Below are 72,089 nucleotides of genomic sequence, written 5' to 3' on the forward strand. Positions count from 1 at the left end.
ATACATATTTTAAGGTATGCTCTGTTGCGAGTTTGGAAAAAGCATAGACGTAAGTTAAATTACAAGATACCAATTTGGGCAATACCTAAACATGCAATAGAAAATATAAATGTGGGATTTAAACATGATGAGACTACATATAAGGAAATCTTAAGTTTAGAAAGGAATGTATGGCAATTAAAGCCATATAATATTTTAAAAGAAGAAAAGATTGTACAAACTTGGTTCCAGTATGGGCAATTACAGGCAAGATGGAAAGAGGACCAGAAAGTCGGTTTATCGATGATTGATGAAAATTTGGTAAAACAAATTAGAGATCAAGGTCAAGCACATATAAAAAGGATATATAATGCATTGATAGAAATTGATTCAGAAATGGAACTTGTTAAAGATTGTATGATAAAGTGGGCCCAGAATTTTCAAGAAGTTATAACAATGGACACTTGGGAAAAGATCTGGGTTAGAAATGTAAAATTTACACAGGCCCAAAATTTAAGAGAGAATTTTTATAAAATGTTTTATAGGTGGCACTTAGATCCTAAAAAAATAGCAAGTATGTATCCGAACTGCCAGCCCAAATGTTGGAGGTGTGGCTGTGAGGATGCAACGTATTTTCATATATGGTGGACTTGTAAAAAGGTTAAAGCTTTTTGGATTAAAATTTGGTGGAATATGCAAAAGATATTTAAGAAAAGGATAAAGTTTTCTCCGCAATTGTTTTTATTGGGTATTATTACAGATACTACTGTTATAGATACAAAGTTGATGTTGAACTTAATTACGGCAGCGAGAATTTTAGTAGCACAATATTGGAAGAAGGAAGAACTGCCGACTATAGAAGAGTGGACTTTGAAAGTTTCTAACTTGGCGGAAATGGCAAAGATTTCAGCATATTTGAAAGATCAATCGCAACAGAGATACATTGTGGAATGGAGAAGATGGATTGAATATATTCAGAATAAATATGGGACTAAAAAGTATCATTTAGCATTTGAATAAGTAGCGGATTTTTATGACGTATAATTAGTTAGTAGTTATTTTATTAATGTTTTGACTATGGAGAGTTAAAGTGTGATAGAATTTGATGTTTTATTATTGTTGTTAGCATATTTTAGATTATGCTTGTTTGTATTATTATACCCTGTATTCAGCTCTGGGAAGTCGGGGAGGGGGGAGGGTAGGGTAGGGGGGGTTGGGGAGAGGGGAGGGGTAGGAGGGTTTTTTTTCTTTTTTTCCTGTATTCAAAAATGTATTGTAAAACTTTTCTATAAAAAAAATCTGCCTTCCTTGGGTGAGGCGTCGGAGTTGGCCCGGGAGTTCATGGCTTCCATGACGGCCATGGACCTGACTCAAATAATTCAGGACCCAACCCATAGTAGACGGCACACATTCAATCTGGTTTTTATCTCTGGGCAGTGGAGTAATGATCTGGGTAGGGGGGACTTAACCATCCAACCCCAGTCATGGTCCGATCATTTCCTTCTCTGACTAGACTTCCAGTTTGCTACCCCCCGCCACTGGGAGGTGGAGCCAACCAGGTGGTTCTGCCCCAGGCACCTGATGGACCCTGTAAGGTTCCAGACAGAGCTTGGGATAATTGCTGCCTCCCTTGCCCACGACTTGGCCAAGGCCCTAGTAGAAGCCTGGGAGAGGGCAGCTACTGGGGCCCTGGATCGAGTTGTACCTTTGTGGCCTCTGACCCGGCACAGATCCTGGTTGGCCCCCTGGTTTACCGAGGAGCTCCGGGAGATGAAGCACCAGAAAAGATGCCTAGAGAGCTGTTGGAGATCCAGTGGGTCCGAATCTGATTGAACACAGCTAAGAACTTATCTGAAGTCTTACCTAGTGGCGATGAAAGTGGCAAAGCGTGTTTATTTTTCCACTCTCATTGTGGCAGATAACCGCCCAGCCGCCTTGTTCAGAGTGACCCGCTCCCTGTTTAACCAGGGACCGAGGGATGACCACTTGCAAGGTAGGGCTGAGGAATTTGTATAGTATCTGCAGGACAAAATCACTCAGATCCGGACAGGCTTGGACTCCGACTGGGCGGAATCCAGCGAAGTGGAAGGGGCATGTCTTGAGGATACCATTTGGGGTGAGTTTGACCCTGTGACTCTGGATGATGTGGACAGGATCATGGGTAAACTGAGTGCTACCACTTGTTTACTTGACCCATGTCCCTCCTGGTTGGTTTCGGCCACCTGGGAGGTGACAGGGGGCTGGCTCCAGGCAGTTGTCAATGCTTCTTTGATAGAGGGTGTCTTCCCCTCTGCCTTGAAAGAGGCAGTGGTAAGGCCCCTCCTCAAGAAGCCTGCCCTGGACCTGGCCTCATTGAATAATTATCATCCTGTCTCCAACCTTCGCTTTGTAGTGAAGGTTGTTGAGAGTGTGGTGGCGCATCAGTTCCCGCAATTCCTGGAGGAAGCGGACTATCTGGACCCATGCCAGTCCAGTTCCAGGCCCGGCTACAGCATGGAAACAACACTGGTCACACTGGTGGATGACCTCTGGTGGGCCCGGTACAGGGGTTGCTCCTCTGTCCTGGTCCTACTTGACCTCTCAGCGGCTTTTGATACCATCGACCATGGTATCCTGCTGCGACGGCTCGAGGGGATGGGAGTGGGAGGCACTGTTTTACAGTGGTTCTCCTCCTACCTCTCGGGCTGTTCGCAGTTTGTATTGGCAGGGGGACAGAGATCTACCCTGAGGCCCCTCACTTGTGGGGTGCCCCAGGGGTCGGTACTCTCCTCCCTCCTGTTTAACATCTATATGAAGCCGCTGGGTGAGATCATCCATGGCTTTGGGGTAAAGTATCACCAATATGTGGATGATACCCAGTTGTTCATCTCCACCCCAAGCCAACCCGGTGATGCCCTTGACATGATGTCCCGGTGCCTGGAGGCGGTGCGGGCCTGGATGGGCAGGAACAGGCTCAGGCTTAACCCTTCCAAGACCGAGTGGCTGTGGATACTGGCATCTCGTGTTGTCCAACAAGTTCCATCTCTTTTAATGGGGGGGAGGTATTGCCCCCCTCAGAAAGGGCTGGCAACTTGGGTGTCCTCCTTGATTCACGGCTCAACTTGGAAGATCATTTAACGGCCGTGACCAGGGGGGCCTTCGCACAGGTTTGCCTAGTGTACCAGTTGCGCCCCTTTTTGGACCAAGATGCCCTATGCATGATTACTCATGCCTTTGTCACCTCTCGCCTGGACTACTGCAATGCTCTTTATATGGGGCTGCCCTTGAAGAGCACCTGAAGGCTTCAGCTGGTGCAAAATGCGGCCGCGCGGGTGCTTATGGGAGTATCTCAGCACTCCCATGTTACATCACTCCTGCGCGAGCTGCATTGGCTTCCAGTTGCTCTCTGAGTGCATTTCAAGGTGCTGGTAATAACCTTTAAAGCCCTACATGGCTTAGGCCCAGGGTACTTGCAAGACCACCTGCTGCCATTGTCTACCTCCCATCGCCCGGTTCACTCCCACAGAATCGGCCTCCTCAGGGTGCTGTCTGCCAGGCAATGCCAGCTGGTGAGCTCCAGGGGGAGAGCCTTCTCTGTGGGCACGCCAACCCTCTAGAACGAACTACCTCCGGAGCTGCGGACGGCCCCTGACCTTCAGTCCTTTTGCTGTGACCTGAAGACTTGGTTGTTTCAACAAGTGCATCTGGACTGACTATGTATTTTAATTAGATTTTACTGGATTTTAAATTGTCATGTTATCATTTTATTTACTAGTTTAATTCTTTTTAAACTTTTCATTCCATGTTTTTTTCTTTTTAAATTTTTATTGTTGTGAGCCACCCTGAGTCCTTGGGGAGAAGGGCAGCATATAAATTTAAGTAAGTAAGTAAGTAAGTAAGTAAGTAAGTAAGTAAGTAAGTAAGTAAATAATAAGTTAAATTCTCATTATAGTCCCATTTAATTGATTTTGTTCAGGTGTTATTTCTCAGTTTCAACTAAGGATACTTTAGACTAAGTGCTTCCAGGGGTCTTCAAACTCGGCCCTTTTATGACTCATGGACTTCAATTCCCAGAATTCCTCAGCCAGTGTGCCTGGCTGAGGAATTCTGGGAGTTGAAGTCCATGAGTCATAAAAGGGCCGAGTTTGAAGACCTCTGGCTTAGACTATCAATCAAATGTATCCCATCCTAATTTTATCTGCAAGTAGAAAATAAAGGTATCGGATGCATCCTCAATAAATGAGGATAACTTAAAGTTCATATAGTTAGGCAACCCTACACTTTCACAAAACTGTGCAGCTGACAGGCCAGTCTTCTTGAAATGGTGCCCTTCAAGTGTATTGAATTTTAACTTTCATAATCTTTAACCAGCATGACCAGTGTTGTTGAAGTTAATGCATCTGAAGGCACCAGTTTGGGAAATCTTTTTCCAGTCATTTATTTTCTTGGAATCATAATGCTTGCCCTTAAGCCATCAAATCTGATACTCTTAAGAGTCCTCTTAAAGCACAGGTTTTCATTTTGTTTTTCATTTTGTACCTTAGTTCTGTCTCTATTTCTGATTACTCCTGCAAGTTAGATGTTGGAGGAAGTGAACCATTTTAGTCTAGAGTAGCAAAAATTCAGAAGCAATCACCTAGCATATTTTCCATCTAATACATTTTATTAAAAGGTATAAGATTTTTTTAAGAGCTGCAGCTCAAGCGGTCTGATGAAGTAAGCCGCAGCTCACAAAACCTTAGGTTTTTTTAATAAATTTTGTTAGCTTATATTATGTATTAGTTCAATTTACATCACCGCCCATCTCAAATTGGAGATTTAGTTGGAAAAGGTGCTATCACACTCACTGTGATTGTTGTCCTTGTACTGATTAGTTAGTGGACTGATTGCTTGAAGCTCCCAAGAGTCAGCTAATTACCTAATACACGCTGTTCAGTAATCTGAGAGAGCCCTAAACTATGTGACTATATCATAGTCTTAGAGTTCCACAGAACATCTGGAGACTTTGCAGCTAGTTTCTACCACCACTACAAAAGCACCTCAGGTTACTTTCAGAATTAAAGTTTTATTTTCACTACAGCTACAGCATGAGCATTCAATCTGCAATTATCCTAACTGATTTTGTAATCCATGTCAAGCAGAATAGACATAATTGCCAACAAGATTCAAAGCAGAATCTCGGTTTCTATCATGCAGTTTTGCTCTCCTCCTCCTCCTCCTCCTCCTTCTCCTCCTCCTCCTCCTCCTCCTCCTCCTCTTCCTCTTCCTCCTCCTCCTCTGTATACAATATACATCTTCCAGTTTCTCCTTTGTACCCCCTACTTGATATCACTTCTGAACTCTACTCTCTCTCTACTCTCCATTACTCTTAATGCCATATTGAGATTCATAGCTATTTTCCCCACTGTGTGCTACATAGCAATCATTTTAAAGTGTTATTTGTGGAGATTGCTGTTCATGTCCCCTCTTCATTCTGAAAATATAAACTCACTTGGAAGAAGGAAGTATGAAACTCTCTTCTGTGCCCTCCCCATGGGCAGCATTCAACAAAAATATGTGGGGCAGATGGTGGTGAGCCCACCTCTGCTGCTAGCCTTAGAAACAAATTGTGGCCAAGGAAGATGACTACTGATGACCCAATCTTGAAATATCTACCTCCCATGGTGGGTTTTTGCTACTACTTTTAATCTGCCAAGAATGTTTTCCAGCTTCTGAGTCCATTCTCTCTAAGGTCTCATAAATAGATCTACAACAGATGGGCATTAGAAACTGATCCTTTTGATTTTCTCTAACTGTGGGAGATGCCATTTTACCTGTTGCCTCCTTTAGGCAGATAATTGAAGCTGATTTATTCTGTTTTGACTCCAGGGACTAACTTAATGAGTATTTCACCATATTTCTGCTTTGTATTGTGTTGTTTAAGGTGATATGTGATGTGCTTTATTACCGACTGTGATTCTGAACAGTCTCATTGGAGGAGTATGTCATATACACAATGGCAAATTTAGAAGATGAACACAACTATAGCAGTGGGCAATGTTCTGGTGCGCACCTCTTAAATTTCAGTTTGGCTTGTGCTAATGAACTTCACACACAGGGGGAGCATTAATTCACTGGGAGCCTTTTAATTTCCTATATAAGTGTTTCTCAACCTTGGCAACTTGAAGATGCGTGGACTTCAACTCCCAGAATTCCCCAAACAGCATGCCACCTCAGCTTCCACATATGGCTTTCATAATAGATTTGGCCACAAGAACTGCAGCTGCAGATCCATTGTAAATATAAAAAGTTAAAGAGTTGCCTACAGAGTTTACTTCCAATTAATATTCACAACAGTGGAAGAGAATAAGGTGGGTAGATGGATTTTTTAAAAAAAAAATTGTGCAGCAATGGGGAGGTAAGTTGAAGGAGCTAATATAATATATATCTGGAATTATCTTTCTATATAAGTATTAAGAGCTCAGGAGAGTTACATTATTCTCTTTTAAAATGAACATCTTACAACTAAATGGGCCAAGTAAATGGGTCTGTTTTTCCATTTGTTCTCAAGGAAAGTACCTAAGCAGAAGCAAGGAAGGGGCTGACTCAATGGCTAGAATTTTATCAAGAAATTGGTGTATATAAAGCAGACTTACCTATGCATAATATGAACATTTGCTGCAGGAAAAGATATAAAAAAGGTTGTTTGGGAGTCTGGTCCTAAGACTGCCACCTAGTGCTTTCTTTCATAATTATTCAGTTTATGAAAGAAGCATTGTAAAATAATGTCTAATTGTCATTCTACAGTTTTTGTCTGAGAGAGAAACCTACTTTTACCAAAATTCTTCCACCTTATGTTTACTGCTTTCAATATGTGTAAATAGGTGAAAGTCATGAGCTAAGGTACCTAAGTGGAATTTCCTAAATATTCTAAATTCAACTATAAAGTTATTGGGCATCTTAAACATCTAAAATGAGCATTCACATTCCTTTCCAGCTAAATAATTTCACTCAGTTAAAAAAAAGCTTCATTTTCTCTTCATTTATATAAAAAAGATGTTATCTTTTATTTTCTAACTCCATTCATGAATCATTCATAATTTAATGTACTTTTATCTTTAAAAATTGTGATCATTCTTGGCTGAGAGCACTGAACCAGTCGCTAAAGCGTTTAAAGACAACTTAATGGAAATTTTAAAAATATTTCAAAATATGAATAGGGTTAGTAAGTGAATTTGGCAGACCAGAAATCTTATCACTTACTTCAATTCCATTTAGGTTATCAGGAGAACTACCCGAAATATGAATATTGTATGATTTCGCAGTGTGTTTCAATAACTTGAGTTCCTTCTGCTAAGTAGCTCTATGATACCAGGGACCATAACTACATGTTTGCCCAGTGTTGTGAGCTGGTGTGGCAGCAACTACAAATACACTGGATTTTGCTTAAGAGCTGTTATATCAATGTGCAGATCATAGCAACTCTGATTAAAGTAGGATTAGTAGCAGTAGAAAGGTTGGGTTAGCATATGTTCTATTTTGACCTGACTTTTAGCTATGTGATTTTAAACATGAGAAACTGCATTAATTCATCATACTTTTGGCCTTTTGTGCTAAAAGGGACCGTGACTTTGTAAATGAATACAGTGTGAAGTAAGAATTAAGCAGACTCTCATCATTGATCCTTCTGTAAATGAATGGGAATAATTTGTTCCTGGAGGGATTCAGGCTGGAATAACACTAACAAAAGTGATGCCTTTTCCAGCATTTTCCCCCTCTCCTAAAAGTCTGAGCATGCCAGAAATTCAGATTTTATTCCATATGGGTTTTCCTGATATGCAGGTGGGCATACAGGATCAGCAGAGTTAATAGAAGATTCCTTATTAATGCACTTGGTTAAAAAAAGTGTCTTCTAGCCATATCAGATATTAAAAGTATCAGACTGTAGTAAATAAGAAGATATTAAGCAAACTATCTCATAAAGCAATTGTGATGGCAAAATAAAGAAAGTATGCTCAATGGGTCAAAGGAAAATTGTTTCCAGGGCTCAGCTTTGCACACAAACACTTGTGTTACCAATAAAGGAGAACATGAGGGGTGCTCTCTGATGAACTTGGTTGTCTTCTTGCAGACATTTCATTACCCTAACTAGGTAACTGATGATGTCACCTAGTTTGGATCATGAAACGTCTACAAGAAAACAATCAAGCTCAGAGAGCACCAAGGACCCCTCAAACATTTATTTCAAAAGTGCTGTCTCAAGCACCGACCTGCCTTCCCCCTCACCCCTTTTAATTCAAAGTTTGGTTTTTGTTCGAGTGCAGTTTGGTGGGGAAGAAGGAACAGGGCCTTAATGGTTTGGCTGGAGGCAAGTCAAAAAGCCAAACCTCTGCATAAAAGGGAACTTATGAACAAGGTGTAAAACGAGGAACAAGGCAAGAGAACAAAAAGAGATTTGAAAACCCTCAAGATGATTACCATTAAAATTTAGCTGCCTCCAGTCAGTATTTCTACACAACAGGTCAGTTAGAAGCCTAATGGTGTCATTAGCACTACAAGCTGACCTCAATTATTTTTTTTAATTTCAGTTAGATTTTTTTTTCTGACCTAGTATGCTGTGTAAGTATAGATAATTTAGTTTGCTTAGAGTTCAGTGTATTGCATAAACTCACAAAATGGGTTAATTCAGTAACCTGGTTAAAGTTTCTATGAAAACAAAAAAAAATTGATCTACTGTTTAGGGTTAATTCATGTCAATGCCTTGTTTTTGTCCTTACGTAGGAATTTTGGTGCTTGCTTTTGAATCTGTGCCCTAGAATATTGTCATCTATACCCACAACAGTAGCATGCAATCTGCCATTGTCCTGTTTTTCTCAATTGGCACCAATTAACTTGAAGTGACTGAATCCAGTGTCCATTGAGAACAGTAAATCATTTTACAGGACATTCCATTTGTCTATCATTTTGTACCCAGAAATAGCCCTTCCCAAAGGCTTTCTTTCTGCTAACAGAGAGAATGGAGATTTTCAAAAACAAAACTTCAACAAGAAATAAAAAAACACCAGCAGTGTTTTATGATAATAAGTGGCTCAATCAGACTCAACTGGATGTTTAGTTTCTCAGTTGTTTGAGATGAAAGATACTAGAATAGTGAATTTCAGCACCCAACTCTGATCAGATCATATGTTGTCAGCTAGCTGATTTTTGAACAGCAGCACAACAGAAATCGGATTTTTAAACAGCAGATTTTTGTTTTTTCAATTTGTTCTGTACTTTATGTTTCTTGAGCTGATTTTCCAGAGTCTCTATAAGAAGCCTTTTCCCATCAATTGTTTCTTGATTCCTTTTTTTAATATCTGGAGATGTTACAGAACCAATCCTGGGCCTTTGATATGAAAAACATATGCCCTGCTTCTGAACTGTATCTCATTTCCAGATGGAAATGAATCCAATTAAAGGAAGGAAGGGAGGGAGGGAGGATAGTTAAAGCTCCATATCTACTTGATATAAAGCTGTTTTGAAAGTGCTTCCTAAATTTTTGGGGCTGTTTCTAAAAATTGTAACACAGTTTAGTGGAGTGTATCCCAAAGGTGCTTTTCCAAAAGGCAGCTGGACTTTCTTCTGGGATGAGAAGTGAAACATTTTTAAGGAAAAAAAGCAAAGTTCAGTTGCTTTTTCGAAAAGCACCTTTAGGGCAACCATACCCTAGATGATTGAGAACCCCCAGAGACATTTAGAGGAACATCCATTGATTTAACAATGGCAAGATGATTTGTATTTATAGCTTCCGAGAACTTGGGCCAAAGTACTCTTTTTTCCACACTATGGGACTGTCATATTTCCCTTACAACGGGACTGAAATGCACTATATCCCATTGACAGCCCATTATAATGCTGATTTGGAAACCTGTTGATATATGGTGATGAATAGAATTATTACAGAAACAACATACCCAGGCCAAGATGCTGATATTTTTTAAAAAAATAGCCCCTTCCATGCTTTTAAGCTTTTTCTTTTTTAAGCCTTTTCTCTTGGGTGACCCAAAGTATTTATTGTTATTGTCCTATTTATTATTTATTACAATTATTTGCATCCTGCCTTTTAAAATCAAATATAATGATTTACAAGCATAACATTTTGTTTTACAAACAAATGATTTAGAGGATCCTTCTGGCAAGGAAATTGCTAAACCTTCTGTGAGAGCTCTCACTTCTTGCCTAACTTCCCATTTTTCCAATACTAAACAAGTGGGTGTAATGTTAATTATATATAGTAGAACTAGCTGAGGACAGAACAATCTGAAACACTTATCTTTTGTAATTAGGGAACTCCCTTTCATTTACTGCATGATATAAAAATTGTCCTCTAACATAAGCAGGACATGAGAATGCTGTTTTGGCAGAATTTTGAAGAGGACACTTGAACTGATAGATGGGAACTAGAGATTTTTCTTTTGTAATTATGTTTCTTTTCTTTTTATTCTTTTACAGAGGTACCCAAATTTATCTTTTAAGCAAGAAAATCCTTCCTTCCTTCCTTCCTCCCTCCCTTTCCTCCCTCCCTCCCTCCCTCCCTTTCCTTCTTTCCTCCCTCCCTCCCTTCTTTCCTTTTCTAAAAGTCAATTCTGTTTATTATCTTGAAAAGGGCACTACATGCATTCACAATTGACTAGGGGAATTATTCTTCTTGCTTCAGTCTCTCAGATTAAGCTGTTGGCCTTTGCTAAGATGTTAAGCAATGTCCTTCATGGTATTGCAATTCACTTAAAAATAGATTATTGCTAAAACTGCTTCTACAGATTGAAATTTTCACGACAATGCTTCCTGCTGGCTTCACATTTTGTTCGATCCTGTTGCTTGAATATTTTGCAATACATATTTGCAATGTGGCACCACTTCTTTCAAAAGATTAGAAGCCTCACCAGTCCTGTGAGACTTGTGTCAGCATCTGATTTCATGCACAGGGTAATCTTTAAATATTAATACAGCACAAGGTCATGCTCCTTTTAACCCCCAAAATGGAGTTAGTAAATCATGATCTGGCAATGTAAAAAAAAAAAGTCAGGCCACATAACTCTTTGTTTAAGGCAAAGTCTAAATTCAAATTATATTAAATTGGCTACAGCATGTTTATAAGTTTGTGTGATAAGCTCAGCTTTGAAAGCAGTAATGAGAAGAATTATTGTGTATAATAGTAATAAAACATTAGAAGTTTCCAGACCAAAACCTGAAATGCATGAAAATATACAGATTTTTGCCATGATCCAACAAAACAAACATGTGCATATCTTCAGTGTGTATATAAGTTTTGTAAATATAATTTTTTATTAAAACTTTTAAGCTGGAAAATAAAAGCTAATATAAATTAATATAAACTAAGGAATAAAAAAGAAAAAAATGCAAGAAAAGAAAGAATAGAATAGTGGAAAGGAAAGAAAATATATATAAAGAAGTGGCTTGTGATATGCTTCAAAAATATAAATACAAATATATTTAACCTCTTTTTGAAAGTTATATTGCAGTACTCTTCTTTCTATAGTCTATCCTGATTAATCAACAAAATCAGAAGTTAGAATCCATACTCTTGAAAAAGATGTGTATTTTAAAAATGTACATTATTTTGAATTATCATTTTTAGTCCCCATGCATTCAAATTATCCATTAAATTAAAAAAATCTTTGATAATTTATTCTGTGTTTTTAAACATTTTTTCCTCAAAATTTCTATCTTTTTGTAGAGAAACCACTCCATTCCAATCCTCACCCATTTTTATATGTAAAATCCAATTGTTTATCCACAAGTCCTTTGTAAAATGCTGTTTTATCTTCATCTGGGTCAAAAATTCCCAGTATCAAATTCTAATCCTTGTACTTTAATTATCTTCCATAATCATAAGAACATACATTTTAGATATATTTAGGAATTTATATATAAAACAATTCTATTTTTTAATCCTGCTAAAATAAATTCATCTCCCAGATATTTGTGATCTAAATATTTTACATCTTTTTTCCCTGACATATATTTCTGGTAGTAAATCATATCTTATTTTAACTTCTTCAAATAATGAGTTATTTTTATCTTTGGAGGGGCAGTTGCCCCATTTATATTTCATATTAAGCATTTATGATCCATAATTAGGCCAAGACTTTGCAAAGTCAATACCTGTCAGGCCCAACATGAGTCCTCTTCAGTGTCTTGTATTTTTTGTGGTATTTGTTTCATCTCATCCATCATTTTCACTTCCCTTTGTATCATTTCCAGTTGTTTAATTTTTACTCCCCAAAATCTCTTGCTTTCTGTACACAGTTCAGTTAAAATCTCTGTTGTTCAAAAATAAAAATCACCTATTCTAACTTGTCCCATCTAAATGGAATTTTCTTCTGTTTAAGTTTGTCTGTCAGAATTTTCCCCCTCTTGTATAGTATTATAATTGGAATTTCTATAAGTACAATTTCATCTATATTATCAATCTTCAATCTAGTATTAAAATGCTGATGTAGTCTCTTATCTTCTTTCTGATGCACAAGGACATCCCATGAACATTTTTAATTTTTCAAAATGTAAATTAATCTTATAGACCTTGTCAATTTGTATATCAGTGTCTTCTGCCCCTAATCCAGGAAATCAGACAGATACTTAACCATCTTTTTTTTTCTGATATCCTCTCTATGTTCTTCTGAAACTGCTATAAATTTCAAGGAACATTCTTCTTCTCTCAGTTCCAATAATGCCAAATTATCCAAATATTTTCCATCTCTCTATTTATAGCTTCTTACTTTCCAAAATGTCCACTTTATCAGTAATTTCTTTTAAGTTGGTAACCAGTTGCTTTATAGATTCTTCAATTTTAAAAAAAAAAAAATTCAGATTCTTTTTTAATCCCTGAAAATCCTTCTTGCTTTTCCTTTTTATCTGTTCTAGTTATCATTTTGTCAAATTCTTCAAATATTTTCTGCAATAAATCTGGTGAAAAGTCTTATCTGTTTCTGAACCCCTGTATCCTTCTCCCAATTTATGTAGCTTCCTTGTGATGGTGAGAAAGTGAAAATATGTCGGCTATGCCGAAAATAAAAGACAGAGTTCTCTTTGCTTTCCTGTTTTGCTTCTCTCTACCTTTAAAACTGTCTTTAAAATCTACAATCATCATTCCCACAAATGTCCAGTCTGTTAATGTATTTAATTTTATTACTTTTGAAGGCGTTTTCATGAGGAAAAAATTCCTTACTTTTTAAAAGGCAATGTCATCTATTTAAACCTTTTGTAGATGACAGTCTTGTTAAGCTTTTTGCTTTTAAATTGAAATTCTTTAAAATGGTGAGGGTAGTGGGGATGATGTTCCACTTCTTACTTTCAAAAAGAAGGCATTCACTGAGAGTCTTTTATCTTCACAGTTGTTTGGAACTTATGCTGTAAAGTAAGTAAATCATAGGTTTTTAAAACAGTGAAGCTTTTGTCAATCAAATGCCCCTGAAGGCTGCACAGGTGTTAATAGCACATTAGCATCCAAGCTGCTCAACACACAATTGACCACAAGAAACTAAATCACTGTGGGCCCCTTGTCAGCTCCTCATGAGGAGTAGGTCTCCCAGAACACAAGTGGCTGTTCCTGGTTTCTATTTCCCATGGAGAAATTTCTGTCATTCAGATCCATGTCCTGGCTAGCAGTTCCATTGCTGTAGAGCAGGTCTTCAAACTTGGCCCTTTTATGACTTGTGGACTTCAACTCCCAGAGTTCCTCAGCCAGCGTGCCTGGCTGAGGAATTCTGGGAGTTGAAGTCCACAAGTCATAAAAGGGCCAGGTTTGAAGACCCCTGCTGTAGAGTCACACACAGAATCATCTAACCAGTCATAACACCTCACCTGGAAGCCACCCGGTAAAAAACATATTGGCTTCACATATCCCTATATGCATTGCCATATATTTCTAACCATATTGAATGGATGGATACATTAATTAATACAATCAAATGGGTTCTGCCACAATAAAATCATAGTGTGTTATGCCTATGCATATCACCCAAGCTCAGGGTAAGCCATGGGTAGAGTTCCTATAATATGGAAACCAATTTAAAGTTAATAAAGCCCTAATCTTTAGGTAGATATAATATAAATCAGCTAAATTTCAGAAAGGTTAAATACCATGCCAGGGTAATTGTACATACATGCAACCATATTAATACCCTTTGTCTCTCCTGTGCCATCACAGCTTCACACTCAAGAGGCAAAATGATTCCAAGATCTTAACCTATTGAACCTATGTATTAATTTATATTTTGATATAAACATTGACATGCTGAAAGCAGCATTATGCTACAAATTCTACCCTCCTGTGCATGCTTATGATGTCCTATACCTTTATCCTGTTCATCTTCAATCTTTCCATAGGTGCCATTGGATATGGCAACTTAGTTCTCAGTGGTCTTACAATCAATCAATTACTTTATCTTCTTAAAAAAGAAAACAGTATTCATACTAGTTGGGAAATTTTGAAAAGTGAGATAGTAAAAGGCCAGTCTAGCACAATACCAACAAAGAAGAAAAATAACAGCTCTCAAAAGAAACCAGCATGGCTGCATAAAGAACTCTCTCCTAAATTGAAAGGTAAAAAGGACAAGTATAAGAAGTGGAAAGAGGGGCACATAACTAAGGCAGAATATCAGCAAATAGCCCGTGCCTGCAAAGACGAAGTGAGGGAAGCTAAGGCTCAAAATGAGCTAAGGCTTGTGACTAAAGTCAAAAATAACAAAAAAAGCTTCCTTCAACATATAAAAAACAAGAAAAAAGTTAAGGAAATGATTGGTCCATTAGTGGGGGAAAGTGGCAAGAAGGTGACAAGCAACAGGGAGAAAGCAGAACTATTTAACTTGTATTTTGCATCTGTTTTTACACAAAGGGGAAAAACAGTCCAACTTACCAAAACCAAGGCTGTAAAAAACAGAATAGAAACGCAAGTTAAGATAGGCAAGAAAATGGTAAGTGAGCACCTGTCCAGCCTAGACGGGTTCAAATCACCAGGACCAGGTAGATTACACCCCAAAGTTCTCAAGGAACTGGCAGACGTGATCTCAGAACCACTGAACTATATTTTTCAAAGATCCTGGAGCACTGGGGAACCACCAGAGGACTGGAAGAGAGCTGATACAGTTCCCATATTCAAAAAAGAGGAAAAAAAATAGATCCAGGAAACTACAGACCTATCAGTCTGACCTCAATACCTGGGAAGATTCTGAAAAAGATAATCAAACAACAAATCAGCGAACACCTTGATGCAAACAAAGTCATCACTAAAAGTCAACATGGGTTTGTCAAAAACAGATCATGCCAGACAAATCTTATTGCATTCTTTGACCAAGTGACAAAATTAGTAGACCAGAGGAATGCTGTAGATATAATTGACTTGGACTTCAGTAAGGCATTTGATAAAGTAGATCATAACCTACTACTTGATAAGATAGAAAAATGTGGGTTAGATAGCATCATCACCAGATGGATTCGTAGCTGGCTGACAGGCCATACTCAGCATGTGATCCTCAATGGAACTGCATCTACATGGAAGGAAGTGTGTAGTGGGGTGCCCCAGGGCTTTGTTCTGGGCCCAGTGCCCTTCAACATCTTCATCAACGATTTGGATGAGGGGATAGATGGGGAACTCATCAAATTTGCAGACGACACCAAGAAGATAGGCTTAAAATACAGGAGGATCTGGACAGACTCGAACACTTGGCGCTATCTAACAAAATGAAATCCAATGGTGAAAAAAGTAAGGTTCTACATTTAGGCAGGAAAAATCAAATGCACAGGTATAGTGTAGGTGGTACCTTGCTCAATAGTAGTAACTGTGAGATGGATCTCAGAGTCCTAGTAGACAATCACTTCAATATGAGCCAGCAGTGTGCTGCAGCTGCCAAAAAAGCCAACACAGTGCTAGGCTGCATTAACAGAGGGATAGAATCAAAATCACATAAAGTACTAATACCACTTTACAATGCCTTGGTAAGGCCACACCTGGAATACTGCATCCAGTTTTGGTCACCACAATGTAAAAAAGATGTTGAGATTCTAGAAAGGGTACAGAGAAGAGCAACAAAGATGATTGGGGGACTGGAGGCTAAAACATATAGGGAACGGTTGCTGGAATTGGGTATGTGTAGTTTAATGAAGAGAAGGGTCAGGGGTGACATGATAGCAGTGTTCCAATATCTCAGGGGCTGCCACAAAGAAGAGGGAGTCAAGCTATTCTCCAAAGCACCTGAAAGCAGGACAAGAAGCAATGGATGGAAACTAGTCAAGGAGAGAAGCAACCTAGAACTAAGGAAACCTTCCTGACAGTTAGAACAATTAACCAGTGGAACAACCTGCCTCCAGAAGTGGTGAATGCTCCAACACTGGAAGTTTTTAAGAAGAGACTGGACAGCCATTTGCCTGAAATGGTATAGGGTTTCCTGCCTGAGCAGGGGGTTGGACTAGATGACCTCCAAGGTCCCTTCCAACCTCCTCCTCCTCTTCTTCTTCTTCTTCTTCTTCTTCTTCTTCTTCTTCTTCTTCTTCTTCTTCTTCTTCTTCTTCTTCTTCTTCTTCTTCTTATTATTATTATTATTATTATTATTATTATTATTATTATTATTATTATTATTATTATTATTATTATTTACAACTGTATTTTACTGAGCAGTATTGTACTTGTATTGTACTTGCGTTAAGTCTTCACTCTGTGTGTCATTTCTCATTTTGAGTGACATTCACACCAAATGGTATTTCACTAGTAGAGAAGTGACAAATGACAATAAATACAATTTACAGATAATTTAATGATTTAACTTTAAAAAAGAACAAAGAAAAAGTATATCCAATCATAACAGCATCACTTTGTACAGCATCACTTGATATCGGAGTAAATGTTTCCACAAACAGAAGCCTGATACCCAGGGTGTCAGGAGGCCACCATGGACAATGGTGGCCAGTTTGAACAAAGCCAGAAATGATGGCCAAAGCTCTTTCAATATTTAAAAACCCCAGTTCAGTAATAGGATTCTGCTTGAGTAGAGCAGAACCGATGAAAAATAATTAGCATGATTTTAAATATCCTCTTAAAATACATTGTAAATTTCTCCCCTCCCCAGGAGACCAATATAGGCTCTCTGCAAGCAAAACAATGGCTCCTACAGCTTACCAAGCAGCAGACAGAATTATTTAGCAAGTCCTGCACTAAGTTCTGTAGGCTAAAAATGAGAAAAACTCAGGGAAGGAAAAAAGAGCTGTCTTAAGTTTCAGTCAATATTTACCTCCTGGGTTAATAAATTGTGATCCTGACCTTCAGCAAAAGTCAATATCTCCTTATTATATGTACGCACCTTCTACACCATTCTTATTTGCCCAGGTTCATCATATAATGAGTCAACTGTTTTTGCCGGCATCTTCACTTTAATTGCAAATGTCTGGACAGAGGAATCATTCATCTCTCAGCGAAGCAGCTGAAGTGTCAGGAAACTAGTCACACTACGGCACATTCTACTTTTCCCTTCCTAATTGAAGTGAACCTGACCTCATCTATGGGGTGCATTTAGGTGAGGCAATAAGTAGAGAAATAACAGTGAGAAGAGCATCTCTTATGAAAAAGATAAGTTTTCAGGAAGAGTTTCGGATTCTGATTGTAGCATTTCAACAAAGCAAGAAAGGCCAATAAAATATAAAACTTAGAGGGACGTCCTACCATGAAATTGTCTAGAACAAAATGCATTGAAATACCTGAGTATTATTCAAGGGGTTATTCTCATGCATGTGTTCCCTGGATATATCAGATAATTCTTTGATTAATATCTTTCTGGCTTGTAGAAGTGATACGGCAGTTCCAATTTCTACATTTGGTTTTCCATTCTTTCCCACCTCCCAACACTTCTTTTTTTCTTCATTACGCACTATTGTTTATTTATTTATTATTTATTAGTTGAATTTATATACCGCCCTATTCCCGAAGGACTCAGGGCGGTTCACAGGGCAAGTCAAAAACAATACAAAAGAGAGAATAAAATTAAATTAAATTAATACAGCCCACAATTAAGATAACATTAAAAATTTAAATTTAAATTTAATTTAATTTAATTTAATTTAATTAATATAATTTAAAAACTCTCAGTCCAGGCCAGACAATTCAAACAACCAAGTTTTTAAATCTCGGCAAAACAAGCGAAGGTCGGGGGCAGTCCGAAGCTCCATCGGCAGTTCATTCCAAAGGGCAGGCGCACTCACAGAGAACGCCCTCCCCCTGGGGATCACCCGCCAGCAATCTCTAATCGGCAGAACCCTAAGGAGGCCCTCCCTATGGGCGTGCACAGGACGATGGGAAGATGATGCTGGCAGCAGGTGCTCCCTAAGGTAATCCGGACCCATGCCATTTAGGACTTTATAGGTCATCACCAGCACCTTGAATCTCACCCGGAGGGCATTCACTATTCAACACTATGAATGAGAAGGCGAAACACATCCAAATTATTTATAAATTATGTACATCAAATTTGTGTATGTATGTCACAGTGGCAGTGAAACTTTATTTTTTCCCCTTATCTACTCTGTATCTAATAAAGGAATGAATGCACTATTTCTCTAGTAAATGACTGCAAGTAGTGTAAAAAAACAAACAAACGGTATTTGCTCTATCAAACCTCACTGGTTTTTAGGAACAATGCTTCCTCGAAATGTACCAGTTTGCAAAGGGAAGATCAAATCACAAGTTTTAAATATCTACCAAGATTAATATCAGTTTCAATTGAACTTGACTGATTGATGAGGTGCTACCAAGTCAGTGCTGAATCTTAGTGACTACAGCATCTTTCTCCAGGACAATCTATAGCAAGCCTAGTTCTTCAGAAGTTCCAGTAGAGCCCACATTGCCTGTATAACTTGTCCATCCAACTCGCTGTTGGCTGTCCTCTTCTTCTCTTTCCTTCCACCTTTCCCAGCATTAAAGACTTCTCTAGAGAGCTAGGTTTTTGCAAAGTGTCCAAAGTATAACAACTTGAACCCATTTTTTTGCCTTTGTAGATACAAACACCAGTTATTCTGGCACTCTGGGGTCAGAATATATTTGCCATGGACTTATCTGCTTGTACTGAGGTTCATCTTAACTGGGAAAAATGGTTCTTTCAAACAGGTTTTCTAGCAATATGTCTGAAACAATAAAAAACTGAAGCTGCATTTGAATATAATACTGTAGCTGTTTTATACATATCTACCTTATGTAATATCCTTATAAAAGTGTCCCCTTGTTTTGGACTTTTTAAAAAATTAAAATAGGGTAAATCATAATTCAGGATATTACACTGAACTCTAAGCTGGCTTTAGTAAGTTTCTTTGACAGCCTTGGAAGACATAGAATTTATGGTTTGGTTTTGTTTTTTGTGACAGGTAGACAAGTAGTGGCAAGAAGATAGAAGGGATGTGGATATTTTTATGTGGTGGTAAACATGTTGGAAGATTGCTCTAATGAAAAGATGACCAAGAGAAGGTCAATATGATGACAACACAGTCTATTTTTATCCCAGTGATTAAGCCTTATTAATTATACACAACAAAGGCTCAATAATTGTTTACTATCCAGTTCCAGGTGCCTAGATAATTGAATTATAGTATATAAGATTATGGGTATTTTGCTTTTATTTGCCCTTCGCTATTTTGTAAATAAGATTAAATAAAGGAAGGCACTTAAAATGTCTTATTTGGGTTCTTTTAGCAATATCTGCATCCTTAGCATCCAAGCAGTGATTACTAATGCCAGGCCTGCTAAAGGTATCTCTTCCACCCATTGTTGACCTAGTCTTAAATTATTATTTATTCTTCCATTTAATCATTTGTAGGATTGACAAGCCACTCTTCATTGATAGCTCACAGTTTATGAGATGCTAAGTCCAAGTTCAGGATTTGAGCTGAGCTGCTTTCCAAGGTACCCTCTTATTTTCTCATCAGAGTGTGCAAATTCTGTTTGATAAAAGAGACACTCCGATGTGAGGAGAATGCATAAGTGAAGCTTGTGAAGTAACTCTTCTTTCATTAGCAATCTCTCTAACTGTTGCTATGGAATTTGACCATAAAGGGAGAGATAGAACCGAGCTGGGGAGAAGAACTAAAATAAAAATGGAAGATTGTGTAGTTTTCTATTTTTTTAAAAAAAAAAACACCTCAGAATTGTCAGTTACCTCAGCAGCACTGAAAGTAAGGCTAGATTTGTTAAATTTATTTTTAGGTGTGTTTCAGAGAAGGAATTGGATGGGTCATGCAAAAACTTAGATCGGTACATTGTGGCTAAAAGCTAGCAGAATCTAGATTATTTTTTTCTTACTCCCAGACAGAGTAGTTTCATTTCATTCTTTGTTTTAGTTTATATTTTTTATATTGGCACATATATTTATGCTGCTCTTATTGTTTTATTGTTTGCTATTGTCAGCTAGCCAGTTATTTGCTTAAGATAGGCATCCAAATACATTTCTGATATAAATAAATAAATGGAGGGAGGGAGGGAGAAAGAGAGAGAGAGAGAAAGAAAGAGAAAAAATGAGAGACTGCACTGCGCTGCACTGAATGTCCCATTCACCTAAAATTGTTGTTTCTAAGCCAGGAACACTATAAAGAAGAGAACTTTAAAATTCATTTATTTATTACCGGGTGTATATTTGCCTTTTCATTTGTGTCTATTTAATTAAGATTACATTTCATCTTTCATTCAGGAACTCATTGCAGTGTGTGTGTGTGTCTATGTTTCTAAGTGTCTCAGTGTACACACACACACACACACACACACACAGAGAGAGAGAGAGAGAGAGAGAGAGAGAGAGAGAGAGAGAGAGAGAGAGAGAGAGAGAGAGAGAGACAGATATGCATACGGATACACGGAAACATATATATATATCCCTGCATTTTTCACCCCTAGAACAAAAATCCTAAAATGTAGGCTGGACTAGGATAGAATGACTGTCCCAAAGATGCTGTAATAGTGGGGGGAAAAAAGAAAGAAAGCAGCAATGCATTCCAGGAACATACTTCACTATCTAGGCAACTCATGCTATCATATTGGCTGGTATTTCCTATATGGGGGAGAAATATTTCTGGAATAGCATACACTACATCCAGGAATATTATTTGAAAGAGAGAGAGAGAGAGAGAGAGAGAGAGAGAGAGAGAGAGAGAGAGAGAGAGAGAGAGAGAGAGAGAGAGAGAGAGAGAGAGAGAGAGAGAGAGAGAGAGAGAGAGAGAGAGATGCTCAAATGTCTTAGCAATTCAGCAAAGAAAACAGAGTAGAGAGGGTTGTGCAGTGTTTCCAGCTGCAATAGGGGAACATAGGAGGGTGTAAAGAAAACTGGCTAAAAAAGATTTCCCATAGAGAGCGGCATCTTGCTCCCTCAGTGTAGTTTTTATAGTTCTAAAAATGTCATGCCCCTTCATGGATTACTGCCTTGTCGTGGCGAAGGGGCTTGCGTAATTCAATGAAGCTATGAGCTATGCCGTGCAGGGCCACCCAAGACGGACAGGTCATAGCAGAGAGTTCTGACAAAACGTGATCCACTGGAGGAGGAAATGGCAACCCACTCCAGTATCTTTGCCATGAAAACCCTATGGACAGTACCAAAAGGCAAAACGATATGACGCTGGAAGATGAGCCCCTCAGGTCGGAAGGCGTCCAATATGCTACTGGGGAAGAGCAGAGGGCTAGTACTAGTAGCGCCAGAAAGAATGAAGCGACTGGGCCAAAGCCGAAAGGACGCTCAGCTGTGGATATGTCTGGTGGTGAAAGGAAAGTCCGATGCTGTAAAGATTTTTTCTCCATAGGAACCTGGAATGTAAGATCCATGAATCAAGGAAAGCTGGACGTGGTCAAACAAGAGATGACAAGACTAAACATTGACATCTTAGGTATCAGCGAACTAAAATGGACAGGAATGGGTGAATTTAATTCAGATGACCATCAGGTATACTACTGCGGGCAAGAATCCCTCAGAAGAAATGGAGTAGCCTTCATAGTCAATAAAAAAATAGGAAAAGCAATACTGGGATACAATCCTCAAAATGACAGAATGATCTCAGTTCGAATCCAAGGCAAACCATTCAATATCACAGTAGTCCAAGTCTATGCCCCAACCACCGGTGCTGAAAAGGATGAAATTGACCGGTTCTATGAAGCCCTACAGCACCTTATAGAACTAACACCCAGAAATGATGTCCTTATCATCATGGGGGATTGGAATGCTAAAGTAGGAAGCCAAAAGATAACTGGAATAACAGGCAAGTTTGGCCTTGGAGTACAAAATGAAGCAGGGCACAGGCTGATAGAATTTTGTCAAGAGAATACGATGGTCATAGCAAACACTCTTTTCCAGCAACCCAAGAGACGGCTTTACACATGGACATCATCAGACGGTCAACACAGAAATCAGATTGACTATATGCTCTGCAGCCAAAGATGGAGAAGCTCTATACAGTCAGTAAAAACAAGACCAGGAGCTGACTGTGGCTCAGACCATGAGCTTCTTGTTGCAAAGTTTAGGCTTAAATTAAAGAAAGTAGGGAAAAGCGCTAGGCCAGTCAGGTATGAATTAAATCATATCCCTGTTGAATATACAGTAGAGGTGACAAATAGATTTAAGGAATTAGATCTGATAGACAGAGTGCCTGAAGAACTATGGACAGAGGTTCGCAACATTGTACAACAGGTAGCAACCAAAACCATCCCAAAGAAAAAGAAATGCAAGAAAGCAAAATGGCTGTCTGAGGAAGCTTTGCAAATAGCTGAGGAAAGGAGGGAAGCGAAAGGCAAGGGAGAAAAAGAAAGTTATGCCCAATTAAATGCAGAATTCCAAAGAATAGCTAGAAGAGATAAGAATGCCTTCTTAAATGAACAATGCAAAGAAATAGAAGAAAACAATAGAATAGGGAGGACCAGAGATCTTTTCAAGAAAATTGGAGAGATGAAAGGAACGTTTCATGCAAAAATGGGCATGATAAAGGACCAAAATGGCAGGGACCTAACAGAGGCTGAAGAGATTAAGAAGAGGTGGCAAAATTACACAGAAGAACTATACAAGAATGAGCTTAACGTCCCTGATAATCACAATGAGGTGGTCACTGACCTCGAGCCAGACATCCTAGAATGTGAAGTGAAGTGGGCCTTAGAAAAGCTGAGCAACAACAAAGCTAGTGGAGGTGACAGTATTCCAGCTGAGCTATTCAAAATCTTAAAAGACGATGCAGTAAAAGTGCTACACTCAATTTGCCAGCAAATTTGGAAAACTCAACAGTGGCCACAGGATTGGAAAAGATCAGTTTACATTCCAATTCCAAAGAAAGGCAGTGCCAAAGAATGTTCAAACTATCGCACCATTGCACTCATTTCTCATGCTAGTAAAGTTATGCTTAAAATTCTACAAGCTAGACTCCAGCAGTATGTGGATCGAGAACTACCAGAAGTACAGGCAGGATTTCGAAGAGGCAGAGGAACTAGAGATCAAATTGCTAACATACGCTGGATCATGGAGAAAGCTAGAGAGTTCCAGAAAAACATCTACTTCTGCTTCATTGACTATGCTAAAGCCTTTGATTGTGTGGATCATAACAAACTCTGGCAAGTCCTTAAAGAGATGGGCATACCAGACCATCTTATTTGTCTCTTGAGAAATCTATATGCGGGCCAAGAAGCAACAGTGAGAACTGGACACGGAACCACTGATTGGTTCAAAATTGGGAAAGGAGTCCGGCAAGGCTGTATACTGTCGCCCTGCCTGTTTAACTTATATGCAGAGCACATCATGAGAAAGGCAGGGCTAGATGAATCAAAAGTTGGAATTAAGATTGCCGGAAGAAACATCAACAACCTAAGATACGCAGATGATACCACTCTAATGGCAGAAAGTGAAGAAGAACTAAAGAGCCTCTTGTTGCGGGTGAAGAAGGAGAGTGCAAAAGTTGGGTTGAAACTAAACATTAAGAAAACCAAGATCATGGCATCTGGCCCTCTCAATTCCTGGCAAATAGATGGGGAAGAAATGGAGGTAGTGACAGATTTTATTTTCCTGGGCTCCAAGATCACTGCAGATGGGGACTGTAGCCAAGAAATTAAAAGACGCTTGCTCCTCGGGAGGAAAGCCATGACAAATCTAGACAGCACACTAAAAAGCAGAGACATCACCCTGTCAACAAAAGTGCGTATAGTCAAGGCTATGGTCTTCCCAGTTGCAATGTATGGCAGTGAAAGCTGGACCATAAGAAAGGCTGAGAGCCAAAGAATTGAAGCCTTTGAACTATGGTGCTGGAGAAGACTCCTGCGAGTCCCTTGGACTGCAAGGCGATCAAACCGGTCAGTCCTAGAGGAGATCAACCCTGACTGCTCTTTAGAAGGCCAGATCCTGAAGCTAAAACTCAAATACTTTGGCCACCTAATGAGAAGGAAGGACTCACTGGAGAAGAGCCTAATGCTGGGAAAGATTGAGGGCAATAGAAGAAGGGGACGACAGAGAATGAGGTGGCTGGATGGAGTCATTGAAGCAGTAGGCGTGAGCTTAGATGGACTCCAGAAGATGGTAGAGGACAGGAAGGCCTGGAGGAACATTGTCCATAGGGTCGCAATGGGTCGGACACGACTTCGCAACTAACAACAACAAAAAATGTCATGAGGATAACTTCTTCATATTTTTTTTTACAAAACATATGTTTTATAATAAGTGTTCTTTAAAAAAGAAAAGAAACCATGTTTAATACATAGCGTAAGAAAACCTAGTGATAAGGAACCGAAAGACAGGACTTCCGATTCAATAGCAAGTCTGATTATATATGAGCCATGTAAATATCTGGCTCATTCTTAACCTCATATATTCAGAAGGAACCTAACCAAACCCCAATTTTTTCCTGTGAGATTCAAATCCAGCTTTTTTGCTCGCATCCATCGTGGCTTGATAACAAAGCCACATTAGGCAGAATTTTGCTTATGGGAATAAGACATCACTTAAATCCCCATTACATTTAGTAAAGCTTGTGAACAGACCAAATGGCCTTTTCTTTACGAGCAACTTTGCCTAATGCCTTTCCTCTCCCTTAATTGTTTTCTTGTGGTGATTAACCTTCACCCAGAATCTTTCTGTTGATTTTCCAAACTGCTCCCATAGGGTAACAATGCATACCTTCCTTGTTGAGAGAATTTCCAAATACCGGTAGTTCTTTTCTGAATCTAACCACACAGAGTGGCTAGCTCACTATTGTAATTGTTGGGATAGATAGGCACACTTACTTCTCCCCTGCCCATATTTCTAATTTTTATTTCTTAAAAAAAAAGAATTGTATTAACTTGTTGTCAAGGTCTATTTTGCAATTTCCTAGTAGGAAATAAGGCCATAGAACTGATAAAATGATTCAGATATACCTGTGGAAGGAAGGGTTGGGAGAAAGAAGTCCAGGTAAGCACTAGCTCTTATTTGGTTAAGTGGTGTTAAAAACTCAGCCATCGCAAGCTTGTGTCAAGGGAAACCTCTTAAAAAACAGCCTTGCCTTTAGCATCCTGACAAAGAAAAATGTTTATAATGTATACATTACATTGATTTCTGCTCTTTGATCAATAGCAAGATTGACTGCCCTAATTTGAGTCAAATTTCACCTCTTTGGGTCACCACACCTCACTATTGATTCCAACAGAAAACAATATCTATGTAATACTTAACTCCATGTTAAGCCAGCTGCCTTAAATTCTTATGAGCGTTCTCACATACCTCCCCCTTCATCAGAGAAACAAAAATGAATTTCTTCCTTTTCTCTTTTGCTCTTCATCTGCAGCAAGAGCCAGGTTTCTTTCCTCTACATCAGCCAGCTGGTGGGCCAAAGCTTTAACTTGGAACTTATTGGAAAAGAAAAGCAAGAAGTGAAAAAAATTCTAATTAGTCATCCTAAAGAGAGGCTTTGATTTTCTCCAAGTTTCATTAAGAAGCCAAACTAACTCAGCCTCATTTATAATTCAATATCCTTGTCTCCATAAAATGTAACAGATGTTCTACACCTGTTAAATGGAAGAGACAGCCTGCAACTAAAGACATTTAACCTGCAAACAATAATAAATGTTTTCAAGTTTTTGGTAAGAGGTTAGCAGCATTCTATGAATCATTGGGAGGGTTGGGGGGGAGCAGTTGGGGGGGGGGTAAAGACGTTCAAATACAATCTCCCAAATTGGGTGGTGGCAAATCTATCTCCATCTGACTGTAATATCTATTTAGGTCATAAATTATATAAATCGCAATTAAAATATGCAGAACCTTTTCTCCAAAACCTAAGCAACATCTCATTCTTGAATGACAAACTTGAGTGGAGCCAGATGGGATAAATTTGCCTAATTCTCTTTTCATAGGTCATCTGTAAAATTTAATGGAAAACAACTGCAGTTGGCAGCTTTGCTATATGAATGCGCTGAGAACGAATTATGAGGCTCAGGTTGGACCGACACGTGCAACAAAGAAGACATGATTCTATGCATTAAATTAAGAAGGGAATTCTAGCCAGTGTAGCTTTTTGAGTTACAGGGATCAAAGCAAGGAAAGAAGTGTCTCTGCCTGCCAACAAACTCATATTTTTATCCTAGACTAAAACTACTTTACCCAATAATTCACATATTGCTACTCTTTGACATTTTTCATTGCTTTGAAGTTGCCTACCTCTGGTTTCTGTCTACTACAATATAGTGGGAAGTGATGTAAATATGCCACTCCAATGTATAAATTTGGTATAATAACCTGCTTTATCAAACAACATAAACAAATAAGAGCATGCATGCAGCAATGCCGTCCACAAATAACATGTTGAACATTTCTATATTTAGATCAGAAATACAATTCACATCTGCCTTTCTTCCATTGGGGACACAGGAATGGATATCAAACTATTTGTTTTCTCAATTCAAGTACAATCATTCTGCAGCAAAGTAATTCTTAAGTATAAGTTTAACTGCTACTGTAGTTTGTTTAGTCATGGTATACCAACTTATACCAATGGCTGAGTTCATATAATACACCAAGCCAAAGCAAACTAACCTTGCTTTGTCAATCTAGCCTCTGCTTTGTACAGTAAATGTGAAGCCACCCTCAGGTTGATTCCTGGAAACATCTTACAGGTTTTTTTGGGTAGCAGTATGGAAATAGTTTGCCACTGCCTTCTTCCAGAATGTTTTTAACTTCCCAAATTAGTTTACAACACCGGCAACTTCTGAGTCACCCATTCAAATTGTAATCAGGACTAATCCTTTTTAGCTTTTTTGAGATCAGGCAACAACCAACCAGCTACTACCAACTTGTACAATTGTGGACTGTTATGCAGGTTGTCAGGTGTGACTTGGGAAAATAAAAGAAGGAGTCCGGATTTGTCTTGATAAGCCAAATGCATTTATTCAGCTGAATAAAGATGAGAATCCCCCCTAAACATGGAGGAACTCTGAACACAGTGTGAGGTAGATATTTATATATTTCTATGCTTTCACTTGGTTACATAAGAGGAAGCTGGCAATAGCAGTTAATGTGTAGAAATATGGAAATTATAAAAATAGTCAAGCACACCTTCTGTGGTATCGAACACATGCCAAAACCACAGGTTAGTGGTTTCCTTATGGACTTTCCATAACCTCAAAGGCCTACTGAGGCCTGAACTTTAACCTTGCCCTCTTAACATATGAGCAATCATCAAATTCATCAGATTTACCTGCTATCTGAGCTGCAAATGGTTTAGCTGACTCTGGATAATATAGTCACCTTTTTACAAGGAAACAAATGATTTTCCAATTTTGCCATATTTTCAATGAGGGATCAATGGAGGAGGACATTCTTTTCTGTGAATAGAGCAGGCAGAGGAGAGAGAGCACACAGCATGAGAACACATCAAGAAATATAGATAAGCGTAAGTTTTTCAACAAATGCTACGGTTTCAAGACTGATGGCAAGTTATCTTTCTTATATGCTGGTCAGGGACCCTAATAAATTATTAATTGAAGTAAATAATTGACTATTCAATGTTTTTTGCTGGTATTGCAGAATCTATCGTTTAAGTTTAATGGTCGAGTCAATCTTGCTGCATAAATAGATAGAGGATTTGATTGTGTAAACTAGGGGTCTTCAAACTCAGCCCTTTTATGACTCATGGACTTCAACTCCCAGAGTTACTCAGCCAGTCCATGAGTCATAAAAGGGCCGAGTTTGAAGACCCCTGGTGTAAACCATCCTTGGATTGGAACAATTTTTCTTCCTTTTCGGACTTTTAAAAAAATGGATACCTGAAAAATCAACATAAAAGCCTCCTACCACCAATCTAGTACAAATATATCTAGCATTGAGAAAAGAATATTTGTAGTTCAGGGTTGACCTGTGGGGTCCTTTGTGCTCTCTTTGTGGTTGGTGGTTCTCTTTCAGATGTTTCATTACCCAACTAGGTAATATCATCAGTGCACTGCTTCCAGATCACATCAGAGTATTTCAGATACTAATGTTGATAGACAAACAACTCCTGAAAGTTGCATTTGTCTCCCTGATTGGCTTGCCTGGAAGAATTTTGTAGAGGATGGTCTGAAGATACTTGTACTGTTCTGCTAAAACGAGAAGTCTGTGCTTGAAGAACGTTGTTGCCTTGTCATCTTTGGCCAGGTTTAAATTGACATTCTTATCACAGGTTTGTTGGCATGACATGACTTGCATATGTCTCATGGTCAGCTGGCAGCTTTTTGATTAAAAATCAGATGCCAACAACCACACCAATTGTCAAGGTGGCACAAAGAGGAAAGAAAAGGGAGATCGGTAAGTAAGACTTTTGAAAGGGAACCGAAGGGTGCCAACTGTGTGTCCCAGATGTCTGTGCAAAAATAAACACTGACAAGAACCCTGCATTTTCATTTAATACCATATTATAAAAAGCTACTAATTAAAAACTTTGCAGGTTCGGTTGGTCAAGTTTCATGGCTGAGTGCGTTCTGCAAGAACATGCTTCAGCCGGCATTTATGAGATTAATTTGTAAGCTCTTCAGATTCTGAATCTCTGAGGTTTATGCTGTCTGTGTGCTGTTTGCATAATGCAGTTTTATAGTGCTAAACCATCACCTATAAAGGGATTATTTTCATATTCAGCACATTAAAGATCTAGTACTATTCACAGATACCATACTGTGCTTATTCCAGAGATAACAGGTAAAATGTCTCTTGCTCTGATTAGCTGCAAAGCTAACATAAGATCACAAATGCCTTGAGAAGGAATATTGCTCTGGTGAAATTAATTCCCCAGTGGTTTTATTAAAGTTTTAAAATTGCATTATTTCCTCATCATATTTGAAAGTCTTCACTGCCTTAAACTTAAGCTGTAACCCATGGCTTGCCATCTTCCCTGGAGTGTCTAGATGTGGCATCTCAGATTTATTGTGTGATCTCAGTATGTTACAACAACTCTCCTGACTAATGCATTATTACAATACTTACACAGACTCCCAAGTGCCACGGTATTGATTAGAAAATCACCCATCTGCATATTCATACCATCTGCACTATTCAAAAGAAAAACATTACATGATAATATTGGTTTTGTTTGAATGGAAATTCAGAAAATGATAATAGAACAAACTATAATTTATTTGTGTCTGTGTATATTGCCCACACACGCACTTGTTTGGAATTGCAAAATAGATTTACAGCAATACCACGAGAGGATTTAAGGTGGAAATATTTCCTTGGCATTAACAGCGTTAAAAGAAATTATAATGTGTAAATCCAAAATCCATTCTTAAAATTGGATATGGAACAGAAATAGCCAGTGAGAGGTATATTTCAAGAGGTTTGCTTTGTTGCAACATTGGTGTCTAATGGCAAACAACTCAAGAGTGTAGATTGCCAGATCTTATCTGCAAATACTTCTGTTGAGTACTAGATGGCAGCAGAGACAACTCTAACCCTTTGCTATCATCTAGAGCAGAGGTCACCAACCTTTTGGGCACCAGGGACCGGTTACGTGGAGAGAGGTTTTTCCACAGACTGGAGGGGGCATGGTTTTGTGTGCTGACTGCATCTTGCTTGTTTGTGCTGACTGGTTGCTGGCATGCTGCAGCCTGGTACTGGTCCACAGACTGGGGGTTGAATACCCCTGATCTAGAGAGCTAGGATTTTATTGCAGTCCAATTTTGGTAGCCCAAAGCATGGCTTTCATTCAGGAGCTAGATGCATAATCCAAAGTGCTTGGTGAGCCATGCTATTGATAATCATCATGAATTGAATCTCCAATTCATTCTCCAATAGATCAGGTAGCCCCACAACATCAGCTTTAATTCCTAATTGGGATGTGATGTTTTGATAAAGTGAATGGAGACTCATTGGTCCAGAACAATGTGGTTACTATACTGATTTTTTCCCCCTCTTCCTCCTCCTCCTCAGGACAAAAAGCAATGGATGGAGACTAATCAAGGAGAGAACCAGAGACTTCTAGTTTGCCATCACAGCCACTGCAGATGCTGGAAGGCAAGCTCCATCTTCCATGTTTGATTTCGCATCACTGGGGGACCCTGGAAAAGGTCAAAAGTCACCCTGTAGGGATGACGAGCAAGGAGGGGATCCCCACTTCATTGTAGAAGGGCACTAACCCTTCCGCTTGATCTGGGGTAACCCTCCAAATGAATGGACGAAAGACTGGCTATAGAAATATGGCCCATCACTAGGCTGCAGACAGCCGAAGTCAAACTTACCACCAGGCACTTCTAAAGCAGCGTGGATGAGACTGGGTGAGATCTGAACCTCTCTTCAATCCTAACTATCTTTTCTACCTGTATAAGCTGCCAAAAGTATTTTTCCCCCTTTGAGAGAGGGAAGGGAAATCCTATCCTATCCTCTAAGAGTAGCGGCGACTGACATCCAGGGGAATTTAAAACGTTGAAAGAATAACCTTATTTTAACTGGATTTTTAAAAATTGGGGACCAAAAGATTTCTTTCCCTATTGAAGATTTGGGTTTTTACTTACAAAAAAGAAGTAAAACTGAAAAAAGAATTATAAAAATTTTGGACTTAAAAAACCTTAAACGGCATTGGTGACATCTTGTGACTAAATGTGATGCTACAACCTTTTATTGTCTAAAAGACACTTGGCTTGAAGCCCAGACTGCAGATAAGACTCCTTCAACCTTGGCAGATATCTGCTGTGATATGCTCTGCTGTGTTCTATACCCAGGGATAAAATTATTTTCATCCCCTGATTGTAAAGCTTTTAATTTAATATACTACTAAGAAAATATAGATGAAGATCAGGAACAGATTCTTTCTATGTTGAAAGCAATTCATGAAACTATTCTTATAGCTTCTGATGAAATAAGACGCTATAGAAAAGAACAAGATGTCAGCCTAGATATTCAAACCCTAACTTTGACTACAATTAAAGAATCAACTATGCAGAACACAACAGAAGAAGTGGAACAATCAAACACTACGATAGAGGATTCAATGGACCAACAGTTAATGGAAAACCCACAAAAGGGACTGATAACATTGAAAATAGAAAAGACTTTCTATATAAACCAGAAGATGGTGAGAAGTAGAATATATTCAAATAGATAGGACATGTATCTTGAACATTAGATTTTGTGATGAATTGTGGTAAAGGAAACTTTGGTTACCTAAAACTTGGAAATTTTAAACATTAAAGGTTAAATTTAACTATTGATGGGAAACTAAAAATTGGGAACAACTAATTACAGGATATTGAATGTCTATAAAGATTGAATGTTAAAGCAATTAGGATATGTATAAGCTAAAAACTATTGATAAATGTAACAATGTTATTTTTACTTAATTGATATAATAAGAATTGTATTAGCTTAAACATGAGACACTAAATACTAAGGGAAAAAGAGAGGAAATATTTAATGTGGTAGTTTGAGATTTGTACTAAAGACACTTGTATGCTATTGAATTATTGATTAACCCAGCTGCCACGTTGCTTTTTAAATACTTAAATGTGAAACTAGAAAATCAATAAAACTTTTTTTTAAAAAAAAAGGAGAGAACCAACAGAGAACTAAGGAGAAATTTCCTGACAGAACAATTAATCAGTGGAACATCCCCAAAAGCTGTGGGTGTTCCAACACTGGAGGTTTTTAAGAAGAGATTGTCTGAAATGGTATAGGGCAGACATGTCAAACACAAGGCCCGGGGGCCGGATCCGGCCCGCGAAGTGGTTTCATGTGGCCCGCAAAGCCATCCTGGAAACAGTGAGGGAACGGCCCCCACTGCCTTGGCCCTGGCCCAGAGACCGTCCTTCTGCCAGAGAACCCTCAGATCTGTCCCACTCCTGCCCAGGCCCCCATAGGCACCCTTGATGCGAACGATGTAGAGCTGGCCATGCCCACCCAGTAGGCCATACGTACTCTAGACATGCCCACCCAGTAGGCCATGCCCACCCTGGCTTACCCACCTGGCCCCCTGAGGGCAACCGCAATGCTGATGCGGCCCTCAATGAAATTGAGTTTGACACACCTGGTATAGGGGTTCCTAGTTGAGCAGTGGCTTGGACTAGAAGATCTCCAAGATCCCTTCCAACTCTGTTATTCTGTTATTCCTCCTCCTCCTCACAGGCTCATAAATCAAACAAATCACAAATGTAATGGGTGGGGGGAGGATGGCACATTTATAACAATTCATGATTCAAGGGGAAAGAAGAAAGAAAAAGAAACAAAGGAAGAATTTCTTGGGAATAAGTATATATCATCAAATATTGGATGGAATCTCCCTCAAAAAGGAAGATGTGAACACTAAGTAGATTTTTCTATAAGACAAATAAGCCGTGTACCTTCTAATATGTGCATGTATTGTACATAAACATTCATTTGTTTTATTTTAAAGAATGTATCTATTACTAATAACAATTAGTAATAGATGCAGATAAGAGCTGGCCAGCGTACACTCATCTTCACTATTTCCAGGGTGGTTATGCTTCTTGGATAAGGTCCTTGTTATATTTGAAACTATCCTTATAATAGAATAATGAAAGATAGCGGTAAAGCAATGAATATTTGTGTGGGAACTTTTGTCACCTAACATGAATTACTTGAATTTAAATCATGAATTTGGGACAGGGAAGCAAAATTATATCAGATCTTTTAGCAGACCTATACGTTACTGTTATGAAAAAAAAATACAAAAGTGCATGCTTTCTTTTTAGCTATGCAAAAGAGAAAACCTTAATATTAGGGAAATAATCTTTCCCAGTTAAAAAGAAGACATTTTTGCAAAGGTACCATTACACAGATAAGAAAATCAATATGGACTGATTTATACTTCATTGCAATTCTCCACACTCAATTCCACTTGGTGACTGAAAATAGGAATGGGCTGCATTAAAAAGCATTGTCTCGGAAGGGCTGAGCAAATTTTATCTGTTGTGTTACATCCTTGATGGCCCATTTGCACATACAAATAATCAATGGCTGATGAATATGTATGTGTTATCTAACACTGAGCAAAAAAGGAAGAAAAAACAGTTGTTGTTGTTTTTTTTGCCTGATGGACCAAAGAGAAACTACATTATCTTTGTTCCACAAATTCAAGATTTATTGTTTGTTCTAAGCAATGGTATTGAATTTACCTATTTACCTGTTTATTTTTTATAATAAATTATAGCTATTTAAATCTCAAAAGACTGTTGTAGATGGACATGGTGCAGCCATCACAAGCTAGTGCAAACAATAACGGTTTAGAAATAAACTACACATAAATTGACATTATTGTATTGTACTGTAGCTGACAATTATTCATCTGATACTGGTCACTCTACCAATCAACAACCTCAAGGTCTTTTGAAACAAGAAAGCTTTATATAGGTTGAACTGTGGGGTTCTTGGTACTCCCTGAGGAGGTTTGAAAACTCCACTCCCTTCTAGCACTGATAATGTAACCTGGTTGAGTAAGGAAATGTTTTAGAGAAAACAATCTATCTATCTATCTATCTATCTATCTATCTATCTATCTATCTATCTATCTATCTATCTATCTGTCTGTCTGTCTGTCTGTCTGTCTGTCTGTCTGTCTGTCTGTCTGTCTGTCTGTCTGTCTACCTACCTACCTACCTACCTACCTACCTACCTATCTATCTATCTATCTATCTATCTATCTATCTATCTATCTATCTATCTATCTATCTATCTATCTATCTATGAAATCCTTAATTTTTAAATGGGCAAAAGAGCTGAACAGGCCAAAAAGAGAGAAAGAAAGATTACATGAAAGAGGATGAAATGGGAGCCTAATGAACGTGGGTTTCACTTCTTTAATCAAACCACCTGGACAGCTTTTAAATATCTACTCATAAGCATTGTGGATGACAGCTACCGAAAGGAAATATCTTTATGTCATTATCAACCCCTACCAGAGATGTAGTGACAGGAAGCATCCCTTGACAGTAGTTGTGATTTATAGGCCTGGTTGTAACTTTTGTGAACTAAGCAAGTGAGAAAGTTCACTTCTTGGTGCGTGATTTTGGCAAGGCCTTCCACAATGTGTCCTCCTCCATTCCCTAGATATATTGGGTGAAGCCCCATAACCCCTAGATAGCACCCTACACACACACACACACACACACACACACACACACACACACCTATACCAGTTTGCCCACAATAGAGAATAATTAGCTTAGTCTTTTAACTCCAGGATGCTACTTCTTAAAATCCCCCGAGAGACTTCATGTACCAAGTGTGATATAATGACGGTGGACATGAACCTTAAAATAAAAATAAAAATCGTCATCTCAATGGGCTCATTAAATGTCCTAGGCATGTCACTATTGCCTCTGCAACTCCCATCCCACTCTTAATCCTGGAATAATAATTCATGAGTGTCATAAGAAAGTTCCTGTGAGGTGTGATACAATTTGAATATTTGAAATGGCAATATTCTTTTGATGATCTCTGACACATCCTAAGGCAGTTCCAGGAAAGAGGAACACTGCTTCCTTGAGCTTTTCCAATTGGATTAGAACAAGCACACATTCAAGACACCAGCCCCCAAGGAGATGTCAAGGTATGTCAAGCAACAAAAAAGACATCTGTTTTTCCATGGCTATTTGGGACCGTTGAAGAAAATGCCTTATTTGCCATCATAAATTGGCATTTTGTCAATATTGGTTTTTATCCCATTTCCCAATTGTTTTGTAGGTTCTTCAACATATTTTCCTAAACTGGAACCAGAAATTGAATCAATGATGCCGTAAAAAAGCTTTCCAGGGACTAAATAAGAAAGATAAAGATCCCTGGAAAGATAAAATAGATAAAAGATAAAATCTTGTAGAAGCCTATTCACAGGTAAGCCAACCCTTGAATTTTTAATCAAAATACCATGAAAAATGTACCACATAAATACGCTGACTCTCAAAAAAAATTGTTTTAATTTCCATAATTGGTTTCTCCACAGATGGCACATTTTTCATGATATTTTGGTAAAAAATTCAAGGGTCAGCTTATCCATGAACATTCTTATACAAGAGTATATACAGGATATACAGGTTGTTTCAAAGAAATATTACTGTATATACACAGAGATAAGCCCATCCACAGATAAGCCAAACCCAGTTTGGGGGATGTATTTTGGCAGCTAATATTCTTAGCTTGTCCACAAGTACATCTGATATGTCTACAATCACATTTTTCACAAGGAAAGAAAAATAAGCTTTCCAGCAAGCTGGATTCTGTAGGAGTCATGGAGCCTCAAATCCCTACTGCTAGCATCTTTGTCTTCAGTAAGGACATCCGCTTCTACAGTACTGAAATATGATAGCCATGCAGAGGCACTTGAGGCCTACTCAAGTGCCTCTGCATGTCAGTCAGTCCACAAAAGACTAATTTCAAACAATGATGTCTTTATGGATGGGAATATCTATAAGGCCCATTTAGCCTTCTGCAGAAATCATGAGGGCACATATTGGAGGAGAATCCTTCAGTGTGCTGTGCTATGCAAATGTCAGGTGTGAAAGCTCAGGTCCACAAGTGAAGGTCCAATTAAACTCATACCTATGCACAGTAATCTTCTCAACTAACGGTTAGCAGCCAGTAAGTATTAGATAGGGGTCAATGGAATTCAAGCAGGATTGGATTTAATTCAATTGTGGCTATGTAGGGATCCTAGGCTGGTCCCTCTTTTAACTCTGCCCTCAGGTTCTGCCACTCCCCCTATGACAGAGTGCTGATTTCCCTCAGAGCTCTCAGCTTGCTTCCACATAAACCTGGGAGATGGTTAACATATGGAGTTTATTGTGTTGTGGGTTCTGGAACGCATGGATGATGCCAGGCACAGGAGTACAGCATAACCGTCTTTATTAGAAGGTAGATTGTACTGGCTGGATAGGGTTTACCTGTGCTCTTTTTTACCTGGCCAGGTGTGCTTCCAGCCAATCAATTCAAACCTGGGTTTCCCACCGAAAACCCAACCCTTACCTTAGCAGTAGTTTCAGTACAGCGCCACCTAGTGGTATCAGTTAAGCTGTCGCTTATAGTGTTATAAACTCCATACATAACACCCCTTCCCCCTTAAGAATAAACAATACATTCCGCTATTGACCCCATACACGTAACTTTGTACAAATCGGCTTTAGTGTGACATGCTCGGCTGCCCTCATGACTGCACATAGTGTGAGAGATATGCTGGTGGCCTATGAGTCCATGCTGACCATCTAAGGGTGGATTCTTTAAATCTGGATAGATGACTGTGGGTTTTATTACAGGATCAACATAGTTACCAAGTTTTGAATGCCTGAATTAGAAGAATAAATAGTCTCCACAGCAGTGGAGAAAATTGCATTCAGGAGACTTAACAGAGCACCATTCTCTTCAGAGGCCTCATACTGATGCGGTGACTTGGAGTTTGACAGAAGACCGCTTTCAGCCTCAATGAGAAGAATCGTTTCCCTTTCATTTTTCCCATGTTCCCACAGGCATTTTCTGACCCTCTGTTGGGGAGACAATTGCGTTTCATTCAATTTCTGATGAGTAACTTGGGGGTCCTTGAGGATACTCAGTTCCTGCTGGATGACCAGGAAGGTATTTATCCAGGTTTGGTTGTTGCACCAGTTATGTGTTCCTGGAACTGTCATTCGTGCAGCTTTCATCATTTTATGGGTAGACAGCTATACTATGCTCCAGATAGGGCTGCCTTTAAATTCCACCCAGAAACTGCAAATTGTGCAAGGCACATGGACCTGCATCTTAATTGGAATCATTCAGTAGTACCATATAATGCTAATATTGTGAGAATTGCATGTGCTGTTGGGCTTTCCTCCCCCCCTCCCCTAAGTGCAACTTTAAAGCCCTTCATACTGTGGACTGCTGGAGCTGCTTTTACCAGAGAGCTGACTGTTAAATTTTATGGAATGTTGCAAGCTAGTAGACTGCAAAACTGACTCGCCACACCTAGCAAGATGATCAGCTGTTTAATGGCCAGTGGTGCAGTGGCAGCAATGGAGTCAGCAGAGAGGGCTGTTAAACATTTACCAACATACATGGACCACATGGCCTGGGGGCTAGTTATCTCTGAGTCTTCTTACCCCAAATAAAATCTGCCCCCTCAAGACAGGACAGATGTAGAATGTCCCCAACCCCTGAAAGACACAATGATAGGTGACTCAAAGGCCAACATTTACTACAGGAGTTCCCTTCCAGTGGAATACCATCTCACCAATACAAGGAACTCACCCTCACTTTTAATATTTAGAAAACCTTTGAAAACACAGGTTTTTTTGATCTACAGTTGAGGAATTTAAGGGAGACTAGAAGTGAGATGAGCGTCCTTTTTTTCCAGATTTACAGTGTTAGGATTAGGGTGATAACATAAATGTCGTTGCATTGTATTGCTTATATGTTTGCAATTTTGGTTATTGCATTGTTACATGTTTGTATGTTGCTGCTTACAGCAGATGATTGAAGAAGCATAAAAATATGTATACTGAATTGATAAATTATTTTAAAATTTGGATGGTTATTATCAATACCACTAAAGAAACAGATATGTCTAGCACATCATACAACTTTCCCTAATGCTGCTGACACTCAAGATGTAACAAAGAGCCTGCATATACCATTTGCCTGAAATGGTATAAGGTTTCCTGCCTGAGCAGGGGGTTGGACTAGATGACCTCCAAGGTCCCTTCCAACTTTATTATTATTATTATTATTATTATTATTATTATTATTATTATTATTATTATTATTATTATTATTATTATTATTATTATTATTTAAATGATTTTATTCTAAAAAAATGAATATTGATATCATTGTTACCATGCCTTTCATCTCCCTCCCTGGCAAGAGTCCATAGAAAATGTTCTTAAGTAAAGTACGATTCAGGTACAGGTAGTCCTTGACTTATGACCAGTTGTTTAACAAGTGTTCAAAGTTACAGTGGTCTCAGGAAGAGTACTTTATGACCCATAAGGCACTTCTGACCATCATAAAATGTCACACTGTCTCCTCCCCCAGGTGCTTGGCAATCTATTTTCATTATAACCAGTTGCCAAGTGATCCACAATCATGAAATTGCCATTTGCAATGTTCTCTGCACAAGCTCTGCAGGTATGGAGTGGCAGGGGAAAAAATGGATTTTACCATGAAGCATGGAACTAAAATCCTTCTCTTCCTTCCTCTCCTTCCTCTCCATGCCTGCAGCCCTATTCTTGTTTTCTTGAACTCTGTTCATTTAACAACTTGCATGATAACTAAACAACCGCAGCTGTAAGTGCCAGGATTGTGGTTGTTGAGCAAAGAAATCAAATGGATATCTTGCTTGATTATCATTTTGCTCAATGACTGATGTTTCCGTCCTGTGATCATTAAGTGAGGACTTCCTATATAGGAAATAGCAATAGCACTTAGATTTATATATCACTTCACAGTGCTTTTACAGATCTCTCTAAGCAGTTTACACAGCACATTGCCCCCAACAATCTGGGTCCTCATTTTACCAACCTCAGAAGGATGGAAGGCTGAGTCAACTTTGGACTTCTGGTTTCCTTTGAGCAGGGAAGCAGTTGAGGGATTCAGAATGCCGAGCTCTTCAGCTGAATTTCTTTCTGTTTGGGGACCTAAATGGGCCAGGAGCTGCTCCGGAGAGGTGGCAATGAAGGAAGGGACCTAGGAGAGATGGCGGTCTCTCAGATTGGTCCAGGAGAAGCCTTCCAGAAACCAACAGAAGAAAGGCTAGCTAATTCCATTGTCTAGCCCAGACATGTCAAACACAAGGCCCGGGGGCCGGATCCGGCCCGCAAAGTGGTTTCATGTGGCCCGCGAAGCCATCCTGGAAACAGTGAGGGAACAGCCCCCACTGCCTTGGCCCTGGCCCAGAGACCCTCCTCCCGCCAGAGACCCTCAGATCTGTCCCACTCCTGTCCAGGCCCCCATAGGCACCCTTGATGTGAACGATGTAGAGCTGGCCATGCCCACCCAGTACGCCATACACACTCTAGCCACACCCACCCAGTAGGCCACGCCCACCCTGGCCATACCCACCCGGCCCCTTGAGGGCCACCGCAATGCTGATGCGGCCCTCAATGAAATTGAGTTTGACACCCCTGGTCTAGCCCAAGCTGCAAACAACGGAAGTCAGAAGCTCTACTTTAAGCTGATTGTAAACAGCGCGTTTGAATCTGGGTAAGAATATTGATTTTCTCTATCCTACCTACTTTCCTGAAGAAGAGAATTCCCAAAGCAAAAGACCTCCAAGAGAAAGAAGGAGGACATTTTGGCTATTAGAAGCGGCAAATTTCACCCTTTAGGGAGGGAAAAGATTAGAAAGATCTGAAAAATGAACCAATGCTGACACCTACTGGTGGACAAGGATTATTTGGGGACAAATTTCTGCCTCTGATCTTCAAAGTTCTCAATAAACCCAGCTGTTTAGATAAAGTGAGACTTACATGTCTGAGGGAACAGAAACAAAGAAATACAAAACAACTTTGAAAGTATAAATCAACTTATCTCCAATTTAATTCTACTCCAAGAAAACTCTCAGGAAAATATAGCAGAGATGACTGAACATAATTCCGAGGATAGAGACTTAAAGATGGAATTTTGAAAAACAAAAGAATATGATTTAATTCAAGTGGAAGAAAAGATAAATCACATTTCAACGCTTCAAAGCAAATTTGAGGATGAGAAAAAGGATTGGGAAAAACATTCTACAGAGATACTAGGAAAAACACCAGAACTGGAGAGACATAAAGTGACAAGAGAAGTGGAGAGAAAAGGAAGGAAAAAGATTCCTAATAAAAAGGAGTGGGCAAATGCCCATAACAAAGATACTGATTTACCTTCTTTATCTACAGTAATACCTATGATTAAATGGAAAAATCTTTTGATACAGCAAAGTACATTGATTAAGAAAGACACTGGGCAAAGAAAAAAGTTTAAAATGGAAACTAAGAAAATAGATGATGGGACCTATCAGAGAGAATATTTAAAAAAGAAGCATTTGCTCAAATATGGTTAAAGAAATAAAAAAACCTTGGAATATGCCACTTTAAGAGGGATGAATTCTCCAAATAATATAGTATGCTTGTTTCTTTTCTGTAAAAAAACCCCCTGAAATGACTTAAATAAAGCAAATGTGACTGAATTTAAGAAAAGTATAAAAAAATGTTTTGAATTAGAGTCAAGGGACTAGATGACTAGATCTATTGAATGGAATATTTAAAGGTTAAATATATTCTTAGCTATGGTTAAAAAGAATAAGAAATTGAGAAAATAAATATATATTAACCTAGGAGGGATATATATTTTAAGTAGAATGTTATTTCTTATGTCTCATTGCTCTTGCTTTTTTTTCTTCTTTTTTCATTTTTCTTTTTTTCTTTTCATTCTTTTATTTATTTCTTAAGAAATATAAAAGTGTGAGAGGGCTTATATGGAAAAAATAGAATTAAATCTTCTAATGTAAATGTAATTAATCGTTGAGAAAATTTTCACTTGTAAGAATATTTAGTACTTGGTGGGAGAAATAAACTAAAATAAGTATTGTAACAGGATTTATGATAAGACAACCCAAATGACTAATAAGAAAAGAAATATTATACTAATATGATTATTATTCTTTAGGAATATTGGAAAAACTATATACTCAATTGTTATTTATCAAAACAATAAGAATTGTATTAACCCAATGTTTGCTAAAAAGATATTTTGGGGAAAGAGGAAATCAACTAAAATTAACATATGGAATATAGATTATAGAAATTATTTGTTAAAGATTGTTCTACAAATATAACCCAGACAACACACCATTTACCTATTATTGAGTGATTTATGCTTTGTTAAAAAAATCAATAAAATATATTTTAAAAAAAGCTGAGTCAACTTCGAGCCGGTGAGAATTAAACTGTCAAACTGCTGGCAGCCACAGCAGTCAGCAGAATTAGCCTGCAGTACTGCATTCTAACCACTGCACCACCAGGGCTTATGAAGATGAAGTTCATGAGAGAACTGTGCTACTAGGTATGTTTTCGTGGTTGTCCACTGCTTTGTAGCCTCACTCCTCCAAATTCCAGTACTCAAAACGTAAAGGTATTTTTATTTTCCCTCCACTCCACTTTTCTCTTTTGAGCAGGCATACAACTAGAAAGGACATATGAGAATAAGCAATAGTTCCAGGATCAATATGACATGCATTATTTTGGATGGAAGCTAATGTTTATCGTCGTCTATGACTCACAAGGAAACCAGGTTCTTCTAGAAAAAGAACCTAGTTTCCTTGTGCTGCACTTGGTCAACTACAGTCAAGGTCTCAGGGGGTTTGCTACCTGCAAAATTGCAACCTGCGTTATAGCAAAGAATGTAGCAGTTTTGTTTACTATGAGAACACGCAGTGAAGAGGTAATGGAGTATTTTCTGGGGATCAACACACAAAGCTGGCCATCAATTGTGCCTATCATCTCTAGAAACAAATCACACCATTGTAAATCTGTGTTCCCTCTTTGCCTTTCTCTCTTACTGTCAATAGTAAAACACTTGTATGCAGGATCTCAACCTTCAATAATTGGCTAACTGTAGAAACTTAAAGAACATACTTAGCTAAGTAACTTTTAGATAGATAGATAGATAGATAGATAGATAGATAGATAGATAGATAGAGCACATCAAATATATGAATCTGGATAGCTATCAATCTTTAAAAATTATTTTTAAAAATATACATATAAATACACAAAAAATAAAACACAAGGTGTCTGACAAAACTGACAAAAGCATCAAGTGGCATGGCCAGAAAATGAATGTTGGTGCTAGAAAATCCTTTAAAAGGCAATTGAAGGGCAAACTGGGGAAAAATGGTGCAATGACAAGTCTCAAGATTTATAAACAGTGGATAAAGATGTTAACAAAAAAATATGAGAATGTACGGATCAAACAAAACTGATGAATAAAATAAGTTTTAAGATTGAGAAGAAAGGAAAATATCTGGGAATGATTATGACAAATACAAATTGTGTGATAGTTTAAAATGACAATGTTAAGAAATGGAATGAAGTTAAAATATAAATATTAAGATGGGAGAAACTACAACTGTTATTGCTAGGGACAATTTCTGTAATAAAAATGAATGTCTTGCCTAGAACAATGTTTTTGTTTGAGATAATACCTATTTTGACAACTGATGCCCCATTTGAACAGTGGACAGATATATCTAAATTTGTGTTAACAGGGGAAAAATCAACAAATTAAATATAAGGTGTTACAAAGTGCAATGGAAAGAGGAAAATTGTGTTTACCCCATTTGAAATTGTATTTATGCAGCTTGCTGTTTTATTGTAAAGCTGTATCAACAGAATCTTGCAAGTCTAAAAGTACTATTCTCCTATCATCACCATTAGAGACCAAGGGCTGAGGGAGAATGTCTTTAGAACCTCTTGCTGCATCCATCTGCAGGTGCAGATTATGCTGTCTCTTACCTTACGTATGTTGTCTCTAATCAAAATCACGTGAAGTGTTGATACCACTTTACAATGCATTGGGAAGGCCCCACTTGGAATACTGCATCCAGCTTTGGTCACCACGATGTAACCAACTCTAGAAAGAGCACAGAGAAGAACAACAGAGATGATTAGGGGACTGGAGGCTAAAACATATAAGAAAAGGTTGCTGGAATTGGGTATGTCTACTTTAATGAAACTGGGACGTGGTGGCTCACTGGGTTAGGACACTGAGCTTGTCGATCAGATGGTGGGCAGTTTGGCGGGTCAAATCCCGAGTGCCGTGTAACAGAGTGAGCACCTGTTACTCGTCCCAGCTTCTGCCAACCTAGCAGTTCGAAAGCACGTAAAAATGCAAGTAGAAAAATAGGGACCACTATGGTGGGAAGGTAACAGCGTTCCGTGCGCCTTTGGCATCTAGTCATGCCGGCCACATGACCACGGAGACGTCCTCGGACAAGCGCTGGCTCTTCGGCTTTCAAACGGAGATGATCACCAGCCCCTAGAGTTGGAAATGACTAGCACGCAATGTGCGGGGGAACCTTTACCTTTACCTTACTTTAATGAAGAGAAGGACGAGGGGTTCCAATATCTCAGGGGCTGCCACAAAGAAGAGGGAGTCAAGCTATTCTCCAAAGCACCTAAAGGCAGGACAAGAAACAATGGATGGAAACCAAAGAGAGAAGCAACCTAGAACTAAGAAGAAATTTCCTGACAATTAGAACAATTAATTGGTGGAACAACCTCCCTCCAGAACCTGTGAATGCTCCCACACTGGAGGTTTTTAAGAGGACAGCCATTTGTCTGTAATTGTATAAGGTTTCCTGCCTGAGCAGGGGGTTGGACTAGATGACCTCCAAGGTCATTTCCAACATCATCATCATCATCATCATCATCATCATCATCATCATCATCATCATCATCATTATCATTATTATTATTATTATTATTATTATTATTATTATTATTATTATTATTATTATTATTATTATTATTATTATTATTATTATTATTATTATTATCTGAACATTCCCTAGGCAACATTTCTTCATCCCATCTTCCAAAGTGTTCCTCAGGTACCATTATAGTCATGAGATGCTAGCATTTTGTCAAGGGGTATGTAAACTAGCATCTATTTGGTGATTTCATCATTATGTTGTCCTGCTATGTCTCCTGCCTTGATGGTTTCAGCACTTAACACTTATAATGTTTTCCAATGTCTTATTCCAGACATGTCAAACACAAGGCCCGGGGGCCAGATCCGGCCCGTGAAGTGGTTTCATGCGGCCCACGAAGCCATCCTGGAAACAGTGAGGGAACGGCCCCCACTGCCTTGGCCCTGGCCCAGAGACCCTCCTCCTGCCAGAGACCCTCAGATCTGTCCCACTCCTGCCCAGGCCCCCATAGGCACCCTTGATGCGAACAAAGTAGAGCTGGCCATGCCCACCCAGTAGGCCATACGCACTTTAGCCACACCCACCCAGTAGGCCACACCCACCCGGCCCCCTGAGGGCAACCACAATGCTAATGGGGCCCTCAATGAAATTGAGTTTGACATCCCTATCTTATTCCTTCCTATTCTTTGCTCATTTTCCTCCACCATTCTTCTCTGCTCATTCTTCCGAGCATTAAGATGTCCTTCTTTGTGATCCTCCCTCAATCTTACTTCTCTTTCCATGAACACTTTGAAAGAGAAACCGAACACACTGCATTGCAGCAAGAGAAAGTCGGGAAAATTTGTTACCTTTGGAATTCCCATCCACCATTTCCAGTGTCTCTGTACCTCACCTATTCTATATTTGTTTCTCACCTGTGCAAAGGCTATCTCACCTAACTGTACTCTTCCTTTTCTATAATTGATCCCATAGCTCAGACATGTCAAACTCGTGACGTCACGTGATGTTGCTCAACATATCGGGACTGTTTTGCCATTGCTGGCAATGGGGTGGGCACGGCTTCTGTGTGACACGTCCGGCCTGCAGGCCAGCAGTTTGACACCCCTGCCATAGCTTGACAGCTTGAACACAGACTCTTAATGACCCTCCAACCCTTTAAACAAGGTTGCAAATGGTTGCTAAATAACTTGCAAACCAGGAGGTAGACAATTCATGGTGGATTGTAGATGCACTGTATTGCTAAACAGCAGTGATGGAATTCAAATACCTGAACAACCGGTTCTCTTATTCAATGCAGGCCTGGGCCTCCGAGACTTAGAACAGACTTCCAGAACTGGCATCCACACATGTCTGGTGGGCCGTTCTAGGCCTGGGAGACCTCCTCCAGGCCTCCTAGGCTTAAACTGGACTTCTAGAAGCCAGCCAGTTCTCCAAATGCAGCAAAATGTAGCTACTGGTTCTCCCAAACTGGTGCAAACTGGCTGAAACCCATCACTGCTATCAGACATAGTGATACCAACAATGGATCATTCTATCCTCAACTAATGTCCAACTTCCAGATAGTAGACATGGTTGCCAGCCACCCAATGGCTATGGCCACCTGCTTCACATGGAATACAAGATGAATGTGGCTTCAAGTACCATAACAATAATTATAATTCAGGCTCCACTGCACAACATGTCAATTTAATTCTCAAATCAAAGAAATCTGAAACCTCTTATTTAGGATGATTTGGGGAGGAAGCAGAAATGTAGAGGAAAAAGCAGAATCTGCATTAGGATGAGGGGGAAAAACATGGTTTGACAGTTCTGAAATGTCGTCATCTACATCCACAGTCACTTTCATTTACCCTGTCTACAGAGAGGGAAGGAAAATGCAGCCTTAAACTACTTTCACTCCCTGTGTTAAAAATTTGAAGTGCAAACAAATGGCAAATTGGTAAGAGGCTGATCTAGTTAGGGCAGCATGTTGAACTGGAAATCCATATGGAAGATTTCTGATCATATTCTGCTAAGCTCTTCACCTACTTAATCCTACACTATTTTCTAGGCAATTGCTCAGATGATGCCACATTCTCAAGGAAGGGAGCAGGGATAGTCCATTTTTCGAGCTTTGATAGTCTTTACACGAGACTCTTAATTGGTTTTTGCATAGGGCACTCTCATATGTGGGTGAAACCTAATGAATTCATATTCATTGTGAAATTAGAGATCCAGAATTCACTGTACTTTACAATGTCTAGTTAAAAGAAAGTGACATTAACTCAAACATATCCATTTTGGAGCATCTGATGCAAATAATAATGAGGTCTTCCAGAGGCATCTGGTCCTGATCAATGAGCCCTTGAAGGGGGTTGATTTGGAGAGACTAGTAAAGATGCTGTTCAAGCTAGACCTTATTTTAGATGACTCGGTGACATCGGCCAAGTAAACTGCCCTTCATCAGCTTCAGCTAATGCATCAGCTGTCACCACTCCTGAATATAGATATCCTGGCTTGATATCCATGACCTGACAACAGCCAGATTAGACTATTGTAATGCTTTGTATTTAGAGCTGCTTTTGAAATGACCCATCTAATACAGGCTAGCTGTGTAAGCATAGTGGGAAGGATTACATGGAATTGTGAAATGGTGGCTGGATCAGGAAGAGGAACTAGATATGTAGAATATACTATTTATTATTAGCTGGCCTAAGACTTTCAGTTACACACAAATAGCTTAAGTTTTGTTTGTTTTAGAATGAATAAATTATATACATTGCTTGAAATTCTTAGATTGACCTTCCGAAGTGCAGGCCTGATTCCCCAGCTCTTTAATTGCAATCTGATGCCATACACTAAATCAATACTGGTAGTTCTTGACTTACGACCACAATTAACCCCAAACTTTCTGTTGCTAAGTGAAACCTTTGTTAAGTGAGTTTTGCCCCATTTTACCACCCCTCTTGCCACAGTTGCCATGTGAAACAGTGTAGTTGTGTAAGTTAGTAACTGCAGTTGTTAAGTTGTTAGTAACTGTAGTTGTTTAAGTTAGTAACCTGGTTGTTAAGTGAATCTGGCTTCCCCAGTGACTTTGCTTGTCAGAAAGTCACAAAAGGTGATCACATCACACACACACACACACACACACACACACACACACACACACACACACACCGGGACACTGCAACTGTCATAAATATGAGTCCGCTGCCAAGCATCTGAATTTTGATCATGGGGATGCTGCAATGGTCATAAGTGTGAAAAATGGTTATAAGTCTCTTTTTGCAGTACTGTTGTAACTCTGAATGTTCACTAAGCGAACTGTTGTAAGTCAAGCACTACATGTAAATACATTTGCAATCTGAAATGTTAATTCCTTCTCTTTGTGGATTGGAGTCTCCTTTCACCACCCCATACATTGCCAAGACCAAAGAAACTCAGAGGCTACCGGTATAGTTCATACTTTAACACCTGTTTTTGAGTTTTAAACTGAGATACAGCACCCACCTGAATGATTGTAATACTATTTGCCTGGTTGCTAAAAATAATCTGTGAGAGTCTTTCTCTAGAACTGCTGGATGTGGTGAAGCAACAGGTGGTATCAGCTGATAAGAGGATGATCTTGAATCTTGGGGCTGGAAACATATACATACTGCTCTGAAAAACCTGTTTGGTTCAAGCTTTCTTTCATTCATAATAAACTGATTTTTATACCCATGCTTTTATTAAATAGGGGTATTTTTGGTGACTGATTGCTCTTGCAGAATTTATATCCAGTAGTGTTATAATACAGTTGCCATTTATTTTATTTATTTTATTATCATTTATTTGTTATGTTATATGTTATTAAACTGAAAACTGACATGCAGATCAACCTGAAATAACTTGAATGAGATAGTGGCAAATATCTGTAGTTCGGGTGTAAGATGAGGGCGGAGGTTGGTCCTCCGAGCTTGTGGGTTGGTTTCTGAACCTTTTGACCCTCCCATTACAAGATCTACTGATAACATGAAGCTCTTATAAGCAGAATTCTACCCAGCTCTATTCTATTCTCTATTCTATTCTAAGAAGAACGCCAACACTGACATTCCCTAAATTCTGCTGAAGATGTTACTTAGTCTGGTAATGAAACATTCAGAAACTAGCCCACAAGCTTGGAGAATGAACCTCCACCCTTTAACTTGAATGTATGGTGGTTTTTAACTACTGTCCTCTTGGTTTTATTATTCAATTAATATGGAATATCATCAGCTTTAAGGTATTTTCTTCTCTGTTCAAAGTAAAGCTTTAGCATCTTGGAAACTTGCTTAAAATACAATTATATCTTGGGGTAGTATGCAGAACAGAAATAATCAAATTTCGACCTTCCACAATCTTGTCAAGACCAGCCAAAAATGTTCAACGTTGTGGATAAGTATTCAAGCAAGGGTTAAGAAACCGACAGTCTTAAAACTGTAAATTCTGCATGATTCAGATTTTTTTTTTAAAAAAGGTGAGACTAAGGTGATGCAGATTTGTATGGCTGTGATGCTTCATTAAAATTTCTTCTTATTTTCTAGTACATTTAAGGCATTTCCCATGGACACTTTATGCTTTTTTTTAGCCTTCTTCCCCAGTTCTCTTTTTTTTAACATCCTACTTGACCTGGAGATCTTGAAAATGTGCTCATTATTTCCATGCATTTTCAGTGAATTCCAAATAAAGGCATTGCTTGGATCTGAATGACATTTTTTCTTATAGACTAAATTAGCTTACAATAAGTGTTGACCAGATTACCCCCAGAACTTTTCCTCCTAATCTTCTCCAGATTTGTTCCATTAACTTATTTTTCAACCCATTGAAGCAAAGTAGAGTCAAGTAGCTACAACTCACTAAGTCTGTGATGAACTCAAAACTTGGTTTTTGACTATTAACAATTGTCAGATAAAGAACAGGAACAGTTAAAACCATTATAAAAGACCTGCTATTTAGGGATAATAATTCAATGAGAAAAGATCAACATGAGTGTACCATGACAGAAGGTTTAGATAATGCAAGTAGAGCTAGCGGCTAGTTAAGTTCAATATGAGAACATGACTGGCTGCTACCACTCCTTCCTATAACTGAGAAATATCAGTTAACTTTAGTTATCTCACCATGGGGTGGTGGTACTCTAGGTCACGGGTTCCCAACCCCCAGTCTGTGGACCATTACCGGTCTGTGCCATGCCAGCAACTGGTCCACAAGCAAAGCCCCATCTGTGGGATGCAGGCAGCACACAAAACCACATACCCTCCAGTCCAGGGAAAAAACTTCTCTCCACAGAACCAGTTCCTGGTGCCCAAAAGGTTGGGGACCTCTGCTCTAGGTGGCTTATAATAATAAGAAGGAAGAAAAATGAAAGGAATGTTAACAGAAGTAAAACAACAGAACAAATAAAATAAACAATGATAAAGGAACACAATGAGAACAAACGCATCAATATGATAAACAAAAAGGTGGGTGGGTGAAGAGTAGAGAACGGAGTGGGGGGGAAGGTTTGGTCTGCCATCAATTCAGCATCTGCCTCCAGTTGGTTCCCAGGCCAACTGGCAGAGCCAGGTCTACAAACTCTTGTGGAAGGATAGGAGGGTGGAGGATAAGATATTCTAAATGGTGGATGCTGCAGCATAGACAGTTCTTCTCAAATCAAGTGTTACATTTTCTGTAGACATGCTATTACAAAATGCCAAACCACCATCTTCAGATGATTGTACTTATTCACAACTGTAAGATCCACTAATTGTTTTCAATTTAAAAATGTATTTGTCTTGTAGAAAATCAAGCTGTGTCCCTTCCAGTACAATTCACTTTGAATGGCAAGGATTCCACAAAGTATCAAGAGTGGTCATTCCAGGGCCTGATACAGAATGCTACATTTATGGCACAGGGAAAGGTTATCTGTGTGACCACATCTCCCTAAGGACATCTACTCATCCTACCAGTGTGTGCAGACTCCTAGTCCCGTTCTTTAAATATTGCCATCTTTAGGGATCTAGGAAATGTCCCTTTTCCATGTCAGCTCCTGCCCTTTGGAATAACCACCAATTTGAGATTAGGCAGGCCCTCATCCTCCTGATCTTCTGAAAGGCACTTAAGACCTGGCTTTTCTCCTGAGTGCTGGCATAGCATGAGATGGATGAAAGGATTTAATGATGGCCTGCAAGTGGAAGCTTAGCTTTGGAGCCAAGATTTTAATATTGGTAGTTTTTAATAGATATGTGCATTATGCTGTTTTATTATTGAAGTTGCTTTAATTGTTGGTTGGGAGATAAACAAACACACTTTATAAAAAGTGTGAACACTGTGTTGTGTTATGTTATGGGTGCTTCTCCTAGATTGTTTCTTCATTATCCAGATGCCAGTTATTCACTTACTGACCAACCTTTAATTTCCTCCTCCTCCTCCTCCTCCTCCTCCTCCTCCTCTTGTTAGCACTGCTCCCAAGTATAGAGAATAACTTAATCCCATTAAATTGTACCTACTTAACTAATACACTGATATAGATCCCTAAATTTGGCACCCATTTCAGTGGACTGACATTTTCAACGAGCTACAACTTTCCTAAAAAAAACAAGAGACGGAATCATCTGCATGATCCATTACAGAGTTCTGGCAATTTTAGCACGTTCCTCATAGCTTTAGCTGCCTCTGCCAAAGGTCCTTTACAGCCAGTGCCTCCACTCCTAAAGCAATCCATTGCATTGACTTCTACTAGCAGCCAGCTGGAGGCCTTTTGTAATCAGGAACTGGAGATCTAGAGTAGACAGATGACTAATTTACAACACTGTGTAGATGGATTAGGCAGCAGTCTGTTGAACATTTGTCAAGATAATTTGGTTTCCATGGAAACAGTTTGTCACAGAGGTTCACATGACAGTGATGGGAAATTTAAACAGGTGCTTGTCTTCAGGCTGGATGGGCCCACAGGCAATGAAAATTGGAACTCTATCCAGTTAAACTTCTTGAGAATACTAGATAATATCTGGCTGTCAGCTGAAGGCTGTCCAGTCTTACATTTACTGCATCGACAGGAGACAAACAGTTTTCAAGATAATTACCTCTTGTCCAGTATAGAACTCCGTTCTATCTTTTAATGTGGCAATTTTACTTCCATTATAACATTTTAAATAAATTTGCTAGATTAAAGCTGAGAGCAGCCCACTCTGGATTTGTTATAACTTGATTAAAACTTTGGAACAAACTTCATAAGAAGCTTTGCAAAACATTTTGCATTAACCTAGAAAGCTCAGGTTTTAGACTGCAGTAAGTCTTATAGGATGTGAGCTGCTAGATCGCAACAAAGATCTTTTCCATATATGACTTCAGCTGCTTAAATGAATCAAAAGATGCACTTCTAAAACTACTTGGCTTGATATAGATCAGATCTCAGATCTTGCAAATAGACATTGCTGGAGCTGTCCAGTTCTGAATTTACAGTTTACAAAATACTGCTTTATATAGTATAAATAAATAGGTGTCTAAATGAGTTCATGAAGCATCTAGAGAATGTTTGTGTGTCATTTGTATTTACAAATATATAATTTAAATCCATTTATCTAGTAAAATAGATACTGTAAAAGCTCAGATTGTTCTCCAGGCAGTGGAATCAAGCATCTGCAATTTGCTTAGCATATGATGAAAAACTCCTTCCTTCCTTCCTGATTATTAACCATTTCAAATTAAGAACACGAACACTGGACAAATATAATATGTATATTATAGGGAAGAAAATGTTCCACTGAAAGTATTTTTTTTTTATTTTTTTTATTTTAATTCCATTTATATCCCGCCCTTCTCCGAAGACTCAGGGCGGCTTACAAGCTTAGCAGTAGCCTTCATTCTATGTACATGCCTGCTTGTTAGGGCTTTCACACACACCCCAAGCGGCATTATTACAAAGTCAGCTTAATTGCCCCCAACAATCTGGGTCCTCATTTTACCCACCTCGGAAGGATGGAAGGCTGAGTCAACCTTGAGCCTGGTGGGATGCGAACCTGCACTAATTGCAGGCAGCTGGTGTTACTTAAGGAGGCATTAGCCCACTGCTCCACCAAGGCAGAAATATATCCCAAGTAATGGGATATATTTCTAAATGAATATACCTAAGAGGGTGCTGTAAACCACTCTTTTGATGTCAATTTTCTGCAGGTTTTGAAACAGCTGTAATATTTTTTTCCAGATATCTGTTGTCAGGAAGCACTGTGACTTGTCAAGTATAGCAACTGACCCAATTTATAAATTATCCCTACTAATTTACTCATAAAGAAAACACATTCATCTTGACTCCTTATACAAATTGTGGGTACTCGAACCATAATCCTTTCCTGTAAATATTATTGAACAAAATTCCATTATGCTTAAGCTAGACCACAGGTCTGCAACCCATGGCTCCGGAGCCCCATGCAGCTCTTTCAGCCGTCTCCTGCGGCTCCCAGTCCTCTACCATGTGCAGTCCAAAAAAAAAAAAAGTGGAACTAAAAAATTTCAACCAATCAATTCAAATATGCAGGGTAGGTGCATATTTCGCCTTGGCTCCACTCTTCAGTCAAACCCTGTTCTGCGCATGTACGCGCATGTACGCACATGCGCACACATTTTTTTGCGGCTCCCAGTTTTTCCTTTTGTGAGGGAACCGGTTCCGAGTGGCTCTTTCACTGTTTCAGGTTGCTGACCCCTGGGCTAGACCAAGCTACATGGCCTTCCTAGAGTTCCTTCATTTTTGAATGAAATCTCTAAAATGCCCAAATTCTGCCTAAGAACTTGGATGCGTTTGGATTGTTTCACCTACCCAATGAGAGCTAAGTTACTGGATTAGGATGTTACTGAAAAAAAAATAGAATGCCAGACCTATTGCTTTGCAAATGCTGTGACTGGAAGCAAAGGAGAAAGAGTAGAACTACAAATCAGAAAAGCAACTGACATGAGCAGACGTTAAAAAATAATAGCCAAAGTATATAAGATCTTTGGTTGCAGCAGATCATTGGTTTTTCTTTCTGATCAGAAACAAACAGGTCTTTAGATCAGAGATAAGCCTATGGACCATCTTGAATTGGGAAAGTAGGTCTATTACAAAATGGACATCATCACCCCTTAATCAGAATGTTCACTAACTTCTTAGAAGGCTTTCTAATACCAGTGGGGATTTTATCAGTCCCGGAGGTATCTTTCAAATATATATGATACTAGAGGCATTATTGTTATTACTTTGATTTTTTTTTAAAAAAAAAGGTCAAATGGGATAGAGAGAGAGTGTGTGTGTGTGTTATATAATGCACTGTAGAACAACAGGAGGAACAGCCACAGTCTAGGCAACAGTCTGATAAATGAAAACTAAGCCCATAGCAGCAGTGTAATTTGGGTTTCAGAATAAACCCTCCAAGTTTCTCTGGAATGTAAAAGCAGGAAGAGTGGAAGTGCTTTCAGGCTAGCAAGACCGATATCAGCCCTTCGAGATAGTTCAGACCAAGAAATTAAAATCATAAACACTAATAGTACTTTTATTGTACCTTTACAGTAACAAAATTCTTGCAAGTTTTATATCTATAAAGCAGAAACAAAGAGAAGCGCAATTACAAGGCTTTCTGAAAGAGCTGTACTTCCAAGGATACAACTCACTGACAAGGATAGTGGCATTCGTCATGACATAACGAGGAGCGCTAGTATGTATTTATAGGAGATATTATTCTCCTAGAAATTTCCACAATTGCCTTTGAAGAGTCATCTCATCCATATGCATCGTATGTAGCTGGATGAACAGAGGAAGAAAGAGGCTCTTCTGTCATTGTTTATGCTGCCCTTGTATCCTACAGTAGACAAGGAAAGGGAAATGGTTTCTGGGATTAAGTAGCAGCAGAGACTGATAATGGCTTGAAAGATGTCCTGGATCCCTATTTTTCTTCAGGAAAACCAATAAAATTCATCTACCAGTCTAATTAAAAAAAAATCAGAGCACCTGCCCATCTATCCTGGTAATGGGCTCTTCAGGTATCTAAGCCATAATGAAGAGACTGTCTCTTAAAGGAGACACTACATGTTGGATCTCAGTAGGATTATTCATTTAGATGTACTTCCTCAGACGTCTCAGAGTTAGGTGATTCTAGTATGTCATTTCTGTGCAATATGGAAATTAATTATTCTACCGTATATACTTGAGTATAAGCCGAATTTTTCAGCCCACTTTTTGGGCTGAAAAATTCCACTTCGGCTTATACTCCAGTCAACAAAAAAACTTACCGAGGACTTGTGCGCGGCCGAGGCTTTGGTGCTTCCGGGATCGCGCGCACCTCTCCCAAGCCACCGCCGTCCGAGACCTGCCGAAGTTTGGGGAGGTTTGGGGAGGTGCGCGCGCACCTCCCCAAACCTCCCCAAACGTCGGCAGGTCTCCGTTCCTCCGCGCCCTGCCTGCCTGCTTCTTTATGCAGCGGAAAGAAGCAGGCAGGCAGGGCGCGGAGGAACGGAGACCTGCCGACGTTTGGGGAGGTTTGGGCGCCTCCCCAAACCTCCCCAGGTCTCCGTTCCTCCACGCAGACCTGCCGACGTTTGGGGAGGTTTGGGCGCCTCCCCAAACCTCCCCAAACGTCGGCAGGTCTCCGTTCCTCCTGCCGACGTTTGGGGAGGTTTGGGCGCCTCCCCAAACCTCCCCAGGTCTCCGTTCCTCCGCGCAGACCTGCCGACGTTTGGGGAGGTTTGGGCGCCTCCCCAAACCTCCCCAAACGTCGGCAGGTCTCCGTTCCTCCTGCCGACGTTTGGGGAGGTTTGGGCGCCTCCCCAAACCTCCCCAGGTCTCCGTTCCTCCGCGCAGACCTGCCGACGTTTGGGGAGGTTTGGGCGCCTCCCCAAACCTCCCCAAACGTCGGCAGGTCTCCGTTCCTCCTGCCGACGTTTGGGGAGGTTTGGGCACCTCCCCAAACCTCCCCAGGTCTTCGTTCCTCTGCGCAGACCTGCCGACGTTTGGGGAGGTTTGGGCGCCTCCCCAAACCTCCCCAAACGTCGGAAGGTCTCCGTTCCTCCTGCTGACGTTTGGGGAGGTTTGGGCGCCTCCCCAAACCTCCCCAGGTCTCCGTTCCTCTGCGCAGACCTGCCGACGTTTGGGGAGGTTTGGGCGCCTCCCCAAACCTCCCCAAACGTCGGCAGGTCTCCGTTCCTCCTGCCGACGTTTGGGGAGGTTTGGGCGCCTCCCCAAACCTCCCCAGGTCTCCGTTCCTCCGCGCAGACCTGCCGACGTTTGGGGAGGTTTGGGCGCCTCCCCAAACCTCCCCAAACGTCGGCAGGTCTCCGTTCCTCCTGCCGACGTTTGGGGAGGTTTGGGGAGGCGCCCAAACCTCCCCAAACGTCGGCAGGTGTCCGTTCCTCCGCGCCCTGCCTGCCTGCTTCTTTCCGCTGTGGAAAGAAGCAGGCAGGCAGGGCGCGGAGGAACGGAGACCCGGCGACGTTTGGGGAGGTTTGGGGAGGCGCCCAAACCTCCCCAAACGTCGCCGGGTCTCCGTTCCTCCGCGCCCTGCCTGCCTGCTTCTTTCCGCTGAGGAAAGAAGCAGGCAGGCAGGGCGCAGAGGTCCGGAGACCTGCCGACGTTTGGGGAGGTTTGGGGAGGTGCGCGCGCACCTCCCCAAACTTCGGCAGGTCTCCGGACGGCGGCGGCTTGGGAGAGGTGCGCGCGATCCTGGAAGCACCGAAGCAAGTCCTCGGTAAGCTCCGGGCGGTCACTTGCTTCGCGTCTCCTGAGGGAAGGGGGGGCGACTGGAGCGGGCGTGTTTCCTCGCCTGCTGGGCGCCGCGATTTGCCCGGGGAACGCGCGGGCCCCGAATGGCAGCGTGGAGCGAGGAAGCTGACAGCCAGGGCTTCCCCGAGAGCCGCGGCCACACAGGGTATTCCTGTGTATTCAGGCTTGCAAAATGGCGGATCGAGCCTCTGCTGGCGGCAGAGGCTTGCAGAACGGCGGATCGGCTTATATTCGAGTCAACAACTTTTTCCAGTTTTTGGGGGTGAAATTGGGGGTCTTGGCTTATACTCGAGTCGGCTTATACTCAAGTATATACGGTAATTTGTTAAAACAGAATTATGCCTACTGGCCAAAGGGTTCTATGTTCTTTAAGGAAGGGACATGCTGAAGGTATTGATGGGCATATTCACATGGATTTTGGATATTTGAAGAGCAGGGGTTTTTATTATTTTCATATCCTAAAACCAAATCTTTTCAGGTATCTTTCTGTTTAAATGCAGAGGAAGAATATAAAACATGTTACATATTGTGGGAGAGTCATCAATATTTTAATTTATTTCATCCAGAAATGAAATTGATGTCCTTTCTTTTTTTTTTATTAAAAAGTTTTAACATACATTTTATCTTTAACAATCCCCCCTCCCCCTCCCATACCCATCCCTCCCTACCCCTCCCCCCTTCCCCCCCCGACTTCCCAAAGCTAAGTACAGGGTATAAAAACAAATAAAAACAATCATAAGCATCCAAATGCTAACAACCACAAACTCTAAAATCTATCACTCTCTAGCTCAAATAGGATAACTACAAACACTATTACTATTAAATATATAAAAAAAAAGAAAAAAAGAAAAGAAAGGAAGACTTATTCAAATGCTACATGAAACTTTTTAGTCCCGTATTTGTTCTGGATATACTCAATCCATTTTCTCCACTCCATAATGTAACGTTCTTGCGAGTGATCTTTCAAATAAGCCGATATCTTTGCCATCTCTGCCAGGTCTGAAACCTTTAAAGTCCATTCTTCTATAGTCGGCAGTTCCTCCTTCTTCCAATACTGACCTATTAAGAGTCTTGCTGCCGTAATTAAGTTCAACATCAACTTAGTGTCCACAACAGTAGCTTCTGTAATTATACCCAACAGAAAGAATTGCGGACAAAACTTTATCTTTTGCTCGAAGATCTTCTGCATATTCCACCAAATTTTTATCCAAAAGGCCTTAACCTTTTTGCAAGTCCACCATATGTGAAAATATGTTGCATCTTCGTCACCACACCTCCAACATTTGGGCTGATAGTTCAGATACATACTTGCAAGCTTTTTAGGATCTAAATGCCATCTATAAAACATTTTATAAAAGTTCTCTCTTAAATTTTGAGCTTGTGTAAATTTTACGTTCCTCACCCAGATCTTTTCCCACGTGTCCATTGTTATAACTTCTTGGATATTTTGGGCCCATTTTATCATGCAATCTTTAACAAGTTCTGTTTCTGAGTCAATTTCTATCAATGCAAGATATATCCGTTTAATATGTGCAGGACCCTGATTTCTAATTTGCTTTATCAGATTCTCATCAGTCATTGTAAAACCAATTTTCAGATCTTCTTTCCACCTGGCCCGTAGCTGAATATATTGAAACCAAGTTTGAATAATCTTCTCATCTCGCAAGAGATCGTACGGTTTCAGACACCAGACATTTCTTTCCAGACTTAAAATCTCCTTATACGTAGTCACATCATGTTTAAAACCAACATTTATATTTTCTATTGCGTGTTTTGGAATTGCCCACAATGGTATCTTACAATCTAACTTATGTCTATACTTCTTCCATACTCTCAACAATGCCTGTCTTAAAATATGCACTTTGAACACATTATCTACCTTCTTATCATACAACAAATATGCATGCCAGCCAAATAACAAGTCGTGGCCCTCAAGATTAAATAATCTCTCTTGCGTCAAATTAATCCAATCACTTATTCCTGCTAACGCAGCAGCTTCATAATATAATTTAAGATTGGGCATTTTAAGGCCACCTCTTTCACGAGTATCCTGCATAATCTTAACTCGTGGCCTTTTCCCTGCCCAAACAAATTTATTGATACCTCGCTGCCATTCCTCCAGATTAGCATCTTTCTTAAGAACCGGTATCATTTGAAATAAAAATAAAAATTTAGGCAGGACATTCATTTTCACTGCTGCAATTCTTCCCAGCAAGGACAATTGCAGTTTTTCCCAACTCTCCAATTCTTTTTGAATTTTTCCCCATAACTTTTCATAGTTATTTTTATATAACTTTGTATTAGAGGGTGACAAAAACACCCCCAAATATTTGACCCTTTTAACAATCTCAAATCCAGTTAATCCTTCTAAAAGGGCCTTTTGCGATACTGTCATATTTTTGGCCAGAATTTTAGTTTTTTGTACATTAACTTTAAATCCAGAAACCTTCCCATATTGTATTATTATCTCCATCAGGTCCACAACAGAGTTTTCCGGCTGGGTCACCGTAACAACCAAATCATCTGCGAACGCTCTCAATCTATAATCCTGATCTCTAATTTGTATACCCTTAATTCTTTCCGAGTTCCGTATTTTTACCAATAATATCTCCAATGTTAACACAAATAACAAAGGCGATAACGGACACCCTTGCCTTGTGCCCTTCTCAATATTACAAGCTTCAGTCAAACTATTGTTAACTATTATTCGGGCGGTTTGTTTTTGATATAATGCCCTAATTGGTTGCAAAAATTTATCCCCAAAATTCATTTTATCTAGAACTTTCATCAAAAATTGCCAATTCAATTGATCAAAAGCTTTTTCAGCATCTAAAAAAATTAGCGCCACAGGGATCTGGTTATTCCTTTCCAAAAACTCTAACACATCAACTATATGCCTTACATTATTTTTCATTTGCCTACCACTAATAAACCCAGTTTGATCCCCATGAATCACCTGTTGCAGAACCCTCATCAGTCTATTAGCCAACACCTTAGCAAATATCTTATAATCTGTATTTAGAAGTGATATCGGTCTATAGTTTTTAACTTGAGTAGCATCTTGATCTTCCTTCGGTATCAAAGAGATAAAATCAGTTCTCCAAGACGGAGGCACCTTTCCCCCTCTCTGAATTGTCTGAAACAGCTCCTTTAACGGCTTTATCAACTCCATTTGTAGATTTTTGTAGTAGACCGCAGTCAAACCATCCGTACCTGGTGCTTTATCCAACTTCAATTCCTTAATTGCTGTAAGAATTTCTTCTTCTGTTATCAATTGGTTAATCTGCTCTTTTTGTGCCTGCGTAAGAACCGGGATGCTAGCATTCTCCAAATATACATCAATATCTTTTTCATTAATCTTCTCCTTGGCATATAATTTAGAATAAAAGTCCAGAAAGGCCTCCTTAATAAGATCCTGTTGAAACACAACCTTTCCCTTATGTTCAATTTTATCTATATTAGAAGCCCTCTGCTTTTTCCTTAGTCTATAAGCTAGCCATCTACCTGGCTTATTAGCATTGCAAAAAGTATTATGCCTAGCAAACCGCAAATTGGTTGCCACTTGGTCAGCCATTAATTTATCAAATTGTCCTCTTAATAGCTTGATAACCTCCTTAGTCTTCACATCCAATGGATTCAAAATCAAGGCCTTTTCTTTTTCCCTAATTTCATTCTCCAATTCTTTCCTTCTGGCTTCCAAAGTACGTCTGTGTTTATTATTCATATATATCAACACCCCTCTCATATAGGCCTTGCTAGCATCCCAAACCATGTCCATAGAAGTATCCTTATTCATATTAATTTCAAAAAAATCCTTCATCCGCCGTTTACATTCTTCCACGTTTCTCTGATTTCTAAACAAGTTCTCATTTACGCGCCACGAGCGCCTATCTCTATTGTCCTTATTGATCTCTAACCAAACTGGACTATGGTCAGAAATAGCTCTTGCACAGATCTTTACCTTCTTAATCCTAGAAAAAAAGTCATTGGTCAACAGAATAAAATCAATCCTAGAAAAAGATTGATGTCTATCAGAAAAAAAAGTATAATCCTTTTCATGCAGGTGAATGTCACGCCAAATATCTCGCAGTTCCAAATCATCCTTCATTTCAAAAAAAAGATTTAGGCAATCTGGCATGACTCGGAGAGCGCTTAAAAAGACCAGCCTTATCCATCTGTACATCCAAAACACCATTCCAGTCCCCCATAAAAATAAATGATTTGTAATCCAATTGGGTAAGCTTTGTATGAAGTAAGCTAAAAAAATCAGCTTGCTGTTGATTAGGAGCATACAGTCCAACTAAAAGCGTTTTTTTGCCTTCTAGCAGCAACTCTATCATAAGATATCTACCATGTTTATCTGCTTCAATTAGTTCCGCTGATAAAGTAGTTTTAACATAAACAACCACTCCATTTTTCTTATTCATCGCAGAGGCAACAAATTGCGTGCCCAATCTTGAATTGGATAAATACTTTTGGTCCATAACCCTAATATGCATTTCTTGCAAACATATAACATCAATCTTGAATTGTTTTAAATATTGAAAAACTTTCTTTCTCTTCTGCGGTGAATTTAGTCCATTAACGTTCCAGGTTAGAAATTTAGTCGCCATGCGTGGCATCCCGAAGCTGTTGGAGCAGATCTTTAATAGCCCCTCTGTCTTCTTTGGGCCGTGCTCCTCCCACTGCTTCGCTGTAAGTACGCTTTGAGAATTCCATAAACTTCTGTTGGTCTTGCTCTTTTGTTTGTTTTGCTCGTTTTAAAGCGGCCCGTGTCACCCTCTGCTCTCCAGCAACAGCCAACGAGGTTGTACTTTGATCCCCTCCAGCACCATTCTCCTCTTTCTGTCCACCTTCAGCCTCTTGAGATTTCCCTTCTCCAAATCCCTTTGCAGCTTCCAAAAGTGATAATGGGGTCGCTTTTAAAACATTATTGTAGAAATCACGCGCCTGTGTCACAGTAACCAGACGGTATCTTTTGCCTTCATGCATCACCACCAATCCGACAGGAATCTCCCATCTTAACTTTATTTCACGTTGCTTGAGTTCTTGCACAAGAAATGCAAAATCCTTCCTTCTCCTTAGAATCTTTGGAGGAATTTCTTTTAAAACCAAAACTTCTTGGTCAGCAATCACAACTTTAGTATCATAAGCGGCTTGAATAACTTCATCTCTGGTTTCTCTCTTTATAAAATAGACCACCACATCTCTAGGTAACTTTCTCTGTCTAGCAATCCATGAGTTTACACGAAAAACTTTATCCATGCATCCCTTTATTTCAGATGCCGACTGATCCAATACTGCTTCCAACGCCTCAGAAATCAACTGCTTTAGGTCTTCTTTAGGATTCTCTTTTAAGCCCCTGATTCTGATAGCATGCTGCATCTGATGATACTGGACAAGACTCAATTCTCCGTCCATTCTATCCCTTAAATCTTCATTCTCCAGTACCTTTACTTCTAATATAGCATTCTTTTGACTCAAATCCTCCACTTTTTCATCCAAGCTTTGCACACATTCAGCCACGCTTTGCACTGTAGACAAAATGTCTACCCTCATCGCACTAAACTTCTCTTCCATCCTCTCCTCCATTACTTTAAACTTCTCTTCTATCCTCTCCTCCAATTTCTCCAATTTCTCCTCCACCTTTGCCAACTTGTCACCCAGCATTTCTGATATTACCTGGGATTGTTTTTCCAAGGCATCTACTAGCTCTTTCGATGTCAATGCAGCAGGAGGAAGGAAAGCTTGCAACGATGTCTGTTGCACCGGGGAAGTTCCCGCACTCCGAAGAGTTTTTGAGGGAGGTTTAGCCGCCATCTTTTCACTTTCACTTGTTGCGCACTTTCACTTTAGGTTTATAAAGTCCATTAAGCTAGAGAATAAGAATAAAAGTCCTCTTCACCTTGACCTCCTGTACCGCTCTGCCTGCTCCTTTTTATTCCAAGGTCTTTCCTTCTGGCAGGGGTGGTCGCAAACGCCTGGCTCTGCTCCAAAAATCCCGGAGCAGAGACGCTGAACAGCTGGGAGCAACCCAGGCTACGGGGGAGTTCAATCCTTCAGCCGCCCAAGCTTTAAGCTCAGGCGGCCCCGGAGAACTCAACCCCTACCTGGGGCCTCACCCCCTCCTCTTCTCCAGAGGAGGGGGCTTCAAATCCACCCGAACAGCTGATCGGCGCTGTTTCGGGTGAAAACAACTCAGCTGAGCAGCGGGCAGCCCGAAACGGCTGTCTCCGGCGCCGCGCCGCCACCGGAAGTCCTGAAATTGATGTCCTTTCTTGATCAATGTTTTAAAAGTGTCACTCTTTTATCAGAAGGAGAAGGATGCAGTTCTATAAAATATAGCCCGGAAAAATAACTATTTCATACCTCTGAGCAAGAACTCTGACCTCAGAGAAATCCCTCAAGTAGGAAGCTATGTAAAAAGAGGATTCGCCTTCATTTCTTCAAGACACTGTTATGTCTTTTACCCAGTGCTTTTTTTGTAAAAGAAGAAGGTGCCGGAACTCACACATGTCATACAACCCACCTTGCCTACCCTACAAGGTTCCATCCAAAAAAGGTGCTGGAACTCCGTTCTGAGCGTTCTATGAGAAAAAAAGCCCTGCTTTTACCTGAGAATCTCCACCAAAGGTCACACCCCAGGAGTATGATAAAAATAAAGATTGTACTCTCTGCAAAAGAATTAAAGCCAGTATCAATACATATTAAAAAAAAGCTCAAAATATCATTATTGGGAACTGAGAGTACTATGTCCTCATCTTATTAGAAACTTGTACTAAAGCAAAAATTGGGATGAGGGAAACAAGAAGGAGACTAGAAAGAGTGGAGAGAAGAGCAACAAAGATGATAAGGGACCTGGAGGCTAAACCATATGATGAACGAATACCTAGGTAATGAATACCGTATTTTCCGGCATATAAGACGACTTTTTAACCCATGAAAATCACCTCAAAAGTTGGGGGGTCGTCTTATACGCCAAGTCGTCTTATACGCCGGAAAAATACCTCTCGGATCTTTTCTCTTTTCTGCTGGGCGGCGGGATCGCTGGGTGAATGGAGGTAGGCATGGCGACCCATGGTAAAGCAGCTGACGGCGAACAGCAAAGGAGGGCAAACTCTCGTCAGCTTCTGGGGCGGCTACTGCAGCTGCCGCCGTTGCTCTCTCTAGGACTGGCCATGCTGGACGTCAGGTCCCCGATGAGAGGAGGGGCAGGCAGTCCCCAGAGGCGCCCCGCTCGACCGTAGGAAGGGAGCTTTGCTCCCGCCGAGGCACCGCCTGACTCACGCTGACCAGAAGAATTGCTTGCCCAGTCACGCCTTGGCTTCGCGCACTGCCACTGCCCGTGAATTGTCTCCAGCGCGCGCGGCGCTCTTTTCAGCGTGGTGAGTCTGCCAATCAATCTTTTTGGGCGGCAGGAGGGTGGGGGGAAAGAGAGATGGAGCGCCTCTTGTCTGCAGCCACTTGGCGCCCCTTGCCCAGAACTCAGAGCAGCAGCGCACCAGGCGAGAGAGCTCAGAGAAAAGAAGGCGAGGCGCCCATTTGGTGGGGAAGGAGCAAAGCTGGGCAAATCACAGAGCAGGCGGAGCAGAGAAACGTTACAGGGGAAAAGGGGGCGGGGTTTAAAAGGCAAGGCGGGCAGGACGTGGAGACGTTCTGCAATTATAAGTAACGAAAGAGCCTTCGGGCGCTTTCTGGATCGGATTGTGCAAACTGAGCGTGCCGCTACAGTCCTCGTGTTTCCCAGGGTTGCCTGTCGTGCCAGAGGTATTCCCTGTAGCCCCAGATTCTTTAGCTCCCCACTTTCCTTAATTCGGGCGAATTTTGTGCTCCATGGAGAAACATTAATACGCAAATGCCATTTGTTTAACCGTGCAAAACCCGGGGGAAACCTTGGTATTTGGGAACGGAAAGGCTTAAGCCTTTTCATTTCTGTTTCATGCATGGGCTGGGAGGGTCACGAAGTTTACCTCTTTTATTTTAGCAACATCGTGGCACTTATAAAAAAAGGGTACTAACGCTAAATGAGTTGTTAATATGCAGATTGTGTGCCAGGAAGTGAAATATTGAGTTAGCCCAAACCCTATAATTTAACATGAAAAGTAGGGGGTCGTCTTATACGCCGGGTTGCCTTATACGCCGGAAAATACGGTACCTAGGTATGTCTAGCCTATCAAATAGAATCATTAGGGTTGTCATGATAGTTCTCTTCCAGTGCTTAAGGGGTTGTCACAGAGAAGAGAAGGTCAACCTGTTTTCCAAAGCACCCAAGGGCAGGACAAAAAGCAATGGGCAGAAGCTAGTCAGAGAGAGAGAGAGAGACAGAGAGACAGAGAGAAACAAAGAGACCCAGCCTAGAACTAAGGAGAAACTTCCTTAGTGAGAACAATTAATCAATGAAACAGCTTGGCTCCAGAAGTTGTGGTGCTCCATCACTGGAGACTTTCAAGAAGAGATTGGGCAACTATTTGTCTGGAATGGTATAGCATCTCCTGCTCAAGCATGGGTTTGGACTACAAGACCTCCTAGGTCCCTTCCAATCCTATTATTCTATTTTCTACAAATAAGGATACCACCTGGATTAATAAGCACTTAAGTGGGCAGGTTCTAAATCAGTGTTGCACAAGGGAATTTAGCCTAGCAACTGACCAAATATAAAAGATCTGTAACAAAAGATCCCAGTGGAAATACTTTGTCTGGACTGAGTACTTGGCCAGTTCTAGATTGCAAGAGATAGAATGAATGAGTGAGAATGAAAGTGTGGGTGATAAACATTCTAAGAATGCAATACAATCTAGCCACACCTGGAATTCTATGTGCCTCTACCTTGCTAACAGATCTTAGCTGTTTTTCTAGTTCATGTCTAGGAATTCTAAAGGAAAAGTTAGGAAAAGAATTGCCGCTGAGCAGTGTATGTGTGTTTTCCTAAACAATTTTCCCCATTTGAATTCCCTATCTAAGATGGCGGCGCCTGGAATGGCTGCGGCTGCATTGGCTCTTGAAGGCAAATAGTTTTGGGAGGGATAGTAAGGGCTATAGGCCACATGATCAGGAAGATTTTAATGTGTTTGAGCAACATGGTGGAACTAAGGTAACATACGACATACGACCGACAATCTTTGCTGGCATGGCGAGTTTCTAGTTGTTTTGGAACTGCTGGTGAGACCGTTAAAAGTCGTTGGCGCTGTTTGAATTTGTTCTACCAGCAGCAAGATCTGACCGCTGGCCTAGTGATGGATTGTATTGCAAATCAGGGCTGTTTCCAGAGGAGGCAGAGGAGGAGAGGACCTGGAGCTTATGGAGCGAAGGAACTGGATGAGGCTGTCGGCAGGCCCAGAGGAAGAGAGAGAGGCTTTTGGAGGACTTGGTGGCGGCGGCAGTGTGCTCCAGGGGTGAAAAGAAGCAAGGCCTCTTTAAGGAAAAGGTGGAAGAGTCAGGATCAGAAAAAGGAAATAATACAAGCTAACTTGAGGGCTAATCCACATGGAGCCCCATTTCCATCTGTCCTGTTTGCCATCGTTCACTCCCTAGAGACTAAAATGGACAATGTGAAATTTGAGCAGGCCCCGAACAAGGAGTATATATTGGAGGTGGTGACCCTTTGAGAGCTGTACGCAACGAAATTTCATTTTGATGTATGCCGATTGGTGTACATTCAAAGTGACAATAAAGTTATCATTAAAGTTATCATTTATCAGAACTGTACAAGATGAGTTCTTTCTAGAGAGGCCAGATTCAGTTACATCGAATTATCAGTCAAAGAAAGTGGGATGAGTTTGAGTTTAGTAAAAAAAAATCATTGTGAATATTAGCCCATAAAGCCAATCAAAGAAAGGAAAGTGATTGCACTTAAGTGAGACTTATAAAACTAAATGATCACTTAGAATTCAGTGGAAAGGTTCACTAAAGAAGTTTCAAGTTCCTAACAAAAGTACCCTGAATGTAAAAAGCGTTGGACCAATGGTATTATGACATGTGCTATCTACTTATTACGTCATGAAATCTGATTACAGTCATGTCATTATGGATTTTGAACATTTAAGGGGGAAAAAAGTACAGGATCTTATGGACTCATGAGAGAATTCTCAATCCTTCCAGTTCATGAAAGAGGACTGGAAAAGATAAGAAGAATTCGGTATGGGTAAGCCTGGTGAAGCAAACAGCATCAATAGGAATCATCTGGTTTCTGGAATCACAGTCTGAGTTATCTGGATAATAAACTGATGCCATGGGATGACTTGCACCTTACAAGAATAATAATGTGTTTGGTCAAAATATGGTGACCTTGATGAGGAGAGCCTTCAACTAAATCCCACGGAAGTTGGAGAAGAAAAAGGAGTTCATATAAAGACTTGTAGCTATTTTTTAAAAATGGACCTATTAAATTATTCAGTAAAAACTCATAAAGAACATTAGTTCATACTGTAAAGTTCATGGCTTAATGATGCCCATCATATGGGAAATGTTTAAGATGAGCTTGTAGTCTTAATAAAAGGTAAAGGTTCCCCCGCACATGCGTGCTAGTCATTTCCAACTCTAGGGGCTGGTGCTCATCTCTGTTTCAAAGCCGAAGAGCCAGCGTTTGTCCGAGGATGTCTCTGTGGTCATGTGGCCGGCATGACTAGACACCAAAGGCACACGGAATGCTGTTACCTTCCCACCGTAGTGGTCCCTATTTTTCTACTTGCATTTTTATGTACTTTCGAACTGTTAGGTTGGCAGAAGCTGGGACGAGTAACAGGCACTCACTTTGTTACGTGGCACTCGGGATTCGACCCGCCAAACTGCCGACCTTCTGATCGACAAGCTCAGCATCCCAACCCACTGAACCACCGCGTCCCAATACATAAATATGGTTTAATAGATATAATGGAGACCTGGTGGAATGTCTAAAGCAGGGGGTGTCAAATTTGCAACATCACATGACGTGTCTCGATGTATCGTGACTATTGACTATATGGAAGTGAACTGAGGAATGAGGGCTACCTGGCCTCCTTATATACCTGGCCAGGTAAGCTAACAGCCAATGGGGTTGGCCCTAGGTTTCCCGCCGAAACTGTCCAGGCCAACGCCCCCTGATGGCTGTTGCTATGCAGATGCCTGCATACATAACAGTGACTTTTTTTTCCATTGCCAGCAATCAGGTGGGTGCAGTTTCGGCATGACGCATCCGGCCCCCGGGCCGGCAGTTTGACACCCCTGGTCTAAAGGATATGGCTTATTCAAAAGAAACAGAAAAAAACAGAAAGACAAAAGGACCTGCATTACCTCTACAGAAATCCAAGTGAATGAATTTGCTTGTAGATGGCATCTGGGCTAAATAAAAGTTGAAAAACAAATAAAGGCAATACTTGTGTAAGTGTCTACAACCCCCCCACACACACACACACACCAAACAAGGAGAACATATGGATGAGACTTTCCAAAAGGAAATTATGGATCTTTCAAAGCAATATGAAACAATATGTTAATCTCTTGGGAGACAAACTTTGCCAAGCATGGACCTTCTAGGAAATTCAGGTTTCCTGAAGGTTTAGAAAGTTCCTTGGAGATCATTTAGTCCATCCTGCTGCCTAAGTATAGGAATCCACTACAGTAGCACCACGACACATGGCCATCTACCCTCTGTTTAAACAGTTCCAGCAAAGAAGAGTCTGCCACTTCCTCGAGCTACTATTTCAAGTTAAACAGCTTACCATCATGAAATTCTTTCTGCTTCCTTGTCATTTGAAACCATAGTTATTTGTTGCCTTGCAAAATAACACTGAGTCTATCAGCCACATCTTCTACAAGGCTGCTCTTTCAGGTCAATCAAATCTCCCTACAGGCTGCTCTTCTCAAGGCTAAACATATCCAACCCCTTCTCCAAGTTCCTTATCACTTTGGTTATTGTTCTTTGGTTTGGTTTGGCTTAGCTTAGCTTAGCTTATCTTAGTTTAGCTTAGCTTAGTTTAGCCTAGCTTAGCTTAGTTTAGCTTAGTTTAGCTTAGCTTAGCTTAATTTAGCTTAATTTAGCTTAGTGTAGCCTAGCTTATCTTATTTTATCTTAGCTTAGTTTAGCTTAGTTTAGCTTAGCTTAGCTTAGCTTAGCTTAGTTTAGCTTAGTTTAGCTTAGCTTAGCTTAGCTTAGCTTAGCTTAGCTTAGCTTAGCTTAGCTTAGGATAGGATAGGATAGGACAGAACAGAATAATAACTTTATTGTTACTTTGAATGTACAATGATCGGCATACATTAAAATGAAATTTCATTGCATATACCCACATATATTATATGACACAGAGAAACAACATTTGGATTTTGTATAAATGTGCATGGTGAGAGAAACTATTCTTGCAAGTTTACTAGACGGATGGCATAGGGAACAAAACTATTACAGAATTGGGTAGTCCTGCTAGAAATACTTTGAAATCTCCTCCCAGAGGGGAGCAACAGAAACAGACCATAAAGTAGGTGTGTGGGGTCTCTAACAATGCTTTGAGCTCTAAGCACATAAAAGCGCTTAGAAGCAGCCTTCCTGAATACTGGGAAGTGAGCTTCCTATGATCTTCTCAGCTGTCCTTACCAATCTCTGTATGGACCTTCTATCTGAGGCACTGCTGCCACCAAACCAGACAGTGATGCAGTCTGTTAAAATGCTCTCAATTGTTCCTCTATAAAAAGTGGCCAGGACAGAAGGAGAAAGATGTGCTCTCCTCATCCGACGCAGGAAATGCAGACACTGGTTTACAGGCTTCACTAAGGATGATGTGTGGAGAGACCAATTCAGATTGTTAGTTATCTGCACCCCCAGATACTTAATACTGTTGACCACCTCTACAGCTGCATCCTTGATACTGAGTGGAGTATGACTATGCCGGATCTTTCTGAAATCTACAGTGATCTCCTTTGTTTTATCAACATTTAGAACCAGGTTACTTTTATTGCACCAGTCCACCAGAGCCTTCACCTCTTCCCTATAAACATCTTCATTGTCATCTCGGATAAGACCCACCGATGCCGTGTCTTCTGCATACTTCACAATATGATTTGTAGCAGATTTGGCACAGCAGTCGTGGGTCATCAAGGTGAACAGTAGTGGACTCAGGACACAGCCCTGTGGGGAACCCGTATTCAAGGAGAGGGAGTTGGAAACTTTCTTTCCAACTCTCACAAACTGGAAATCAAGTATCCAATTACATAAAGGAGTATTAAAACCTAATAGGCCCAGTTTGTTCACCAGATGCTGAGGAACGACTGTGTTGAATGCAGACTAAAATCAACAAACAGCATTCTTACATGCGTACTCTTCCCCTCCAGGTGCGCCAAGCTAAGATGAAGCACACAGGAAAGTGCATAACTGTCCTTTCTAAAATGTGCCAAGAATTGGATGTAATAGTCTAAGTGTGGTCTGACTTGATGCAGCCTAGGAGTATGCTTGCTTTTTTTCCCCAACTACATCACACTAGCGGCTCATATTCAGCTTGGGGTACAGTGACCATATAATGCCGGAATTCTTGATCTTAAGGAAAATTAAGCTGTTCATATTTGAACATATATCCTGAATTTCAAAAAAGTGGTTTTGTAATAAATTAAGAGCATTATAAATTTGATTCTGTAACGAGAAAAAAAACTTGGAAAAATAATCCAAGATAAGTAGATGGGTAGTCACCACCTGCACCTTGAGTTTGGTAAAGCATTTGACAAAGCACTTCCCTACATTTTGAATAGCAAACTAATTAACTATGATCCCTATACCATGACCATAAGGTGGATATACAATTCACTTGAAAATCATGCTTAAAGCATATGATTGATTTATCAAAGGCGCCTCATTAACTGGAATTTACTATTAAGTGGGTGTGTCACTAGTTTTAGTCCTGGACCATTGTATTCTTTAGGGAAAAGTAAAACGTTGTTGATCAACTCTGCAGATGATGCAACACTAGTAAGATTAGAAGTAAAATAAAAAATGATCTTGTAAGGTTAGAGAAACGTGCTTGAAAAGAACAATATGAATAAAATGTAATGGGGACAGATGTAAAATCATACATTTAGGACATGAAAATCAAATTTAAAAAGAGGAAAACCTGGCTTGCAACAGTGCTTGCATAAAAATATCTTGGATAAATGCTTGATCACACTTTCAATCCAACAGCGTGCAGTGTTCCTGCAAAAAGGCAAGTGCAATTTTAAGTTACATCAGCGGAGGCAAGCTTTCCAAATTAAGGATTCAGATGAACTGGAACAGGTTTAAAGAAGGGCAGTAAAAATGACCAGGGCAGTAGGAAGCAAATTCTGTAAGGATAAATTGGGTATATTTAACCTTGAAAAGAGAAGATGGAAAGGAGGTATGACCAGTTCTCTTCAAATACCAGAAAGGATGTAATAGACCAGTTCATTATCATTCCAGAGTGCAGAACAAAAGATAATAGATTTAACCTACAGGAAAGCAAATTCAACTGGATATTACAAGAAAAACAGTTCCTAATAGGAAGAGCAGTTCAGCGGTGTATCCAATTATCCCAGAAGTGGTAAGTTCTCATTCATTGGGTTTATTCAGGCAGATGCTAGACAGCCATCTGTCAGGGATACTAATTTGGATTCCTGCCCTGAGCAGGAGGTTAGACCCCATGGCCTAATGGCCCTTTCCCACCGTTTGAGTCTCTAAATGACTCTGTTGCCATATTCAGGAAATGCAGCTGTGGCTGTGATTCACTAAACCTGTCAGCTATGGGACAAAGGGTGATAGAGTTAGCCAAAGTCAGCCCTTAAGCCAGGGGTCTTCAAACTTGTCCCTTTTATGACTTGTGGACTTCAACTCCCAGAATTCCTCAGCCAGGCATGCTGGCTGAGGAATTCTGGGAGTTGAAGTCCACAAGTCATAAAAGGGACAAGTTTGAAGACCCCTGCCTTAAGCTTTTGGTAGTCCATCTCATTTTGAATCCTTCATTTTTATTTTTTATTTTTATTTTATTTTTACACAAAATAGAAATAGAAACCTGGAAGGCAGAAAGAGTTTAATTCATAAAGGTGAATGCACACATCTATCCAAGTCTCTGCGACTTCTCGGCACTCTTTAAGTTCTCACTGGCTGATTCACAGCAGTGCAGAGAAGCTGTCTCAATTAAACATTCATTTTATTTGATCCGATGTCAGTGATTCAAAGTCTCTGATCAGGGTGTTTCATCTGTAATGTCTGTTTTCAACATGCACATCTGAGCATCACTTCATGCACTACCGAAGCTCAGTAGCATTTCCAATAGAGAAATTGGATCCTTTAGGAACTATTTTTAATAATATGTTATACTACACAAGGAGAAGTAAACCAAAAGTAAAACTCCTAACCCCCTCCCCCAATACATCATATTCTCTAAATCCTGGAGGGATTTTATTTTATTTTACTTTATTTTGCATTTATTTTAATACACGCAGAGCATTCAGAAACAATTGATTTCAGTAGACATAATAAATCTAATCCTCGTGCTTCTGAGCTCTTTTTCTCCCATTTGCTTCCTTTTCAGAGTAACTCTGTTATTCTGTTAAGAAAAAGAAAAAAGAAAAAGATGGGGCAAACATCTAACTGAGGACAATCTTCAAATAGTTTAACCTTTCTGAATTGGAGAGAATAGAGAAGATCAAATTTAGTGCCCTCTTTTTCAAAGGTGAGAAGGTCACATCTGAAATGATCAAGGAAAATGGAAATAAAAAGCAGTGGTTTTTATCACCACAGGCCTATAGCTAGCAGAGTACTTCATTTTCATTCTACACTGCTTGTTTCAAACCTCCCCCACCCCTTATATTAAATGGCCTTGTGCTATTTGCAAAATGTGACAACTTGCAGGCAGGAAAAGTAAACAGCAGCAAAAAATGCAAGAAGGAAACAAGAATGCATGCTATTTTAAAGGACTGTGATGTCACCAGCAAATCAAGATGAGTTATGACAAGCCCCGCTCACAGTGACACCACTGTGCAAGGCCTTCCTTTACAGGCCTGGGTCAGAAGGCTGCAGGGAGGGTTGGGTTTGCATAATGAAGACACTGCACATGCTCAAACCAGCTGGCCCTTCTGGCTGGTGTTTGACTGACAGCTGTCAATTCTGCTGCTATTTGCCAATTCTGCTTCTTAAAGGCAAAACTAATTAAATAAAATCACTCCCCCCCACTTCTGCTTGGATTTTTTTTTTAATGGAAATCAAGTTACACAGATTGCTTTTCCTGGCTAAAGTGCGGACACACCTGTGAAGGCCTCAGATTTGCAATTTAGTGATAATAACTGTCTTTTAAAAGTAAAAACTGGATTACTGAGGGAGATGGAGGGAATAACCCTTTTCCACATCAATATGAAGTTAGCAGATGACATGGGCAGGGGGAGGGGAGACTTCTATATTTTAAAAGGAAACCTTTGGTTCTTTGGGCCAGAGAAAAGCTGAATTTATCTGGTATTTTTTTTTCTTCTATTCTCTCCCCCACCTATTTCATAAAACTCTTCATATATTGATTTGCCCTGAGATAATGTATCACAATGAATTGCAGCTGCCAATTTTTTTTTCCCTTTTTCAAATGGTGCCGTTTCTCTAGAGGAAAAA

This window comes from Vipera berus (assembly GCF_964194415.1).
Source record: "Vipera berus genome assembly, chromosome: 3".
Taxonomy (NCBI): domain Eukaryota; kingdom Metazoa; phylum Chordata; class Lepidosauria; order Squamata; family Viperidae; genus Vipera; species Vipera berus.